At 50.4% G+C, this 71,093-nt stretch overlaps 1 protein-coding gene, 1 long non-coding RNA gene and 1 other non-coding gene across 3 annotated transcripts; 2 read left to right on the forward strand and 1 right to left on the reverse strand.

Annotated features, from left to right (window-relative positions):
• Window positions 1-1,002: 1,002 nt before the first annotated feature.
• WSCD2 (WSC domain containing 2) lies at window positions 1,003-52,225 on the reverse strand. Its single transcript, XM_055549944.1, has 8 exons — window positions 51,847-52,225; window positions 38,454-38,568; window positions 33,879-34,063; window positions 20,099-20,220; window positions 16,550-16,724; window positions 10,912-11,076; window positions 8,429-8,629; window positions 1,003-1,355 (listed from the first exon to the last, which is right to left on the reverse strand). The coding sequence occupies exons 1-8, from the start codon at window positions 52,223-52,225 to the stop codon at window positions 1,003-1,005; spliced, it is 1,695 nt and encodes a 564-aa protein (XP_055405919.1).
• On the forward strand, window positions 31,221-31,293 carry TRNAG-GCC (transfer RNA glycine (anticodon GCC)). Its single transcript has one exon. It is a non-coding gene; the product is annotated as a tRNA-Gly (tRNA).
• On the forward strand, window positions 33,931-43,321 carry LOC129629735 (uncharacterized). The gene is made up of 4 exons (XR_008703330.1): window positions 33,931-34,056; window positions 35,025-35,055; window positions 42,663-42,799; window positions 43,093-43,321. It is a non-coding gene; the product is annotated as an uncharacterized LOC129629735 (long non-coding RNA).
• Window positions 52,226-71,093: the final 18,868 nt, after the last annotated feature.

Here is a 71,093-nt window from a genome sequence, read left to right on the forward strand (position 1 = left end):
TGCTTTCTAAGACAGATGATCAGCCACCCAGTCTTTTGGTTGGACGTCTCAGCATCGAAAGAGCAGCGTCTGTACAGATATGAAGAACCATCCCATCACCCCTTTCCTTAAAGGGCCCCCCTGGACTATGACCAAAGGTGGGTCACTGGTCTGGGAAGGTTGTGGGGCTCTCTCTCGCTCACAGGTCAAGTGATTTGGGGCACGCGTGTTCTCCCGCCTGGACAGCAGAGGACCCGCTGGTAGGGGTTGGAAGGGCAGTGTCAGATCAATGCGTGGGACCCCACGGTGGAGAGAGGTGTCACCCCTGGAAGTGGGTCATCTCCTGGATACAGCGGGCGAGGAAAGGGCAGAATCCCAGGTCCCGAAGTGGACACGCCACGTGGGGGCTCCGGATGCCTGTGACCCCACCAGGTGGCCCCAGTTAACCTACCCTGAGAGCCAGGGCCTCTCTGACCCACAGAATGTCAGAAACCTAAGCCCACGGAGAAACCTCCCAGCAATCTTCCTGCAGACAGAAGTGGCCCGGATAAATCCTGTCACCGCGCTTCCTGGGTGGGGTAGGACGGGGCTGCTACGAGTGCTCAGCCCAGCACGGGGGCGAGTCTGGGCCATTCCCTTTAGCTCTTGTGCCAGGGTCCTCCACACCCGCAGTAAGGAACCCCGATCTCTGGGACACCCAGGAGCCCTCCTTCCCACAGGTGCGGGGGGCAGGGACACTGGAGACAGAGCAGGGTCCAGGCGGCGGGAACTCCCCAAACCGGCCGCCCCTCCATCTCCAAGGAGTGGGGGGCGGTTGCGAGTCGGTGGGAGGTGCCTGCACCATCTCTTCCCTTGAGCCTCCTTCGTCATGCGGGAAACTCATCGGAGGCCAACGCTAGGCCAAGGGGATGGTCCCTACCTACATGGGAGAGCGGACTGGCGGGTGGGACTCCCCAGGGGCCCGGAGCGCCCAGGGCCTGCTCGGTCTGGACGGCCCGCCCCCTGCCCCGGTCTGATCATCCATCATCTGGGGTAGTAGTCGTCGGGCACGCCCGTGAGGTTCCTCCCCCGGAGCGCCGCGTCCACCGTCTTGATGTAGGCGGAGATGGTCCTCTGCATGTCCGCAGTGTAGGGGTCGTACTCCAGCTTGCGGAGCCCCGAGCGCTTGAAGTTGCCGTCTTTCTGGCTCTCCACGCACAGCAGCCGGTCCTCCCTGACGGCCACACCCAGCAGGCCCACCATGCGGCCCAGCTGGACGAAGAGGTCGCGCTTCAGGTCCTCAAAGTGCACCACCAGCACCTTCTTGCCGAACTTGAGCCAGTCCAGCGTGTGAGTGGCCCACCACGGGGCGTAGTTCCTCACGAACTCCGGCCACTCTGCATGGACAGAGAGGGGAGGCGTGGGCCCGACGTGCGTGCGCTGCATACACACCCCACCACTGCTGAGCCCTGAAACAGCCAGACTTGCCTCCCGCCTCCCGCCTCCAGGCTGCTGCTTCTACCTAAAACAGTCTTAGTCCTTCCTGCTCTTTGGGGAGACCCAAGACATCTGTCTGGGGCTTATGCCACACCAGGCACAGACATATATAAATCTTTGCTACTCTGTTTCTATATTTTAACAGGCAGGCGTGCTCAGTCCATCAGTTGTGTCCAACTCTTTTTGTGACCCCGCATATGGTAGCCCACCAGGCTCCTCTGTCCACGAGATTTCCAGGCAAGAATACTGCAGTGGGTTGCCATTTCCTTCTCCAGGGAATCTTCCTGACCCAGGGATTGAACCTACATCTCCTGCATCGGCAGGCAAATTATTTACTGCCGAGCCACCTGGGAAGCCCATATTTTAACATGCAGTGATCTTAATATATAATGAGATAAATATACTAATATAGCTATCAATTCACATATTCCTCACCCTGTGAGGCAGGCATCCTTGTTTTCTTCATTTAACAGAAGGGGGGAACTGAGGCACAGAGAGGTTAAGGAACTTGCTCAAGGTCACACAGCGAAAAACTGGCTGAGCTGGGATTTTGAAACCAAATAGTCTGGTTTCAAAGTCTGGGCTTTTATCTACCAAATTATCCCATGTAGGAATAGCTATCCTGTGTAGTAACAATTCTTCTCACAGGGTAGTAACAGGGCCTTTGTATAGAGAACTGGAAAAAGCATACAAAGTTTTTAGCATGGTTCCCTGCACCCTGTAGAAGCGCAGTAAATGCTGGTTATCATTACCACTGTGATTTTTCTGTTCTCAGTTGAGGTGCCATCTTCCCTGACTCCCTAGGCTTAGCCAGGTACCTCCTCTGGGCTGAGGCCATGGTTTAAGTCGGATTATTTACAGTGTCAACCCTGAATATTCACTGGAAGGACTGGTATTGAAGCTGAAGCTCCAGTGCTTTGGCCAACTGATACGAAGAGTTGACTCATTGGAAAAGACCCTGATGCTGGGAAAGATTGAGGGCAAGAAAAGAAGGAGGCGGCAGAGGATGAGATGGTTGGATGATATCACTGACTCAATGGGCACGAGTTTGAGCAAACTCAGGGAGATAGTGAAGGACAGGCAAGCCTGGCGTGCGTCAGTCCATGGGTTCACAAAGAGTCAAATACGACTTAGTGACTGAACAACAACAAATTTACATTGTCATCTTGACACCTTTCTATCTGGTTCGCTCTCTCTTTGCTTTTTATTGAAGTATCACACACTGTTCCTCTGTGCTGTTTATTTCCTTGCCGCAGTAAAAGCACAGGATGGATTGTCATCAAGACTGGGAATGTTTGTTTGGGATCTCCTGGCTCCAAAGACAGGCTACAACAGAATGTGGGAAATTCCCTGGAGAAGACCTCAAAGAGACAGCCAGCCAGCCCCTGGAGCTGCTGAAACTGTGCTCAAGGGGAACCCAAGAGAGGGGTCATAAAGGATGCTGGGAACAGAGAAGGGGATTTGCAGCCTCAATTCTGAGCCCCAGCTGGATAGTAGTCAAAGGGTTGGTCCTCAGGAACCCTGAAGGAACCCTCAGGAACCCTGAAGGAATCCTCGGGAACCCATGACTTCTCACAGGGGCAGGGCCACCCTGCATCTTCCAGAGGAATCTCTTCATTGAATGAGGGTCAGCAAGTTTCCCAAGCTGGGCTGGGGAGCCCAGCTGCTCCTTCATAACTAAATCCTCACCCCTGTTGGATGATGGACACCCCTTATCTCTTAATCATAGTGACTACCCAGAAAGGAAAAGACTACTGTTCATTTGTCACCAGTGAGGAAATGGAGGCTCAGAGAGATGAAGTAATTTGCCCAAGGTCACATAGCTGGGAAGCACCATCCAGACCAGGCCTGCCTGATTCCAGGCCCCCATCTTTCCCAGAAAACAGAAGCCTCACCCCCCACTCCCTCCCACTGCCTTACACCCAGCAGGGGCTTAATAAATCGTTGTTGAACTAAATTGAAATTCCCAGCAGCCAAGTGGCGATGTGATTAAGGGTTCCTCTTTCTTTGCAGAGCACATCAGAATCTGTGGCGAGGCTTCTGCTCCCCCAGCGCCTCCCTGGAACACCATGGCTGCTTGGAAAATATTTATGCTGATGACAGAGGTATTTTTTTTAGCCTTCAAATAGATTATTTACAATGTATCTAGATAATTGGGCCCTTACTGTTATAATGGGTTAAAACCAGATGTATCTGTGTGATTAGGAAAAAATCTAGCATGTGTATAGTCTGTGTTCCTTATTTTGCGGAAGCGTTTCCCCGCTCCTGCATCATCTCACAGCATCCCTGGGGATTCAGAACAACGGCCGCTCCCATGGCAGAAGCCCAGGGGGACGGAGATGACGACTGGTCACCCAGCAGCCCACATATCTGGACTTCCAGGCTTGCGACCATCTCAAGAGGTCCCTGGAGAGTGGGCCTTAGGAAAAGGAAGGGTCCATCTGCATGATGGTCTGCGTCCCCCAGGGGATGGCTCTGGCCTTGGATGCAGTGGGAAGGAGATGTGGATTCCAAACCTCCCTGGGGTGGGAATGTACATTGCTTGAACACCTACTGTGAGCCAGGGGGCTGTGCCAGGCACTTCGCAGGCCCTGTCTTGGGCAGTGCACACAAGAAGCCTGGAGAGGAGGAATTACCAGCTCCTTTATATACACGGGAACAAGGGAGGCTCTGAGACATGCAGCCGACTGCCCCAGCCCACATAGTGGGCATCTGTGGCAGGATTCGAACTTGCATCTATCCCAGACTGAGCCTGGCTCCTGCCCTCCTGGCAAACCCTTTAAGAGCACCTGATCTGCGCATCTCCAGGGTTCTTTGTGCCCCAGATCCTAGTCTACGGTTGCTCGCCTCACCTTCAGGTGTCGTCTAAGATACGGGGTTTGTTCACAGATGACTTTGAAGTCAGATTGCCAGCGTTCAAAACCCAGCTCCTCTTCATATTGGCTGTGTGACCTTGGGACGCCAAGCACTGTCCTTGAGCCTCAGTTTATCCATCTTCACAATGGAAGCCTTGCTAAAACCTCCCCCTGTACAAACGGAACTGGAATAAGACTTGCAGACCCTGCCACCAGACCTGAGACACAGGAAGTGCTGGATAAATGTTGGCCACAATTATTGTCATTTTTTTGGCCGCATGGCATGTGGAATCCTAGATTCCCTGACCAGGGGTCAAACTCAACCCCCCTTTAGTGAAAGTGTGAAGCCTTAACCACTGGGCTACCACCTAAGTCCCATGGCTACCATAGTCCTGATGTTGGTACCCAGCATCTCTGAGATGCCCCACGTGGCCAGTCCTTTATGGGCAGCAGATATGTGCTCCCTCCATACCCTTTCTTATAGCAGAGATACCTCACTTGAAGCTCCTGAATGACTTCACTGGAAAGAAGAATAAAAACGAAAAACAAAAGCCCTCAATTAGCTCAGGATTCCCGGTAATTAATGGCTGCCTTCAAATTGGGTAATAAAGGCATGCTACACCACGGACCACTGGTAATGAGTGCTGGTTCCGCCGGAACTGCTCTTCACGTGGGCCTGGCAGGACACGGGCTGACCACTCTCTGCTTCGTCTTGTCGACGGGAGGAACCGGAGCCTGATTAATGGCTTAACTGTATTTAATTCCCCATGGAATCATTAAACATGGTCTCTGTTTCATTAAACAGATCCAGGACAATTCACCTTGTGTAATCATATCACATAAAACTTTGCTTTGGACTCACTCCAGGGAGATCGTAAAATTAACGTTATGGAACCAAAATCTGGGGGTCGGTGGGTGGAGGGGTGACAGGAGCCTCGACCCAGCTGTAACCGGGAGGGGGTGCGGGCAGGGTGGGGTGGACACGCTCAGCAGGTGGCTGACCTCTGCCCTTAGGTGGAAGTGACCCTCACATTCTAGGCCGATGGTGTCCTGAAGCGACGATTCTCAAACTCTAAAGTGCACGTGGAAGCTTCTGGAAGGACTCTCGTGAAAATGCGAGTTCTGATCCAGGAAGCCTGAGGTGGAACCTGAGAATCTGTGCTCCTAATTCCCAAGTGATACTGATGCTGCTGGAACAAGGACCCTAAAGCACGGGTCTCAAACTCAAGTGCCTCCAGGGGTTGGATGTTAATGAAAATGGGAGGACTGGGCAGAGTGGGGGCCGTGAGGAGGGGGCTCTTTGGGGAAGGCACTCAGGCAGAGCACTTGAAGCCCTGGGTGAGGTCTGGAAGGAAGCACCGTCCCAGACTAACGAGGGGGCCTAGGCCCCCCAGTGCGGGACATGTGTCCCATACTTCCCATCCCCTGCAGCCTCTGGGCTCAGCCTCTCCTGATGTCTCCCTTATCTCTGGTTCTAAAGCTCCCAGTCATCCTGAATAGGGAAGAAGAGGGAAGGTGGCTCCTGGGAATTAGGAATTGCCTGAACCTGAGAGGAGGGGTTATGCCAGAAGAGCGGAACCTTTGAATGCACCAGGTCAGACACACCCCAGGGTAAGAGAGTCTGGTGGCTAATGCCTGGGTTTGAATCTCAGCTCAGTCAACTCCTGGCACCTGAGACACGTGACTCGGTCCCTTCCTGGGATGACTTTCTGCTACCAGTGGTGGCGGCGGCCCTTCTTACCTCCCCAGGGAATTAGAAGACGTAAATGAGATAAAGACTGCTAAGTGCCTGGTCCCATGTGAGCTTCCCAAGTGAGTCCCGAGCTTCTTATTTGGAGCAGTCGGCTTCCTTGGTGGCTCAGATGGTAAAGAATCGCCTGCAGTGCAGGAGACTCAGGTTTGAGCCCTGGGTCAGGGAGATCCCCTGGATAAGGGAATGGCAACCCACTCCAGCGTTCTTGCCTGGAGAATTCCACGGACAGAGGAGCCTGGTGGGCTACAGTCTACGGGATTGCAAAAGGGTCGTTGGACAAGACTGAGCGACTAATTCTTTCATTTTCAGGATTACTGGGAGGTGGAGAGCTGGGTCTAGTTTTGCCATCACGTGCCTGAGTGATCCTGCCAGGCCCCTATCTCTCTTTGGGCCTCATCTTCCCCACTAACAGTGAAAGTGAAGTCACTCAGTCGTGTCCGACTCTTTGCAACTCTGTGGACTGTCACCTACCAAGCTCCTCAGGCGACAGTCCATGGAGATTTTCAGACAAGAGTACTGGAGTGGGTTGCCATTTCCTTCTCCAGGGGATCTTCCCGACCCAGAGATCAAACCTGGGTCTCCTGCATTGCAGGCAGACTCTTTACCATCTGAGCCACAGGGAGAAGGAATCAATTTGCCTGCCTGCAGACTGCTTTAAAAAATACCGATGTCCAGGCTCCACCCCTGTAGCGGTCCAGTGTGCGGTCTGAGCACTGGGATTTTCCCATGCTCCTCCTAGGATTCAGATGTGCTGGCGGGGATGAGTACCCTTGGGTACAGCGACCTCCTGGGTCCTTTGCCGCTCAGCAAGCAGAGCATCTGCTCCTGGAGCAGAATCCTGCCATTGGCGCCTGAGGGCTTCTCAGCCTGGCCACAAATAATGTTCATTTTTGATTGTTCTACAAATAAATAATTCAGACACCTCTTTACCCCTTGGGAACAAATGTCACCCACTGAGGGAGTGGGTCGGCAGGGGAAAGGATAGACAAGCCCCCTGAGCAAACTGGGAAGCCAGGGCACACACAGTTGGTCAGGCAGGCCCAAGGGTTTTCATGGATGACATCAGCGCTGAGTGTGATTGGCTGGCTGGGTTGGTGTCATCCTGTCTGCTCTGGTTTTCTCTGGGGAGGGGCTGGGATGTGGAGCAGCTGTCGGGGGCGGGGGGCATGGGGAAGGTTTGGAGGGAGTGGGAAACACCCTCGGGGCTAGAGGCTGCAGCAGCTTGGTTCCTCGAGGCTGAATGAGGCGGGGAGGGCTCACGTTTACAGACCACCTACTCAGCATCAGGGGCTCTGTGTGGGAGGATTTGTGGCCATGGACATTCTGATCAATTCTTTATTGTCGCTCAGTGGTCCCTGGGTTCAAACCCCTGCTCCACCACTTCCGGGAACAGTGCCTTCAACCTCCCTGAACTTAGCTCGCCCCATCCACACACAGGGTTAACTGTGGGAGTTTACAAACACTGAGGAGACTGCCATTACAGTAATGGAGACATGGTGATAACCGATACGGGGGGTTGAGGGGTTTTGACTTTGGAGCTCTCCCCCACTATGATGGGGCCATTGCTCTGCACAGAGACATTCTCCCATTCTGGAATCTACTGAGCACCAGAGATGAACACTAAGCTCAGATCATCTTAATGATGTTCAGCGCTTGGAGACTGACAGTGTGACTTTCCAGCTGTGACCAAGGGCAAGTCAAGTCACTTAACCTCTGCTGGGAGGGTTTATTGGAATGATGCTCACAGGAGCTCACAGATGACCTCATGGCCACTCTGCCACTGACCTGGGTTCAGGTCTCTTGATTCCCAGGAAACGGTGGAACCTGCTTTGAATCAGTGTGGGAAAAAATGAAACTTGCTCAGTCTTGTCCGACTCTTTGTGACCTCATGGACTGGGGCCTCCCAGGCTCCTCTGTCTGAGGGATTCTCCAGGCAAGAATGTTGGAGTGGGCTACCATTTCCTTCTCCAATAGATCCCATTATCAATTCCATGAGGGTGTATTGAGTGCTTCTAAAGGGCTGACTTGTTGAGTTTTATTACTTCCACCTTATAAACTGGACAATCCAAGTTCATGGAGGCTGAGGAGCTTTTCCTGGAAGTGGTGGAGTTGGAATTTGAACTCAGGGAGTCTTGCTCCAGAGCCCAACCCCTAACCTCTATGCCGTGATAACAGCCTGGCTCACAGAGGGTGATGCTCGTGGGCTGGGTGGCATATGGGAGGCACACCTTCTCAGCTCTAAGTGGGACCTGGGACCTCACACACGCCCTCAAGGGTGTCCTCCTGGGCCCCGGGGAGGAGACAGCCCTCACCCCTCGCACTGCCCTTGGCACCCCGGCACCCAGCCCCCGCTCCCAAGTGGTACCTTTGCCCTTCCAGTGGGCGTGGGCAGCGAAGCCAATGTGTCCACCGTACTTGCGGTTGAACTCCGCCATGAGGGCCTTGTAGGGGTTGCGGATGAGCAGGATGGCTGCGTCGAAGGCCTCGATCTCCTTCTGGCCACTCTCATGTGTCTTGATGCAGATGGTCCTCCCACTGCGCCAATGGTCCCGCTCACCTTTGAACCCTTCCCGCAGCCGGGGAGGGGGCCAGGGGATACGGCAGTGAGCTGGGGGAGACAGGAGGCCTGCCCCACCCCATCCCAGGCCACCTCTGGGATCCTTAGATGTTCACTTGTCCACTCATTCAGTCACTCACATGTTTATTGAGCGCCTACTATGTGCCAGGGAGCGGGGGGAGAAAATGACTTGAAAAGCATCCATGGGTCACAGTTCTTGAGAACCAGACTATTCGAATAGTGACATGGATGTAAAGTCACTGCCCTGGTTAGGACTGCAGAAGAGGAGTATTCACACCCAGGTGCCATGATGGGGGCCCTGACGTGATCTGCCTGAGGGTTCCCCTTAGGGTAAAGTCTGCATTTCCACTCCACTGATGCTGGGAATGGCCGTATGGCTTGCTTTGGCCAATGGACTGGGGGCGGAAACGGGTCTTGGCCAATGTCTCAGGACCCAGCACGTTTCTGTTCACTTGTGTGTGTTTTGGGGGCATCCCAGGTGGCTCAGTGGTAAAGAATCCCCCCCGCCAAGGCAGGAGATGCAAGAGACACAGGTTCCATCCCTGGGTCGGGAAGATTCCCCGTTGAAAGAAATGGCAACCTGCTCCAGTATTCTTGCCTGGAGAATTCCACAGACAGAGGAGCCTGCAGGGCTGCAGTCCGTGGGGTCGCAAGAGTCAGACACAACTAAGCACACTGAGCCCAGCACACGCGTGTGTTCCTGCTGCCACTGTGAGAGGGACACGCCCTGGAAAGCTGTTGGTCCCAGAGGGTGAGAGACCCACGGAACAGACATGGGCCCAACCTGCAGTCCGGAGCTGAGCGGCCCAGCCAGCCTGGCCAAGATCACTGACCCAGTCAGGCACCATCCAGAAAGGCTTCCCGGGGCAAGGAGGTACTTAGGCTGAGAACTGAAGGATGGGGAAGAGTTTACCATCCCAGGTGAGAAGAGCCAGTCAAAGGTCCTGTGGAGGACGGGAAGAGGTGTGTCACACATGAGCGATTGGTACAGGACAGCAGAGGGCGAGAGGGGAGCATGAGGCCAGAGAGGGCTGTGGGGGTTGTGATGACGAGTTAAGTCTGTGCTGAGTCGCTTCAGCCGTGTCCGACTCTTTGCAACCCCATGGACTGTAGCCCTAGCCCACCAGGCTCCTCTGTGCATGGGGTTCTCCAGGCAAGAATACAGGGTTGCGTTGCCATGCCCTCCTGCGGGGGATCCTCCCAGCTCAGGGATCAAGCCTGCTTCTCTTCTGTCTCCTGCACTGGCAGCTGGGCTCTTTACGACTCACGCCACCGCTGGACCAGAAAGACTAAACAGTCCTTGGAAGGTTTAACGCAAAAGGAAGGAGGGACCTGATCAGGTTTTCATTTCAAAAGCCGAGGAACTGAAAGAAGTTCTGGGTAGCCGGTGGGGGCTTCTAGAGCACCGGCTCTGTGCCGGACACTGCTCTAAGCCCTTTACATGTCGTGGACACCTTGATCCTGTCAATAATCCTATGAGGGTTTTATTTGATAGATAAGGAAATCGAGTCCCAGAGACATGAAATAACTTTCCCAAGTTACAGAGCTGCCAAGAGGCAGAGCTAAGGTTCAAACCCAAGCCATGATGCCGCCCAAGACTATGCTCTTCACCATTTCGGCCTCTTGTGCCCGTGAGAGCCAAGGCATTTGGGTGGTCTGTTCAAAGCCAATTAGAATGCTAATGTACTAGGCTTTCAAGATACTGGCTGTGTTTCCAACTCAGTGAGTGATTTGGGATATCCTGTTGCCTTTTGGGCCTCAGTTTCCCGCATGAGGTGCTCAGCATACAGTAAGAGCTCAAGGAATGACTTAAATGGAGGGAAGGTCCCAGACACATAGTAGGTGCTTGATAAACAGATGCAGGTGAGATACCAACGACATGATCTCAGGAAATGTTTGTGGGATGTGAACTGAAGGGAAGATACCAAGCATGTGAAAGTGTTAGTCCCTCAGTCATGTCTGACTCTTTGTGACCCCATGGATTGTAGTCCGCCAGGCTCCTCTGTCCATGGGATTCTTCAGGCAAGAATACTGGAGTGGGGAGCCATTCCCTTCTCCAGGGCATCTTTCCGACCCAAGGATTGATCCTAGGTCTCCAGCATTGCAGGCAGATTCTTTACCATCTGAGCCATCAGGGAAGCTCACTAAGCACATAGTAGGTCTCAATCAACATGCCTGGGAGAGCTGAGTGGCAAGCAGTAGGTGCTTAGAAAGGGGTACTCCCATGTCCTTCCAGGGGGTCTGGTCCCCATTCCCCCATGCCTCCTCACCTTTGTTGTACAGAGAACCATCGAAGTAGTAGCTGCCAGTGTAGAAGCCTGTGGCCAGCTCGATCAGGTGGCGAGCCCATGTGTTGCCGGCTCCCGGGAAGCTGGCCAGAGCAATGAGCTGCTTGGACTTGGCTGGGAGGAACCGTCTGTCCATGCAGCGGTTGTCTGCAGAGGGCAGGGCACAGACAGGGGTCAGGGGCAGGGGCCGATCGGAAGGAGACTGTCCAGAAGGGACAGGGTGTGAGTCTCAACCCTGCCACTTCCCAGCTGTGGGAGCTGGTGCTTTGCGAGCCTGTTGTCTCCTTATCTGGAAATGGGAACAGGGTTGTGAGATAATATATGAAAGAAGGATGCACACACGGTAGGGGTTCAATAAAAGCCAGCCAGGAGGACGAGCCTTCTCGCCAACCTCAGTTTCTCACCTGAACAGTGAGGCTCTGTCTTATCACCTTTAATGCTTTCCTCCAGGTTAAAACCCACACATGGCAGCCATCTGCATGGGGCCCAGGCCAAGGTTTTCACCTGGACCTCCAAGCTCTGTGCGGCCTGGCCCTTGCACCCTCCTGGGCTCATGCCACCCACCCGCCCTCCCTTCCAACCTCCACACCTGCCAGCACCGGGCCCATCTGTGCTCTGCTCCTGCCTGACTGGGCAGTGCCAGGGGCGCTGGTCCCTCAGCCACGACCGTCAGGGCTGATGCAAAGTGTTATGTCTCGGCATCTCCCACTGCAGCCCCTCCTGGAGCTAAGAGGTCACAGTGGTGATTTTTTTTTAATAGGTGATGGCCCAGCAAAGGAGATTCGGCAGTGGAAAAGGAAAAGGAAAGAATCTTGGATTTTTGGCCCTACCGCTGCTTCTTCAGCCTGGACCCATGACCTCAATCCTTACCATAAAGTCACGGCAGGCAAGCCCCCCTTCCTCCTCTGCCCTGGCTCTCCTGCCCCTTGAGCTCCAAGCCTGCTCTCTGAGCCTCTCTCCTCCCCTATGCCCCCACTTCCTGGGAAGAAGGGAGTGACCCCTGCTCTAGCGTCTGTTCCATCTCCTTTCTCCTCCCCCAGCTCATAACTCCATCTATTTTCCCTATGTCTTCTCTCTCTCTCTCTCTCTCTTTCAGCTGACTTGATTATTAGCATTCAAACATGAACAAATAACTCCATTGTTAAAAATAAAAGTCCCCCTCCAGCAAGCACTCTCTCTCTGCACCCCTGTGGCTTCCCGGGTGGCTCAAACAGTAAAGAATCTGCCTGCAATGCGGGAGACCTGGGTTCGATCCCTGGGTCAGGAAGATGCTCTGGAGAAGGGCATGGCAACCCACTCCAGTATTCTTGCCTGGAGAATCCCATGGACAGAGGAGCCTGGTGGGCTACAGACCATGGGGTCTCAAACAGTTGGACACGACTGAGCGACTAACACTTTCACTCCACACCCCATTCAGCCTCACTTTTGGCAGAGTTGTCCACCCCCCATCCCATTTCCTCCTTCCACCGTTTCATGGGGCTCCTCCTGGCTCCGCCCTGCTCACTGCACAGAATCAGCTTCTGCTTAAGTCACCAGTGACCATCCACCATTCAATCCAGCCTTCCCTTGCTTTGTTAACTTGGCAGCATCTGCTACCTGCCATCATCCTGGCCTTAGAATCCTTCCAAGATGGTACCCTGGTCTTTCCTGTTCTGTATTAGCTGCCATTATCGAAGTCTCATCACAAGCCACACTGCTTTCTCAAAAGAGCCCTTCAAGGGGAAAGTCTGAAGTCCTAAACTTAAATTCCAATTCTGCCACCTCCTTGCCGGGTAGGTAACCTTGGAAAAACGATGGATCTGAATAAACCTCAGCTTTCTCACCCGTAACATGGGACGCTGATAATGGTGACATCCTGGGGTTCTCAGGAAGGTCAGAAGAGAGAACGGGTATTGAGTGTGAACACAGGGCTCACACACTGTGAGCTCTTAGTAATGATGCTACTAGCCAGAGACCAGCTCTCTTCCCCTGCCATGCACATTTAATCTGTTTGTTCAGAGGAGAGCAGACTTTGGGAAAACAAACAAGCGGAAAAGCATCTTTATCAAGCCAAGCAAGTGTCTGGGAATAGTTTTCATGGGAACACATTGCAAAAAAGGAGCCTAGATACAAAACTTTCTGGAGCGTGGTTATGTTCTATAATTTTGACAGGGGTGTGGATTTGATAGGACCCAGTTGGCATTGAACAGTACACTCAAAATTTGTGCATTTTGCTCTATGTAAATGTTACTTTGAAAAACCGTAAGCAAATATTGAATTACAATTAGTGATATGAGGACTGAAATGGAATCATGTTGCAACTACTGTGAAATGCATCCAGGAAGAAAAATTGAGGGATGGAGAAATGAAGAGATGCATGAGAAGGTGAACAGACCATAACGTTGAGAAATGTAAAATCTGTAGGATAAGTCTAGCATGTTCACTGTGTAACTCTTCCCATTTTTTTTTTCTGGAGCTTTGACATTTTTTTCATAATAAAATGTTGGGAGAGAGAAAGAACCGGGCCCCTCAATTTCCCCGGAAAATAGAATTCTCCATTTCACTACTGTCTGGGAGGTGAAGTAAAGGGGTTTATTTTCAGCATTAAAAAGGAAGTGTGTTTGGTTCTTAAGCCCACAAATCAAAACAGATGCTGGAGGCAGTGTAGTACATAGTCGGAACCAGACAGGCCTGGCCGCAGTCCAGGATGATCATGGCCTAGCTGTGTGATGTTGAGCAAGGCTTTTCACCTCCCTGAGCCTCAGTTTCCTCACTTGTAAAGTAAACTTTACGGGATCAGACGGACAATGCACGGGAAGTGTGCCCAGGGCATGTTGAGAAGCTGAGATTAGGAGTGCAGGCTCAGGACCCAGGTCGCCTCGGTCTGAATCCCAGCTCTGCTCTGTCCTAGCTGTGTGGCCCTGGCCGAGCTCTTCAGCCTCTCTGCTGAGCTGCCATGTTTGTAAAACGGTAATAATCGCAGTACCTATGTCATTGGACTGTTGTGAGCATTCGATGAGTTAATTCAGTCTAAAGAGCTCAGATAGTCCCTGGCACACAGTAGGTGCTCAATAAATGGCAGTCATCGTGGACCATGCCCTTGGTGGCCTCATGAACCACGTGACTCTCAAACCTCCCCAGGGTGCGGGGCCTACAAGTGCGACGTGGGAAACTGAGAGCAGTAATGGCCTGGGAATGAGCAAACCTATCAGTCAGGGGCTACTGAGTAGGCTCCGGTGTCCTGTTCGCATCAAGGCTGCTCCTGGTCACGGGATAATTAAGCTGAGTGTGACCCTTCCCCCAACCTGTAGCTACACAGTTCTGTACAGACTATCCAACACTTCCTGGAAACTAACAAAAGCTCATCCTTCCTGACTGGAGTGTAAATAAAGCCAGAGGGCCACCCTGGCTAAATACATTCCTGCTCGCTGAGCTCTTAGCGGGATTCAGCTGCCAGGGAGGAAGCCGCAGTTGGCCTAGTGGCGGCCACACAGGGGCAGCCTGCTGGTGGGGCTGCCGCTAGCTCTTACAGCACCTTTGTGCAAATTAGATCAAGCTACGCCCCCCTCCCCTGAGCAGATGCACTGTCGTCTGGAGTGCACAGCACAGCGGGCAGAGCACAGGCTAGCTCTCAAGCATCACTCTTCCTTCAGGCTGTGCTTGCGCAGTGCTCAACCTGCCCGACTGTACATGGGCTAGGGTCCTGGGAGATGAAGAGGAAGTCTAGCCCAGTGGTGTTTTGTTAGTTCTCCAGGCTTCAGAGGGTGTGCGGAGTGTCCTTTGCCCTGTGGTCAGAGGTTTCTAGCATGGCCTTTGGAGTCAGAAACCTGAGAGCAAACCACTCTTGTAGATGTGTGATTGTGGCCAGTTCTCAAGCCCTCTGAGTCTTGGTTCTCCCATCTGTAAAATGGGGATGATACTGCCCTGATCATAGGCTTACTGTGGGCCTTCTATAATTAAATGAGATGAGGCTTGGCACAGGCTGACAGGTATAGGTGGAGAGTGTTCTCAGACATTGGAGTACTCCTTCACAGGTTTTCTTTGGGCCGAGCACCCCAACAAGTTACCTTTCCAATTCATCTAGAAATTTTATAAACCCTATGATCTCAGGTAAGTCCTGTTCTGAGTCTCAGTTTCTCTACCTGTAAAGGAGACATAATGACTGTTCCTGCCTCAGGAAAGCTGAGGGCAATCAGCGAGGAAATGCATGTGAAGGATTCAACACTGAGTCTGGAACAAAGAAAGTCCCTAAGTGCCATCACCACCACCATCATCGCCATCATCACCATCATTATCACCATCACTATCATCACCGTAATCAGCATCGCCATCATCATGACCATCAGCATCATCATCACCATCACCATTATCACCACCATCATCATCACTCTCATCACCATCACCATCATCCCCATAATCACCATCACCATCATCATGACCATCAGCATCATCATCACCATCACCATTATCACCACTATCATCATCACTCTCATCACCATCACCATCATCCCCATAATCACCATCACCATCATCATGACCATCAGCATCATCATCACCATCATCACCACCATCATCATCACTCTCATCACCATCACCATCATCCCCATAATCACCATCACCATCATCATGACCATCAGCATCATCATCACCATCACCATTATCACCACCATCATCATCACTCTCATCACCATCACCATCATCCCCATAATCACCATCACCATCATCATGACCATCAGCATCATCATCACCATCATCACCACCATCATCATCACTCTCATCACCATCACCATCATCCCCATAATCAGCATCACCATCATCATGACCATCAGCATCATCATCACCATCACCATTATCACCACCATCATCATCACTCTCATCACCATCACCATCATCCCCATAATCACCATCACCATCATCATGACCATCAGCATCATCATCACCATCATCACCACCATCATCATCACTCTCATCACCATCACCATCATCCCCATAATCAGCATCACCATCATCATGACCATCAGCATCATCATCACCATCACCATTATCACCACCATCATCACCATCACCATCCTCACCATCATCATCACTGCCTGGTACCCCCAAGAGGTGGAAGAGGAGATAAACATTAGGTGTGGGTTCTACTGGCAAAGGGAGAAAGTAGAAAGGATGAGTAAGATGGAGAAAGAGAAGAAAAAATTATAAATTTGCAGGCTCCTAGAACTGGAAGGCCAACAATCTACAGCTTCATTTTACAGATGGAGAAACCGAGGCCCAGAAAGGAGAAATGACTTGCCCAGGACCATGTGAGTGATCTGGCTGGAGGTCTGTGTTGAAGACCCAAGTCTCCCACTCCCAGTTCAGGTGTCTTTTCACTCAATCTCTCTGCCGCCTTTACAGGAAGAGACACCAAGGGGGTGCTCAGTGTGAGGGCTGCAGAGGAAGGTCTCCAGAACCATCCCACTTGCCGAGGGCCCTCCCTGTGCTGCCCCTGCAGGGTCTCCAAGCCTGGCCACGCCTGCTAGCCCTGCCTCTGCCCTCTGCCCCCTAGCCTGCTGACGGGCTGGCTGGAGCACCTCTGGGTGGCAGGTGGCCGCTGGGAGAGCTTCTGGGGGCCTGCTGCGTGGGGCGGGGGCTGGCTTACCTTGGACCTGCGTCTGGTACACGATGAAGTAACTGGGGGTCCCGCAGCTCTCGAACTCCTCCGCACTGCACTTCTGGGCACAGAGCTGCTCGTCCTCTCTCTCGTGGAGGGGGAACCGAGTGGTGGGGAAGCCACAGTGGCAGGCAGTGCCCGCAAGGGCCGCCAGCGGGTACTCCTGGGGATGACGTGAGAGAGGAAGGGAAGAAAGTCACTGAATCCCCGGGCAGCCTGGACTCTGGATGCAAACAGGATTTGTGTTCCAACCACCGCCTTCTCCATCACCCTCCCTGACTCGAGGGTCCCCAAGCTTCACTAGGAAGATTCTGTCCTGTCTGCGTACCTCCTGTACTATTCTATTTTCCAGCTTTCTTGAGCTATAATTGACAGATAAAAATGGCATTTATTTAAGGCGTATGCCTTGATGTTTTGATATATGCATACACTGTGAAATAATCACCACAGTGAAGCTAATTAGCATGCCCATCGCCTCACATAGTTTTACTTTTTGTTTTCCCAGGTGGTACAAGTGGTAAAGAATCCTCCTGCCAACGCAGGAGAAACAGACTTGGGTTCGATCCCTGGGTTGGGAAGGTCCCCTAGAGGAGGAAATACTGCTCCAGTATTCTCACCTGAAAAAAGCCCATGGACAGAGGAGCCTGGAGGGCTACAGTCCACAGGGTCGTGAAGAGTCGGACATGACTGAACATGCATGTGTGAGCACGCACATGTAACTGTTTGTTTCCTTTTGAGACACAAATTTCAAGTCATGCTTTGAGACTCAGATTCAGATTTCAAAGGGAACTTCTTTTTTCTATCACTCTCAAAAGTAGTCCTGGTCGAGAAATAGCATTTTCATATATTTTCATACCGTAGACCCTAATACTATAGAAACAAAACCATGTGATTAAATTCTAACTAGGCACTCTGCCTGCCAAGAACTCCCTGGGGTCAACTCCATTTTCCTGCAAAAGGGAGATTAGCGTAGTGGAGAGAGGCGTTAAAGCCATTGCAGCACTGAGAAGTAGCTTTCTCCTGGAGGACCTGAAAGAAAACTGAAAAAGGAAAATTTTTCTCATGGCCATGAATTACTCCCCAGTCAGTCTTCTGGAGCTGACCATGGTATGAAGCCCATGTTTTGGGAAAAGCTGTCTGAAACTGTTCTTTTAAGCCAAGAGGATGTCGTTACTCATGCGTAACCACTATCTTTGCTGGGAGTTGTGATTCAGTCGCTAAGTCGTGTCCGACCCTTGGTGAGAGGCTCCTAATTGCTTTAATTGCTCTTTGGAAGAGCTAAGTGGGAGCAGGCTGGACCTGAGATTTGGAGGGCAACAGATTGTCCTTTGTCCAATTTGCTCAGATCCATGGAGCCGAATTCTCCCTGGTAGCTGGTCCACGAATAATCTGCTAACAAACCAAGGTCACACCTCTGGGGCTGGATCCGGTGAGCTTGGCCATGGTAGGTCTGGTTTCTTTCTCAGATACTGAATCTGAGCTACAGCACCTAGCCTAAGATCAGAGAGATGCTGCTGGGAGGCAGGTGGCTGAGCCTGGGCCGTGATGGAGGCTGTTTTCTAGCCGGTGACACATACTGAAGCCCCCTCTGACCCCCTAAGTCTCAGACCCGCCACCACTTGGCACAAGCAGCTTTGGACCCCTGTCCACCTAATCCCCTCCAGTTTTCTCCTGTGGCCCCTCTAAGCAGATTAGGGGAAAATAGAAGAGGGAGGCTTGCAGCAGGGCCTTCCTGTACCCCACACACCCCCACAGCCTGCCCACACCTTCCCTTCCCTCCCGTTCTGTGTACAGCAGGACACTTCCCACACTGGTTTGCCCTGTGACCTCACCGTCTCGTTTGTCCCTCACCACCAGCTGATCTGTAGTTTCCCCTTGGGCCCTCAGGACAGATGGATGTCCACCTGGAGGGGAGACCATGGGAGGGGGATTCCTGCCCAAGAGAGAAAGCTGGACCAAAAGATGGTCAAACCTTTTTTAACCTTATGAACAGCACCCCTGACCTTCCAGGAGGCCTCCAGGGAGCAGAGCAAGCACTCAGGAAATGCTTGGTGACCTGAAGTTACCTGGCTGCCCTTGAATGGCTCCTGGACCTTGAAGAGTTCCTGAAAGCCTCACTGTGGGGGTCTCTGACTGCGTTGGTGCTAAGTCGCTTCAGTTGTGTCTGACTCTTTGCGACCCTATGGACCATAGCCAGCTAGGCTCCCCTGTCCATGGGATTCTCCAGGCAAGAATCCTGGAGTGGGTTGCCATGCCCTCCTCCAGGGGATCATCCCAACTCAAGGACTGAACCTGCATTTCTTATGTCTTCTGCATTGGCAGGTGGGTTCTTTACCACTAGCGCACCTAGGAAGCCCATGGAGTCTCCAGGGGAGCTCAGAAGTCAAGACCATAGATTTGGTGTCAGAACCCATTCTGCCACTTGCTTGTGCTGTGAGCTTGGGAAGTGACTTCTGACCTGTCTGAGCCTTGGTTTTATCATCTGTGAAATGGGGAGGAAAATTCCCAGTTCCTAGCCTTGTTGTGAGAGGTAAGCTGTGTGACCCATGGGACAGAGGGGTGCATGGAGGGGCTCAGTAAGTGGCAGTCTCTACAATGTTGCTGCCTCTTGATCTTTCTGAAAGGTGCTTTGTGAATTAGGAGCCTTAATGAAAGAAACAGCCAAACAGGATGACTCAGAACAGGTGGAAGCATTCAGGAGCTGGGGTGTGGGCTGAGCACCCAGGAGGAGCCATAAAGCGGCCCCCAGCCAATGCCAGCATCACTGAGGATAAAGACCACATCTCGTTGACTTTGTACTCCCCGCATTGAGCACAAGGGCCTGACACAAGGGAGGTTCTCATCAAATAGTAGCTAAGAGGATGAATGAAATGGGTAACCACTTTCTTGTGGTGGGGAAGGGGGGTTCTCCTGTGGACCCTCATATAATTAGCTCACCTTGAATGATGGAGGGAGCTTCTCAAATATCACTGGATGCCAGTGATGAGCTTAGCTCCGTGCTGGGTATCAACAGTGGTCACAAAATGTTTTAGGCATAGCCTCTACTCTTGTGGAGTTCCCTGTCTGATTTGGGAAGAAGGATAAACAGTCAGCCATCCATCAGGGATCTCAGGCTGAGAAAGGACCATCCAGTTGGATCATCCAGTCCAACTGCTATCCAGCACCCGGAGTTCTTGATGCCACACCTGCCCTGCCTCTGCTTGGATACCTCCAGCAATGGGGAACTCACTCTCGTCCAAAGTGGGATTGTCCTGGGCTTTACCTGGCCATCCTCGACACCTGCTTCTAGGCACAGTCCACACATCACCCTCACTCCTGAGCAGTCCTCACTATTAGAACAAACAACTTCCTCGGAGGGAAAGAAACGGAACCTACATAACTCCCAGCCTTTGGGTCCACATTCCCCTCCTGTGTCACATGTCACAGTCGTAACCTTCCTCAGAGCAGCCACGTGGCTGCTCCCCCAGCCAAGCATCTCACTTCTCCAGCTGCCCCGCACCGCCCTCCCTGGAATTCCGTGTGCGGAAGCAGGCTCACCTTCTCCGTGCAGAGGTCCACACACTTGTCCACGGACATGTTGGGCATGGCGGCCGTCACAGGCAAGGCCAGGGAGAGGTTGTCGGGCCTGCGGAAGCAGCCTCGGAAGACTGCACTTCCGTCTGGAGAGCCAAGGGGAAAAGGAACAGTTAGATGCAGGCTGGGAGAACCACCTTCTGAAGGAAGCACTGATGAACTGATGCCCAGCGGAGGCAAGGACATGGTGGAGAATCGTGAGCTAGAAAATCCCGAGAATGTCCTCAGCCCTAGCATCTCTGTCCACAACCTGGGTTGCTGAGATGTTCTTGCTGGGCCATCCAATCCCCTTTTCTTTGCCACCATTCCTGCGTCTCACTTTCGCATCCTTGGTGGTGGCAACTTAGATGCTATGGAGGATTGTCGTGATCTCAGGAGAGGGTTGGGCACTTGAGATGGAGGGAAGCCAAGGGGTCCAGGGTCCTCCCACTCTTTCTTCCAGCACTGGGGTGCTCTGCCCCCTCATCCTGGGCTTTAGGGGAGACACTCGGTACCTTAAGTGTCTGCCCCATGCAGTGCTATAAGAGGCTGATTTACTGGAGAGATTCCCTTTAATTCCCTAATCTGGAAGCATCCCAGCTACATAGTAGAAAATTTGGAGACCATTGCTACCTCTTTAATAAAAGTTATCCTCAAAACAATACTCAGCTGTTGTCTTCAGCTGAGTTTACCCAAAGCACACCCTGAGATGGTGTTTTATTGAGGGCGTGCTCTCAGGAGGATGGTGGGAAGGAAGCAGGACAGAGGAGGAGAGGAGCTAAGTAAGCATGTGACCTTGGCTGGGTACCACCTTCAGCCTGGAGGGCAAGGGGCATCACAAGGTTGGTTCCACTTTAAGGAAAAGGCTCTGACCTTGGCCTTGTCTGCCCACCCCTCCTCAACATCTGTCATTTGAGAAGCTGTTGGGTCAAGGATCACTTTTCAGGCAAGGGGGCAGATGTGAGCCACTGGTGGTAAAGAGGATTTGGGTGGGCACATTTTGCATCCACTACAGATGGACATAAGGATTTATCAGTAAGAACGCTCATTGCGGAAATGATTTAAACTAACACATGAAAGACTGAAAACAACCTCAGTGTCCAACAATGAAGTGTGGGACAAATAATGTGTGGAACGATGACACAGTGGGATTCATGCCCCATACAGAATAAGGAGGCTAAAGGCTACTTTAGAGAGAGCTTCGTCTCTCTAAAGTTGTAGTCAAGATAGGATGCCAAATAAAAACTGAAAAGATGACACTCCGCCTATTATGTCAGTTGTGTACACAAATTGTCTCTCAATATAAATCCCTAGAGGGTTATCTCTGAATAGTAGGTGTGATGGTTAAGTTTTGTGTCAACTTGTGAGGCTATGGTGCCCAGCTGTTTGGTCAGACTCTGTTCTAGGTGTTGTTGAGAAAGTTTTTTGTAGATGGATTAACATCTGTAGTCAGCTGACTTTAAGGACCCTTTCCCTCTGAAATGTGGGTGAGCTGCATCTAGTAATTTGAAAGAATGAGAGAGGTAAAAAAAAAAAGAGGTTTTCCAGAGAAAAAGGAATTCAGCTTCTGGATGTCAGGCCTGCCAACCTCCACAATTTCATGAGCCACTTCCTTAAGCCAATCTCTTAATTTATACACTTCCACATATCCTGCTGGTTCTGTTTCTCTGGAGAACTCTGACGGACAGGATAGGATTCTAGACAATTTTTATTCCCACCTTTTTTCTGTAAACCTCTTTCCCAACCTTCTTGACAGTGCACATTTATTTTTTAATATAATAAAGACAAATTTTAACAATTAAAAGTGGCCCCTGTCAAATTTATCTAAAGGCTTATTGATGCCCATTTTAAATTGGGTTCCGTGGTTCTCAAATTTGAGTTGAATATGTTTTTTCTAGAACCACAGCTTTCACAGAAAACAAAGGACGCTGTTGACGAGTGAATCCAAGCCAGGAGCACACAGTAGGAGCCATTTAGTGAGTGTCTACTACGTGTCCACTACTATGCGTTATCCGCCCTCCCGAGAACTTTGCAAATGCCATCTCATTTTACCTTCTTGAGAACTCTGCAGGGTCCATAGCAATCTCTCATGTGACAAATGAGAGAGACAGAACTTAGAAAGGGAGGTTGTATGGCAATATTGAAGACCCACTGTCAGGAAAGACGTGCTGAGGATTATCTCAGAAACATGATGCTAACCCTTGGGGCAAGTGAAGCAAGCTGCAAAAATCGTATATTTCCATCTATGTCTGTATCTGGGTCTATCTACTGGTAAGCACCTCCCCACCACCAACCCCCACCTTTTTTTTTTAGCATACCTATATTTAAGTGCAGAGAAAAAGATATGAAATTACTCCTCGGGCAGAAGGATGGTGGAGGAGAGGGAGGGAGTCTAGGAATGAAAATTTTAAATCTCAGCTGTCAAAGGCACCCTAGTGATTATCCCTACCACCTGGCACCCTGGAGCCTGAAGTTGTTCATGGTGGAGGAAAATCTAGCAAGCTGAGATGACATCTGGAATTGGGTTAAATGACTACTATCCGGAGCATGCTGCAGACTCCTGCTATCCATTGCCGTCTCCTCCACTTCCCCACCTCTCATTCCGGGCTGAGGAGAAGCGATGGTGGTGGGTGCTGTGGTCCTGGCCTCAGCTTCCCAACATGTAAATGATAAGGAGGAGGTTAGACTATGCAGATTCTCTTCTGTACAGGACGGCCCTCCACCCTCCAAATGAAGAATCGTCACACCCCCAAAAGCCACTGGTGTCCCATGGCCCCCCATCCCATGGCCCAGGATGCACAGAGGTGAAGCCCCATTTCATCGGTTGCCTCAAGGAAGTTTCAATGATGCTCAGAGAATGTGCCATACAAGGCAAGGGCAGGCAGGGGAGTCAGGTGTTTGAGCAAAAGTGAAAGTGAAAGTCCATGGAATTCTCCAGGCCAGAATACTGGAGTGGGTAGCCTTTCCTCTCTCCAGGGGATCTTCCCAACCTAGGGACCGAACCCAGGTCTCCCTCATTGCAGGCATATTCTTTACCAGCTGAGCCACAAGGGAAGCCCGTTTGAGCTAAGGTTTACAGCAATGAGGTGGGAGGCCAGAAGTGGTGTGCACAAACCTTCATTTAACCAAACAACTCAGTTAGCTGGATGCCAGCTCAGGTGCCAGGACAAAGAGATGCTGGCCTTTCAGAAATAAGGAGGCTCCCCTTCTCTCTTTAGACTCTACTAGAAGGCAATGGCACCCCACTCCAGTACTCTTGCCTGGAAAATCCCATGGAGGGAGGAACCTGGTGGGCTACAGTCCATGGGGTCGCAAAGAGTTGGACACGACTGAGCGACTTCACTTTCACTTTTCCCTTTCATGCATTGGAGAGGGAGATGGCAACCCACTCCAGTGTTCTTGCCTAGAGAATTCCAGGGATGGTGGAGCCTGGTGGGCTGCCGTCTGGGGGGTTGCACAGAGTCGGACACGACTGAAGCGACTTAGTAGTAGTAGTAGTGTTTATTGAGCCTCCACAGATGCCAGGCTCCTGGCTGGGTGCTTTGGATCCATTGAATCCTCACAGTAGCCACGAGCAGTAGCTGCCACGGCTGGTTCAGGGAGGCACTCTGGCTTCCAGGATCACAAAATTGGCTACGGACAGAGTGAGATCAAAGCCAGGTTACTCAGTCTCCCAATTCTATGCTTCTTCTAATCATAATAATGCTACTATGATGGTTAGATGCTTATGCTTGCTCTCTCAGTTGTGTCTGACTCTTTTGTGACCTCATGGACTGTAGCCCACCAGGCTCCTCTGTCCATGGAATCTTCCAGGCAAGAAGACAGCAGTGGGTTGCCATTTCCTCCTCCAGGGGATCTTCCTGGCTCAGGGATTGAACCTGCATTTCCTGTGTCTCCTGCATTGGAAGGCGGATTCTTTACCATTGTGCCACCTGGGAAGCCCCCTTAGATAGTTGTAGTCACATCAAACATGCTATTAGCTGGGAACTCAGCTGAATACACATGGCCTCGTTGAACACTTGCATCGCCTTGGTGGTATAAGGAGCCCCATTTTTAAGACAGGGAAACGCAAGTCTCAGAGGACTGAAACCAATTGATACAAGTCACCCAGATTATGAGTCAGAGCTAAGACTGGCATTTAAGTCTGAGATCTTTCCACTTTTGATGGTCTTATCAAATACTCTTCATGTGCCGGGCACTGTGTAAACACTTGATACACTTTATACTCCTAATGACAAAGCAGGTCTCACTCTCCCCATCAAACAGAAGGGGAAACAGACTCAGAGGGGGAAGTGATTCCCTAAGGCCACACAGCTGATACGTATCTGGATTCCAGCCTGGGAACATCTGAGCTCTGAGTCCCTACACTCTGGGCTACCCCTCTCTAAGAAACTAGCCTCAGACCCTGTTTGAGCATTTGCAAAACACTGTGACGTGTATTCACTCCCCTTTGACCACTAACCATTCACAAAGCCAAGGCTGTCACTCGGGTCTCTTGACATTGGAGTTTGATTCTCTTTGTGAAAAGTAAAAGTGTTAGTTGCTCAGTCGTGTCCGACTCTTTTTGACCCCATGGACTGTAGCCCATCAGGCTCCTCTGTCCATGGGATTCTCCAGGCAAGAATACTGGAGTAGGTAGCCATTCCCTTCTCTGGGGGATCTTCCTGATCCAATCCAGGGATCAAACTCAGGTCTCCTACATTGCAGGCAGATTCTTTACCATCTGAGACCCCAGGGAAGGGGCAGGCAAAAGTCTATGAATCTGGCTCCTTAGAGGAAGTAGAATTCCTACCCTGGCATCTCCCAGGTGGTCTTTTCCTGCCTTCCTGGATGCAGGGAGGCCAGACTGCAAGCTGGGAAGAAGGAAGACTCTGTAAGCCCAGCACAGCTCAGACAGGTCTCCCTTTGACATTTAAGCATCTGTTAATGAGTCCCTGAACCTCCCAGCTTAGAAAGCAGAGCTGAACTGAATGCCCTGAATTTGCAAGTAAAGTGAGATTTTCCGAGGCCTTACAGGGCCAGAGAGGGATCAGAAGCTGCTGTTGCGGGTCTCTCTTTGGTCAAGGTGTCCACTGGGGTGGGGGTGGGGAGGCGCACAGGTTTGGGAGGTTAGTTCTAGGAGCAGTTAACCTGCCAGATGTGGGGTGTTTCTACAGTCCTGCCCATTCTGCTTTTAGAGGGAAACCATGTGGATTCACAGAGAACCTTGTGATGCTCTGTGGGAAGGCTGGAGTCCCAGGGGTCTGGGGAACACTTTGGAGGGCACCTCTCTCTGCAGGTTGCTCTCCATTATGGTTTGGTGATTGGAACACTAAGAATATGCAAGGTGGCCAAGACTCTGAATCGTCCTTCTAGCCTCATTTCTTCCATCTGTATAATGGGTCAGGGCTTCCCTGGTGGATCAAATGGTAAAGAATCGGCTTAGAATGTAGGAGACCCATGTTTGATCCTGGGTTGGGAAGATCCCCTGGGAAAGGGAATGGCTACCCACTCCCGTATTCTTGCCTGGAGAATCCATGGATAAAGGAGCCTGGCAGGCTACAGTCCATTGGGTCGCAACGAGTCAGACACGGCTGAGCAACTAACAGGTTCGGAACGGGTCACCGGTTCTCCCTACCGCTGGCGCGAGGCTCTCTTGTCTCTTACATCTGAAAACACAAGAGAAGTGGCCAGCCTGGATCCCTTAAGTTTCCTAACACTCTCTGGTGATACAAACAATTTTGGACTTCCACAGCACTAGGTGGATGCCTTCCTGTTTGCAAAAGGTCTCTCATGCCCAGAAGAAAGGGCACTGGTTTTAAATCCAGACGGACCTGGGTCAGCACCTTCCACAGTTGTGTGTCCTTGCCCCGAGCCTCGGTTTCCTCGTCTGTACTCAGGGGTCATCATCTCTACCCTGCACAGTTGGGATGGAAGTTGATACAGTGGCATGTACAGGGCCTGAGACCTACCAGGATTTAGTCAATGTCTCTTCCTGCTCCTTCTCCACCACTCGATCATGATTAAAGGGTGGCCAAACCCTACGTAGGAGACACTATCAGTGCCCCATTAATACACTCCTGGCACTCACCATCCCAGTACAGGCTGCCAGTGACGTCCTGTAAACACCTTGGGTGTGTGAAGGATGGACGCTACGCTTCCAGGAAATTGATCTCCTTGGGAGATTAAGAACCCTCTCTACTGCCTTCCCAACAGGATTAAGCTTCCTCAGTAGTGACCTGCTTTGTAAAGGGTCTGTGTTGACTCCTTCCCTTCCCTGGTCTCATGTCTTCACTGCCCTGGAGGTCCATCATGGGGTCATCGTTCAAGTAAACCAAAGCTCACAGCCTTGTCTCTGGGGGAATCCAACTCAAAATATTTTGGATCTTTGTGCATTCTTAATTCGCAAGGGGAATCCTGCATGAAGTTCAGAGCTGCTGCTCTTCACAGCCTGCAGTCTGTGAGAATGGCGCCCCCTGGAATTGTGCAGTATACAGTTCCTGGACAGTAGCAGTAACCCTGAGTAATGTCTTCCTAATGAGCAACCCTTGCTGAAGGAGCAACAAAGGAAAATAATAACAGCTGTTAACTCTATGTCATTGATGCCAAGTATGTTACACATGTGTGTGTGTGTGTTTATCGCTCAGTCATGTCCGATTGTTTGCAACCCCATGGATAGGCTCCTCTGTCCGTGAGATTCTCCAGGCAAGAATACTGGAGTGGGTAGTTATTCTCTTCTCCAGGGAATCTTCCTGATGCAGGGATCGAACTGAGGTCTCCTGCATTGCAGGCAGATTCTTTACCATCTGAGCCACCAGGGAAGCCCCAATGTTACGCATGTTACCTCAGTTAATCCTCAAAACAACCTAAGCAGTAGATGATGCTATTATCCTGTTTTGCAGCTGGAGATCCTGAGACATGACAAGATTCGATCAGTATTACAGCTCACACAGCTAGTGGGGCACAGAGGTGGGATCTGGCTCCAGTCTTACTTGACGTCACATCCTAGGTTCCCACCTCTGTGCTATTCTGCAGGAGGCCTATCAAATTCCAACCTGGTTGGGCTCTGGAGACCCTGTGCCAGCCACCTGAATTTCCCAGAAACCCTCTCAGGCTCCACAGGAGGGGTCCAAGGATCACAGAAGCCCGTGCCCCACATTCTGATAATGTCAGCTCTTCATTGCCAGGCCAGCTGGGATGGTGCATGACCTCAGCAGCTTGGGGTTTTTTTACTAGCAAGAGGCGAGCAGAGCAACTGTTCATCAGCTCTCTTGACTGGGGGCAGCGCAAGTCCCTCTGAAGTCCATCGTCTCTTTGTTCTGGGGCTTCACAAAGATGAGGGAAATGCCACCAGGCATCAGCTTAAAGGCAGGCGAGGAAGAGTTCTCCTTGGTTTGGAAGAGGCCACCACCCCCCAGGGTAATTAGGCCAAGCTCTACTGCATTAAAGATGCCGGTGAGGAGGAAAGGCAGTGAGCTGGGAGCTGTTAATGGCTACCTATAATCAGAGGGAGATTGAATTACACAAAGAGCCTAACTGTCCGAGGAGAATTCAAAACCAGCTATTTTTAGGCATCACCAAAGGCTCCTGTGAGCTGTTGGAAATTCAAATAACTTGAGCTGGGTGCTGCTCGGAGTGAATTGAGGAGTTTTCATTTTAGGAAGGAAGATGCATCACCATTACTCCAAACAGTCACTGTGCTTTCTTGATTTTATCTCACGTGGCCATCATAGCAATCTTTCAGGGTTGGAACTGTCCCCATATTACAGATGAGGCACTTGGGGCTCAGAGAGAATGAATGGCATGGTCAAAGTCAAAATAGCAAGTCAGTGAAAGAGCTGGGGTAGAAACAATGTGTGCTTGATCTTGAAACCTACATCCAGAGTCTTCCCTGGTGGTCCAGGGGCTAAGACTCCATGCTCCCAATGCAGGAGGCCCAGGTTCAATCCCTGGACGGGGAACTAGATCCCTCATGCTGCAACTAAGGCCTGGGACAGCCAAATAGAGAAATGCAAAAAACCCTATATCCATTGCTCCCATAGCCTCCCTGGAGTTTGGTTTAGGGAGAAGTGTAAACTACTTCCCCCCCCCACCACGATACAGAAGGGGAACAATTCTCTGGCTATCATGCCTCTACCGTACACAGCAGAACTCATGAAGACCCATCTGAATTATAAAATTCAGGGATCCCAGGCATATATTAAGGGAAAGGAAAGGCCTCCAGGCCTGGCAAAGAAGGAGCTAGACATGGTCCCTCCCTCCACCCAGTGTGACTTTCCATGGTCATCTGAGGCTAGATGGTGAGGTGGTTAAAAAGAGTATAGTGAGCATAAAGGACAAGCATTGCGCCAAGCTTCCCTTCTAATCTTCAAGAGACAAAAAATTGCTAGAACTAAGAGCAGTACACAACAAGAACAGTATATAAATTACACTATGTAAGTTGTAAACCATAAGTCAAGATCTATTTTTTCAGTGATAACATAAGCTTCATAGAGCTTTCCTCATGGCTCAGTGGTAAAGAATCCGCCTGCAATGCAAGAGCCTCAGGAGATGTGGGTTCGATCCCTGGGTCGGGAAGATTCCCTGCAGGAGGGAATGGCAACCCATTTCAGTATTCTTGCCTGGAGAATTCCATGGACAGAGGGGCCTGGCAGGCTACAGTCCATGGAGTCGCAAAGAGTCGGACGTGACTGAAGCAACTTAGCATGCACACACAATGTAAGCTTCATAATACTTTCATCAAAGAGAAAAAAAAAAGAGAGAGAGAAAAGGGCTGAGTCCTGGGAGAGGCTGGTCTGCAGTCATGGGGGTTTTGTTGTTGTTTAGTCAGTAAATCGTGTCTGAATCTTTTGTGACCCCATGGACTGTAGCCTCTGTTCATGAGATTCCTCAGGCAAGTATGCTCAAGAGGGTTGCCATTTCCTTCTCCAGGGGATCTTCCCTCCCCAGGGATCAAACCTGCATTGGCAGGTGGATTCTTTACCACTGAGCCCCCATAAAGCCCATGGGGGTTTTAGGCAGCACTGAAGGATGGTCAGCACCATGGACAGCCACCCATGGGCCCCACATATATACGTATTCCGTGTAATTCTAGTGAACCTTGTAAAGCAAATCTTGCAAGAATCTTTCAGGCAAATGGAATTTCTTGCAACATCCTATAAAGCCATAATATTCTCAAATCACCAGCAGGTCTCTGCCCCTGGGAGGAGAAGCCGCACTTGCTGACACATTTAGCAAACCGCTGTGAAAAATGTAATCCAACCAAGAAGGAAGTCCATTTCTCGATCCTTTTGTAATAAGGGCAAAGAGCCCCTGTGCCTGAGAGTCTGTGTCAAGGGAGAATAGCAGGCTTCCTGCAGACATTTGCTCCACCAACCTTTTAATGCTCTCACTACTGTAGGAGCATTCCATCACCTCAGAGACACAGAGGCCGGCTCGCCACACGAGGCTGCCTCCCCACACAAGGCTGACACCCCATGCAAGGCCAACACCCCGCCAGAGGGGTGCTTAAGAGACAGTAAGCCTCCTTTGGATCTTCACAATCATTAAGAGTTCTGTGCCACTGCCCTGGGAAACACAATTAGGACACAGTGTTAATACAAACGAATGACTCTACAAATGGAACCTGGTTTCCACCACCCCGTTTCCTGGAGCACTTGCTCATTGCCCTGCCTAAAGGAATACATGCCAGCGTCACGTGGTGGAACGCCTCCCTTTCTAACTTATTTGTGTATAAGTCAGATCTCAGGAATGGGAAACCAAGCATGTCACTGAGCCATAGCAAAGACACGGGATAGTCTGTGTTGTGTAGAGACAGGACACGGGGCAGAAGGAGAGATCAGGGGTCAGGGAAGAAAGGAGGTAGGTCAGACCAAGCAGCATTTCCAAGGGAGAGGCATGGGGTCCGGAATCCAATGCAAGGCCATGGTGTTTGCAGCGCTATATTGCATTAGCACCCAAACCAGAAGTCAGAGAACTGGGTCCCAGCCTGGGTTCAGTCCCTGACAGGCACTGTGGCCCTGAGAACGTCAGGCCTGCCCATTGCCCACTAAAAGTAACTCCTGGCATTTGCACACTCTGCTCCTTCTGCCCTGATTTGTCCCCCGCCCTCTAGCAATGTGTCTCGAGTCTGAATATCCTCCTTTTTCACACTAGGCATCTTTCAAGGCCCTAACCAGTCAGTCTTCTTCTGTGGAGCCGTCCCCAGGGCTGTTCAATCTGGCCACTTGTGCTTTTTAGGCCTCAGTTTCTAAAGCTGCAAAATAGAACACAAGCAAGGAAGGTGCTTCTAGTAGGTCATTCAAAACATAACCTTTGCTGATCCTGGATTTTTGCTCTCAGCTGGATATGTGACTCTTCCTTTCACCTGGAAATCTTAGAATGAGATTTGGCTCAAATGTTGCTTTCTTGGCTCCTATATGTACGTCACCACCCCCTTGCCCACTTGAGCAGACCCGACTGGTCTTGGGTCTGCCTGTCCACTAGATGGTGACCTCCTTGAGAGCAGGGACTATACTTTATTTTTTATTACCCATCCTCCTCTCCAAGCCTAAGCCACAGGGGAGCTCACCAAGTATTTTGGTTCAATGAACAGTCCTCATGCTCTCTCCCAATACCATGTTGCCAACTGGGAGCCCACGAGGTGTTCCAACTTGACCAACCATCTGTCTCCTTATCCAAGCCACTTCCATTCTCATCTCAGTCACAGTAGCCTTGAGGTTAGCAAGGCTTAGACTCCTTTCTGTAGTCTCCTGCTGGAGGTGCCCAAGCTTCCAACCTTGTACAGTGACAATTCAGAACAACTGGGGTGGGCTTAGACTCTGGGACTCCTCTCTTGGTAGAAGTGAATGGGTTCCCCATATTGAATGTATGGACGGAATGTTCCTTTCTCAGATGGAACAGAATAACACTGCAGAGGTGGGTGAGCTGAGGGGCACAGCAGCATTCCCAGCAGCCTCAGGGGTCTCTTCCCAGCAACCACTCAGTCAGCCCACCCCCTCACTGCTACCAGGGCAAAACACATCTGACTGTAAGAGAATCTCATGGTTTATGTGTGTTGAGGCTTTTACATTTCAGGTAATTGAAAAAAAAATCTTTGATGGTCCATGAGACTATTATTGCTTGGGCTTCTTAAGTGGCTCAGTGGTTAGAGAATCTGCCTGCCAATGCAGGAGACCCAGGTTCGATCCCTGGGTTGGGAAGATCCCCTGGAGGAGGAAATGGCAACCCACTCCAGTATTCTTGCCTGGAGAATTTCATGGACAGAGGAACCTGGCAGGCTATAGCATGAGACTGTTATTATACCTGGTGATCTTAATAGTGTGTGTATCTGAGGATGTGTGTGTGTGGCGGGGAGGAGAGCAGGAGACAGAAACAGAGACAGAGAGACAGAGACAAGAGAGACAGGAGAATATTCATATTACCCAGCCACTCTGAACATTAAGCAAAAGGAGGTCTGGCTGAGAGCAGCTGATGACATACACCACCCAATTCTTGTTATCTAGCTCAGCATCATTCACCAGAATGTTCTAGTGGCTGCAGCTTTCCCTCTAAATACACATAACTTTAAGGTCATCTCTTCTTATGGTCAAAGTTGCCATCCAAATAATGTAAATACTGGCATAAAGAGAATCAGTAGTGGACTTCCCTGGCAGTCCAGTGGTAAAGAATTCACCTGCCAATATAGGGGACATGGGTTCGATCCTTGGCCTGTGGGAAGATTCCACATGCCACAGAGCAACTAAGCCCGTGTGTCACAACTCCTGAGCTCTCGTTCTGGAGCCTACGAGCCACAACTACTGAGCCCGTGCACCCTAGAGTCTGTGCTCCGGGCAAGAGTGGCCGTGGCAATGAGAAATCCATGCATTGCAACGAAAAGCAGCCGCCGCTCAGCACAACTAAAGAAAACCCGCATGTGGCAAGGAAGATCCAGCACAGCCAAAAATAAACAAGTAAAAGTAAAGAAATCAGTATTGGGGATGATGACTCTGCCATCAAATCAAAACCTCACTGCCCTAATGGCCAAACCAGAAACTCGCTGCGCGGACATGTTCCAGCCTGGATTTCACACACCCACCGTGTCCTCTGCCAGCCGGGCCCTCAGACCTGGGTGAACTGAGGCAGCGATGGACAGGGAGACGGTACCTCCGTTTCTAGAAATCAGCTGCTTTGCAAATTGGCGGCACGCTTGACCCTGCTGCAGAGCAAAGCGTGAACAGAGCTTCAAAAACATAGGGCTTGGAAAACAACACATTATCAAGGAAACTAGTAATGAATTTTTATCAATGATGATATTCACATGCAAGAGGCCTTTCGCTGCATGCACAGCATGCATTAGGGTTCTGCCAAGTCCACCTGAGTGGGCAGGCCTACATTCTGGGCGGACCTTGTCAGCTCCACTGAGGTCTAAGGCCTTATTATTCAAGGTGTGGTCCGTGGACCAGCAGCCTAGCATCACCTAGGACCTCCTTGGAAAGCTGAATCAGAGTCTGCGTTTTAACAAGATCTCCCTGGGATTCCCCGGCATGTTCAGATTCGACATTTGTAGTTCTGGATTCCTGTTTCCACCTCAGGACCGCATCAGAAGAGTACCCAGGACAAACCTCAGCCCTCTGTCTTTTGTCAAGGCTATTAGCTCTGCTTGTCAGTCTGAACATCAGCTCTGAGGTCACAAGGCTGTGTGACCTTGGGCAGGCTTACTTAAATTCATTAAGCCTCGGTTTCCTCACTGTAAAATGGAGATGATTAACCATGGCACCTGCCTGAAAAGTCTGTAAGGAAGGGAAACAAAATCAGGCTTGCAATGGGCTTAGTACAGTGCCCGGCGCACAGCAGGTGCTTGAGAAACAAACATTAACTGCTACTGAACAGCTAGAGAAGGAACAATGGGACAATATCCACAGAGGAGCGGGTGGCTCCTGTCCTTGCCTATCACGCCCTTCCCTCCCTCAGTCTGAAAACTGGAGAGTTTTTCTCATAAGACCAAAACATTGGCAAGTGAGGGATAAACTCTCTCTGCATGCATGCATGCTAAGTCACTTCGGTTGTGTCTAACTCTTCTCGACCCCGTGGACTGTAGCCTGCCAGGCTCCTCAGTCCATGGGATTCTCCAGGCAAGAACACTGGAGTGGGTTGCCATGCCCTCCTCCAGGGCATCTTCCCAACCCAGGGATCGAAGCCTTGCCTCTTACATTTCCTGCATTGGCAGGCCGGTTCTTTACCACTAGCGCCATCTGGAAATTGTCTCTATGGGAGCATTAAAGGCATAAGCTATGGGACTTCCCTGGCGGTCCAGTGGTTAACTCCACGCTTCAGTACAGGTGGCCTGGGTTCAATCCCCGGTCAGGGAACGAAAATCCCAGGTGCTACATGGCACGGCCAAAAGAGAAAAATTAAGAGAGAAGCTCTGGAGTTGGTTTAAATCCTCTGCTGCTTGCGTGACAGCAAGTCTCAGTCTCCTCATCTGTAAAGTGGGTGAATAACTGCGGTTTGGAGGGCCATCGTGAGGACCACGTGTGCCCTTGAAAAGAAGGCACTTCGGAAAGGATGGAGCGTTTGCTGTTGTCGGTATCAACATCACCATCGTTAGGGACAACCTGCTCTCAGCCAGTCAGGAAGGACAGGCCAGGTCAGGCTTTCAGTGTCTGTGGAGGGGGAAGAGGGGTTTGGCTGGAGGTGAGGCTGGGGCAGGGTGGTGGCAGCTGGGGGGGCGGGCGCCCGAGGGCTCAGGAGAGGTGGAGTGAGCGGGTGGGCAAGGGGCGGTGAGGGGAGGGGCTGACTCACGTACACCTGCGGGCTGACTCTTGGGCCAGCTGCAGCCGGTAGACGGACAGGCGGTTGGCTCCGCCGCACACGCTGCCCCGCTCGCCCTTGCAGTCCATGTCACACTCCGCCTCGCTCACGTTTGCCGCCTGGATCTTGTGGCCGCAGTAGCACTCGGCGCCGAACTCCAGCCCAGCGTACAGGTAACCCCTGGGGGAGGCGGCTATCAGGCCAGGGTTCCTGCCCCCATGGAGACCCCTGGGGAGGGCAGGGAGTTGAGGCCAGGGAGGAGGTCCTGGAGGATGGGTCGGCTCTGGGGACTCGGAGGTCCCGGGGGAGACGGGGATACAGATGCTGAAGGTGGGATGACAGAGAGACCCCCCGGGGGAGGAAAGAGGGGACCTCAGGGGACAGGAGACCCATCCACAGTGGACAGCAGGTAGACAAGAGGCTTCAGGAGATGGGGAGACCCCAGGGAAAGGAGGAGACTGGGGTGGGGGGCTCTCCCTATTTTCCTGGAAGCAGGAGGGGGGAAAACAAGGAAGGCTGTGGGGGTCAGGGAGACCTAAGGAGATCTAGGGGACAGGGATGCTCCAAGGGACATCAAGATTGAGAATTAGGAGACCCTGAGAAAGTCGTGGAGGCTGAGGAGTCTGAAAGTCTTGCAGGTGCAATGGGGAAGAAGCCAAGAAGGATTACAGGGAGGTCCTGGGTCGGGGCGGGGCAGGCAGGGAGACTCAAAGAGGGGACGAGACCCCAGGGAGACCACTGCCTTCCCTCCCTGCCTGAGGCCTCACACCCCTCTACACTTCGCCACACAGACACACCACGTCACACTTGCACCCACCCACATACACCTTCAGCTCCCTCGACACACACCACACCCTTCCAGTCCTGTGGTCCCTCTGTCCTCCCTACTCTCCGGTCTTCCCTGTCCACAGCCAGGAGCCAAGCACAGGTGCAGAGTCTAGCCCCTTTGTTCCGGGAAACACCACCCAGGGGTGATACCTCTATGTCCCCTGAGAGAAGTCGGGCCCAGGAGAGGGGGCAGGGGACTCTCACATCTCTCTGGAAAACCAAGGTCACATATCCAGCCAAGTAAAAAAACTCCTTTCCTTAAAACAAAAAAGAAATCCAGGCACTGCAACATTTTCCTTTTTTTTTTTCACAGCTATGGAATCATTTCCTAAAAAGGACTCTTGGTAAGGATCCGTCTGTAAACAGATGAAAAGGGAATTGCTTGTTCTGGCTCCAGGGGTGGGTATGAAGTGGTGGCAGGGAGGGGAGTAGGACAACCCCTGCTCAGCCCTCTTGCCCACTGCATTCTCTGAGGCATGTTCCAGAATTGAGAAAGGTTCCTGGGCGCAGGGGGCAGCCTGCAAATTACTGGTCCTACAAGACTGGACTTACAGGAGGTGTCAGCTCATGCCTTCCGCGGCTAGCTGGAGACACAGAACCACCCAGACTCATGTCTCTGAACATCCCAACTACTCAGGGTGGCGTGCAACCACAGGGTCACCTGGGCAGATGCAATTGTTGTTCAGTTGCTCAGTTGTGTCTGACTCTTTGCAACCCCATGGACTGAAGCACACCAGGCTTCCCTGTCCTTCACTGTCTCCTGGAGTTTTCTCAAACTCATGTCCATTGAGTCAGCTCTTCGCATCAGGTGGCCAACTATTGCAGCTTCAGCTTCAGCATTAGTCGTCCCAATGAATACTCAGGGTTGATTTCCTTTAGGACTGACTGGTTTGATCTCCTTGCAAATGCAGTTCAGTTCAGTTCAGTCACTTAGTCGTGTCCGACTCTTTGCGATCCCATGGACTGCAACACGCCAGGCTTCCCTGTCCTTCACCAACTCCTGGAGCTTGCTCAAATTCATGTCCATCAAGTCAGTGATGCCATCCAACCATCTCATCCTCTGTCATCCCCTTCTCCTCATGCCTTCAATCTTTCCCACCATCAGGGTCTTTTCCTATGAGTCAGTTCTTCCCATCAGGTGGCCAAAGTATTGGAGTTTCAGCTTCAACATCAGTCCTTCCAATGAATATTCAGGACTGATCTTTAGGATGGACTGGTTGGATCTCCTTGCAGTCCAAGGGACTCTCAAGAGTCTTCTCCAGCACCAGTTCAAAAGCATCAACTCTTCGGTTCTCAGCTTTCCATAGTCCAACTCTCACATCCGTAGATGACTACTGGAAAAACCACAGCTTTGACTAGATGGACCTTTGTTGGCAAAGTAATGTCTCTGCTTTTTAATATGCTATCTAGGTTGGTCATAGCTTTTCTTCCAAGAAGCAAGCATCTTAATTTCATGGCTGTAGTCACCATCTGCAGTGATTTTGGAGCCCCCAAAACAAATTGCAGATGCAGCAAGAGCATCTTAAACTATCTGGGCATCCTGGGGCTGGGTCAGCCTCCTCCCACTTCTCTGTCTCTCTGAAGCCTTGGTTCTCAGGTGTCCCTGGGGCCCGTCACGTATAACTGGACGCACTGATGGAAGGACCACTATTGGACAGCAGGAGCTTTTAAAGTTTCCCAGCTGGATGTGAAAGTCAGAACAGCGGGGCTCCAACCATGGTCCTGGGACCAGCAGCATCCAGTATCATCTGGGAACTTGTTAAAAATGCAAATTCTTGGACTCCACCTCAAACCCAGCAAATTGAAAATTGGGGGTGGGGTGGGGCCCAGCAGTTTGTTTTGAAAGATCTCAGGTGAGCTTCCCTGATAGCTCAGTTGGTAAAGAATCTGCCTGCAATGCAGGAGACCCGGTTCAATTCAAGGGTCGGGAAGATCTGCTGGAGAAGGGATAGGCTACCCACTCCAGTATTCTTGGGCTTCCCTTGTGGCTTAGCTGGTAAAGAACCTGCCTGCAATGCCAGAGACCTGGGTTCAATCCCTGGGTTTGGAAGATCCCCTGGACAAGGGAAAGGCTATCCACTTCAGTATTCTGGCCTGGAGAATCCCATGAACTGTATAGTCCATGGGGTTGCAAATGTCGGACATGACAGTGACTTTCACATCCCAGCTGATGCTGACATGCGTGTCCTGGAGCTCACAGCTTGGATGCAGAGACAAGCACGTAACTAGAAAAGGGCTGCACAGTGAGATGAGGGTGAGATGGAATATATCGCAGATGGTGGAAATGCAGGAGGCGCCCAACATGCCTGGGGTGTCAGGAGAGACTTCTCAGGAGGCGACAGCCAAGACTGAGCTTCAGAACATGAGTCAGATCAACTTGCGTAGTTCAGTTTGGTTCCGCACACGCTTGTTGGCAGCCCACACGTGCTTCCAGATAGAGCCAGAGGTGAGTCAGCCAAGGCCCTGCCCCCAAGGGGCTCCCCAGCTAGTCGGGGGACAGAAGCATGAGCAGGCTTGAGCCGCAGAACAGCGAGAGCTTACACTTGCTGTCTGCCAGGCGCTGTTCTTAAACATTTGCTTTGCAAATACTAACTCTTCAGCCCCCACAAGACCCCTCTGAGGCCATGCCCTGCCATTTACCTCTGTCTCCCCACAGTCCAATAAATAAATTAATCAATCAATATCCTAGAGAGCTGGGAGTCTCTCCTAAGCTGGAGGTGGTCCTGAGTTCAGGATTTTGATGGTGGACTGTTCTGGAAGCTGATTATAAAGCAGACAGTGTTTCCTAATCAGGGAGAGAGGGAAGGGTCCCTTGGCCACCCACTTGCCCATTTCTACTCCAGCCACGCAGCCAAGCTCTTCCAGAGCTCGTGACCTCCAAGAGGCATCAGGCTCGAGTCTGAAGGCCAGCATGTTAGAGGCCTCCGGCAAACCGCCACGGGTTGGGGACCCAGGGCATGGGGGAGGGGCAGGTCTGCTCACTGCTCGGCGCCTCCCCGGACAGCAGGGCTGTTCCCAGGCCTGGCCCCAAGGTCCCCGCTCGCCGTCCCCTGCGGTCTGTCTACTCTCGAAACGTCAGCTCCCTGCCCGTAGGGCCTGTTCTCATCGAGAACATTGTTGTCTCCTTAGATTGGAAAACATTGCCTGGACAGGTGAGTGTTTCTCCCTGGGGCAGGAACAAACAGTCTCTTGGCTGGGGAACCACAAAATATCCCTGATTGCAGGCTCCCACCTCAGCTTTCCCACAGGCATCTCACAAGCCTCATGCCCACAGACTCACACTCGCCTGCACTTAAACACTCACTTGTGCTTTTCCCACAATTCTGGACCCTTGCCAACATATCCACAGAGACTCCAGCACTCACAGCCACTGTTATTTAAAGGCAATTCGATGTTGGCATTAAGCTCACAAACATATCACTCTGCAGAGTGTACACTGTAAACTCACACCTAGGCACAGCCTCACACAACTGCACAATCACAGATTCCTACAGACCAACTCCCTACTCTTGATCTCCAGCGTCCATGAGACAGGCTCCTCTGTCCATGGGATTTTTTAGGCAAGAGAATGTGCACACGCATGCCCACACACACACACACACACTGTTGCATCACCCGTCCCTTAAAGTCACATGTCCATCCTTCATCATGCCCTCCCACGGAAAAAAGAAAGACCACCACAGTTAGGAAGCTGCGAAGGAAGGGGTCTGAATGCAGGGAGCCTGGGACACTGGGGCCCTACCGTTCTGCACAGTTGTCCTGGCAACGGAAGACGGTCATCTTTTTGTAGTCGAAAAAGGACACGCCTCGAAGGGCCCGGCTCTGGGTGTCATCCAGGTAGCAGCCGATGTACTTAGCTTTGGGAAGATGAGAAAAGTCAGATCTGGGGTGGTGGGGGAAGGGGACAAAGCTGAAAAGGTTTCAGAAGTGACGAGTATGCCTCTGGCTATGTGGCTTTGTTGACCTCTTGGTACCAATTCCTTCCTCTGAGCAGTAAAGTGGAAACGAGAGAGTCTGAAACTCGTGTGCACTGGCAGAGCTTGGTCTACGGGGGCAGTGGAGTCCCGTGGGTAAGGCCGTGGGCCCTGGAGGCCAACAGAGGGGAGGAAGGGACCTTCCATAGCCAGGGTTAAGGGCACACCCCTGGGCTCTACTGATGGCAACTGGGCACCCAGCAACCCGAGCTAGCCTCATCCCTGAGCGCCAAGCACACGGGGCTCTTAGTAAGACAGCTCTGAAGAGCTTGATCCGTTGACAGCCTGCTGTCATTTCTACAAGATGACTTAAGGTTATTTTTTTCTTGGAAGGAACACTGGACTTGGACACCTCAATATCCAAGTTACCGTCTCACTTTGGTGACATTCCAGTGCATTTGGGGCGCTTAATTTCTCTGAAGCCCAGTTTCCTTCACTGTGGGGATGAAAATATCAGGCCAATGAGGTTAAAATGGACTTATCTGCATAAACATTTCCTCCACAGGGTCTTGCATATGTTAAGGTGAGTGGGATAAGAAACCAGCCATTCACGGCGCTGTTTGAAGTTCTTTCCAATTTTCCCACCTTGTAAGCCAAGGTAAAGGCTTTCATCCAGAAGGAAAAAAAATTTTTTTAAAGATTCTGTTTGATGTGGATTATTTTTAAAGTCTTTATTGAATTTGCGACAATATGGCTTCTGTTTTCTGTTTTGGGTTTTTGGCTGTAAGGCACATGGGATCTTAGCTTCTTAACCAGGGACCGAACTCACACCCGCTGCACTGCAAGGGGAAGTCTTAACCTCTGGACCACCCTGGGAGTTCCCCAGAGGAAAATCTTAAACTATGTTAAACAACCATCCAATGATACACCATTCATTTAGTTTTCTTAGATTAGTACGTGTGTTCTTACGCATCATGGTAAATAGTACATGAAGATGGTACTTGACAGTCTATCAAGTCTTTTCCCGTGTGTTCTTACAATCATTATTAATTTGGACACACACTTTGCTAAGTGCTTTACACATACTGTCTCCGTGGAGCCTTAGAGTGAGCCTGTGAGGGAATTATTAATATTCCCCATCAATGTAGAAGAGGAAACTGAGGCCCTGAGAGGCTAAGTCAGCAGCCCAAGGAAACACAGCTTATACCTGCGGGCCTGGGTTTGGACCCAGGCAACCTGGCCGCAGAGCCCATGTTCTGAACTACTGCACTCCTTGTTTCTCTTTGCTTTTCCTTTTTTTTAAAGCTTATTTTTTCCTGCTGTGGACCATTTTAAAGTCTTTATTGAATGTGTGACAATATTGTTTCTGTTTTATGTTTTGGTTTCTCACTGGGAGGCACGTGGGATCTTAGAGCTCCTGTCCCCGACTGGGGATCAAACCTGCGTCCCCTGTGCTGGAAGGCGAAGTCTTAGCCACTGGACCACCAGGAAAGTCCCTCTGGTTTCTCTTTGGATCCGGGGACCTTTGCAATGACCCAGGTGCAGTGGCTCCTGGCATGCTTAGACTCTGTTCTTAGACGATTGAACAGAGGCCCAGAAAGGTGAAGTGAACTGTCCCAGACCTGAAACTAACTGATGATAGAATAAAGATTTAAGTTTAGGTCTATCGGACCCCAACCCAGTGCTCTTGCATTTGGGAGTCACTGGAGGTGAGCCTGAGGACCCAGCCAGCCCTTGGAATTAAACGGCCCTCCTGGAGAATGATTGAGGAAAAGGCTATATGCCACTTGCTCTCGTTCAGGCCTAGGGGGCTGTCTATTTAAACTGTGGGCTCCTTGCCACTCCCCCGCCCCAACGCGTGGTGGAGCACAGGGTCTAGCAGAGGATACAGGCTTGTTAAGGAGCAATTGTGTCCCCTCAACGCCGCCCTGGGAGGTGCAGAATTTGTCAGCCTCACTGGAGATGTGTCTCAACCCTGATCATCTTGAATTTCTTTCATAAGACAGAGGTGATTTGGTCGACTAAAAACAGCCCATCTTTAAAAGAAACATTGCCTCCCTGGAGCAGGGACGTCAGACGGTGACAGCTCTGGAAAAGCCCACATCTTGTCACTGTGCTTGTTCAACAATGGATGACTCTCCTGTGTCACAGAGGGGGTGTGTGTGTGTGTGTGTGTGTGTGACGTTTACATCTGGGCTGGGAGAGAGAACTTCCATGGGCCATGGTTGGCAAGTAACCTTAGTTCAATAGTTCACTAGAGGACAGGGTGTCCAAGGATGGGCAGGAGGAGAAAAAAAAAAGGAGGAAGGAGAGGAAGGGAAAGGGAAAGTGAAGGACCCGTTGTTTATTTTGACAGAATGAGGTCATTGTCATCAGGTCAAAAGCTGTGTGTGTGTGAGAGGGAGAATATGCATTGAGTACCTACTATGTGCTGTCTACTATGTGCCATGCCTCATTTAAAAAGATTCGGTCCTCACACCCTTCTTATTAACCCATCTTATAGATGAAGAGACTGATCCTAATGACTGTTCCATCTCTCTGTCTTAGAAGTGAATCTTTGTATCTGGCATACGGTATATGCTTTCTGGCTGGTCCCCACTCATGTTACTCTGTCTTACTTGTTTCTAAGTAGAATTCGAAACAATGCAATCTGCCTGTGTGCCTACAGCTTGGAAGCATCTGGCCTCAAATTTAAGCCCAGATCTGTCCTCCAGCCATTGTACATTTGAGGAGGTTTCGCTTCCATTCGCCCACAGGCCTCAGGATCATAAGGTGCCACACTGAGTCCTGAGGGAGATGAGTGCTCACGACCCAGAAATGCTGGGCTTGGAGCTGGATGTACTATGACCATGGGTGGTCTTGCCAGAGGGTGAGGGTAGGTGCATTTGACTATAGGTGGGATTGTGGATTGTGTTAGATGAGAGTTTTATAATCAAATTAATAGGTGTGTGAGCATATGTACGCACATGTCCACTGTAGGGTGAATGGGTGGGCTGTCACGGTACTCTTTGTGCCTTCAAAGCACCCTATCCTCGTGTTTTTCTGTTGCACACACGTGTGCATGCTCAGTCACGTCCCACTCTTTGCAACCCCCTTGGACTATAGCCCGCCTGCCAGGCTCCTCTGTCCATGGGATTTTCCAGGCAAGACTACTGGAGTGGGTTGCCATTGCCTTGTCCAGGGGACCTTCCTGAGCCAGAGATCGAACCTGTGCCTCCTTCCCTGGCAGGCGGATTTCTACCCCTAGTGCCACCTGGGAAGCCCTTACCTGCTCTGATCGTGGGGAGACACTGACCTTGGAAGAGCTGATCATATTGCACCTGCCACCAGCCAGTGATTGATGGCTCCGGGGAAGGACACAGGACCTACTCTTCGGATTCTTATAGATTAAAGCTGGGAGAAAGACGTCTGTCTCCCTTGAGTTGTGACACTGGTATTTTCTAAGCCCAGAACTACCAACAGCCAAGATCCCTGGCACAAAGTCAGTCTGTGCAGAAGAACCAAGCTAAGTCGGAAGCAAGCAGAGATGAGAGTTAGGAAGAGAATGGCACAATTCATTCATTTGACAACCTAGGCTCTTCGGTAGTTTGGTGACAAGACACACTACATTTTCTTCTTTGGCTGAAGCTGATTCAAGGCGGGTTTTTTGTCACCTGCCATCACAGGAGCACTGACTAATATGCTGACTGCTGAGCTAAGTTGCTTGAGTCCACCCAGCTGGGGGAGTCCAGACTATGTCCCTATTTAGGGTGCCCTTTCTTGAGTACCACACTTAGTCTCGGCTTGGGAGAAAGGCTTCTCCATCCCGCCAGAGAGACCTTCCTGGAGGGATGATGGGAGACGGAGGGTCTTTTGGAAGAGGAGTTAATACTTGACCATAGGTCCATCTGCCCCAAAGCCTGGGCTTTTAAATGCTGTACCATCCCTTCCCTAACCCTCCCACCAGACCAGGCAACAGGCTGAGATGACCCACACAACAGCCGCTCAAAGACTTGATGTGGGAACAGATGAACCTCCTCTTCTTCCTCTGTCCACAGGAGGGAAAAAGAGACTCGTGGTCCCCTTCATTGGTGCTCTGGAGAAGTGTGGGCATGCTATATACTGTGACCTGACGGATGGGCTGAGCTCTTTGGGTCAGGAAACGGATACTGAATCTGTTTCCTCCTTGCCCTGGGTAAGGAAGGGCTGGTGACTCTTTCCCTCCTGACCCTTCAGCGCAGGCTGTGGCCAACACAACCGGCGACCCTGTCCCTGGAGCTCTATCACCCAGTTAGAGATAAGCTCATGTTGGGGTGGGGGTGGTGGGAGGGGGTGGGCTACCATCCAACCCACTTCCGATTTTCCTCAAGTTCTGCTGCAGTGGCAGAATCTCCCGGAGACGAGGGGGAGGTCGGGTATGTAAAACAGGGACAAAATTCACAGGCCACTCGAGGGTGAATTAATGGCTGAGTTCATATAATCTATCAGCTCGTCGGAGCAGCCATCCGAATATCGCTGAAACGGCAAAGTCCCATCCCAGCCTGGCTATTTATCTCAAGCGCGGAAACCAGCGAGGGGTGAGCCCAGGAGAACACAAGCATCTGGAAAAGAGCTTTCCTGACTATTTCCACCCCCCTTTCCTGTCCTTTTTTCCCCTCTTTTGCTTCAATTAATCTTCCTTTTCAAGCAACATTGCTCTCTTCAATAAAGGTAATTTGTTAAGAGGACAGCCAAACATGTGCTAATTTGTATTCCTCTTATTTATTGTTTGTGAGTAGATTTGCAGACAGGAGGTATTACAGTGTCCTCAAGGAGTTTCAGAGTCTACCAGATCTGGGTTCTAATCCTGCCACTGCAAGTAGGCTGGCGGTAGTACTCAAGGTCGTGCCTAAAAAGTGGAAATAAAACATAAGCGTGTAGGATTTCCCCCGTGGTCCAGGGGTTAGGAATTCCCCTTGCAGTGCAAGGGACGCAAGTTCAATCTCTGGTTGGGGAAATAAGATCCCACGTGCCTCGGGGCAACCAAGTACCTGCTTGCTGCGACCACTCAACCCACGTCACAGCTAGAGAGTCAGTGCACCGTGACCAAAGATCCCACATGATGTAATGAAGATCCCGCGTGCCACAGCCAAGACCGGACACAGCCAAAGAAATGCAATAAAAATTGGAAAAAAAAAAAAAACCAACATAAGGGTATTTTGGCTTGAACTGTGCCCCTCATAAAAAAAGATCAGTTGAAGCCCTAAGCCCAGTACCTCAGAATGTGACCTTCTTTGGAAATAGGGTCACTTCTGATGTAATTAATTATGAAGTGATACTGGAGTAGGTGGGTCCCCATCCAACATGACTGGTGTCCTTATAAGAAAGCGGCAAGCAGCTCTCTGAAGTCCCAGAGACACAAGGAGAAGACCATGTGAAAACAGAGGCAACAACTGGTGTTTTACAGCTGCAGGGAAGGCCAAGCGTTCCCACTGATGCCAGAAGCTGGGGGAAAGGCTTGCAAGAGATTCTCTCTTAGGGGCTTTGAGAGCCCGTCTTGATGTTGGACTTTTAGCCTCCTGAACTGCAAGGTAATACATCTCTGTTGTTTCAAGCCACCCAGTTCATGGTACTTTGCTACAGCATCCCTTGAACACCAATATGGGGGTATTTTTAAAAACTATTTATTTATTTGGCTGCTCTGGGTCTTTAGTTGCAGCACATGAGACCTTTTTCTTTTTTTGGAAAGAAATTTATTTATTTATTTTATTTTTGGCTGTGCTTGGTCTTTGCTGTTGTGCAGGCTTTCTTTCTGGTTGCGGTACTCAGGCTTCGCATCGTGGTAGCTTCTCTTGTTGTGACGCATGGTCTCCAGGGTGCTTGGGCTTCAGTAGTCACGGCACATGGGCTCCGTAGTTGTGGCTCCCGGGCTCTAGAGCACAGGCTCAGTAGCTGTGGCACATGGGCTTAGTTACTCCGTGGCATGTGGGGTCTTCCCGGACCAGGGATTGACCCCATGTCTCCTGCATTGGCAGGCAGATTCTTTACCACTGAGCCACCAGGGAAGCCCATCTTTAAGTTGAGTCAGGTTAACTCTTAGTTGCAGCGGGATCTAGTTCTCCCACCAGGGATCGGACCTGGCCCCCCTGCATTGGGAGCATGGAGTTTTAGCCACTGGACCACCAGGGAAGTCCCTACAGGGGTATTTTTTAAATTGACTGTAAGAAAAAAAAATTGACCAGAAGATTGATCTCTTTGTGGAACAGAGAAACAGTTACTTTCCTACTGGGGATTCTTCACTGTCTTGGAAAGTTGTCCCTCAGGAGGATCACTCCAGGGCTATCCGGGCTTCCTTGTGCAGGAAATTCCATTCCTGGAGTTCCTGCTCATATCTAGGTTCCCTTGGGGTAGAAGGGAGGGACGCATCTTTCACTTTGGTCAGGGCCCAAGGATCCTACAGGCTCAGCTCAACTATCTCCTCCCCCCAGGAAGGCACAATACAGCCCCATGACCCAACTGGATCCCTCCCTTGGGATCCCAGAGTCCCCTGGTTTACCCCACCTCAACACTTTTCTAAACAATTTTCCAAGCACTGGGCATTATTTTTTCAGAGTATGAAGAATTTAGGCCCACTGTGGAAGAATTTTTAACAAAATGAAAAAGTGCTCTGGTGGGGGAAAGCATGACATGATGCTATATATATACAGTGTTCTGTTGTTTAGAAATCACCAACTCAACTCTGTGAGATGGTGACGGACAGGGGAGCCTCGAGTACTGCAGTCCATAAGATTGCAAAGAGTCAGGCACGACTTAGTGACTGAAAAACAATTCTTTAGAAATAAACCCATAAGGGAGGAAACAAGACCATAAAGGTGATACCTCAACAGGGTTGATCATGACTGTTGTTGGATGGTGGGCCTCTGGGCTATTTTAACTTTTATCTCTTTTTGCTGTGTATTCTAATTTTTCTACAATAAGCATGTGTGACTTTGATAATCAAGAAAAAAGTTATATTCTAAAATATGATTCATCTTTTTCCCTGTCTTTCTTTCCCCTGGAGGGTATGACTATTCCTCAGACCAAAAAAAGAAAAAGTGTGCTTGAATCATTCTTGTGTCTCCACCTCCCAGCACAGGGCAGGGCAAACAGACATGCAATAAATACAGAATGAATGAGTGAATGAATGGAGTTGGGATTCTATTAAGAGTTGGACATGACTGAGTGACTGAACAATGAACAATATAGCTCAGTGGTTAAGAATAAGAGCTTTGGGGGCTTCCCTGGTGGCTCTGGATCTTTTTTAAGCAACAGTTAGAACTGGACATGGAACAACAGACTGGTTGCAAATCGGGAAAGGAGTATGTCAAGGCTGTACATTGTCACTGCGTTTATTTAACTTATATGCAGAGTACATCATGTGAAATGCCAGGCTGGATGAAGCACAAGCTGGAATCAAGATTGCCAGGAGAAATACCAATAACTTCAGATATGCAGATGATACCACACTTATGGCAGAAAGCAAAGAAGAACTAAAGAGCCTCTTGATGAAAGTGAAAGAGGAGAGTGAAAAGTTGGCTTAAAGCTCAACATTCAGAAAACTAAGATCATGGCATCTGGTCCCATCACTTCATGGCAAATAGATGGGGAACAATGGAAACAGTGAGAGGCTTTATTTTGGGGGGCTCCAAAATCACTGCAGATGGTGACTGCAGCCATGAAATGAAAAGATGTTTGCTCCTTGGAAGAAAAGCTATGACCAACCTAGACAGCATATTAAAAAGCAGAGACATTACTTTGTCAACAAAGGTCCATCTGGTCAAGGCTATGGTTTTCCCAGTGGTCATGTATGGATGTGAGAGTTGGACTATGGAAAGCTGAGAACTGAAGAATTGATGCTTTGGAACTGTGGTGTTGGAGAAGACTCTTGAGAGTCCCTTGGACTGCAAGGAGATCCAACCAGTCCATCCTAAAGGAAATCAGTCCTGAATATTCATTGGAAGGGCTGATGCTGAAGCTGAAACTCCAATACTTTGGCCATCTGATGTAAAGAGCTGACTCATTTGAAAAGACCCTGATGGTGGGAAAGATTGAAGGCATGAGGAGAAGGGGATGACAGAGGATGAAGTGGTTGGAGGGCATCATCGACTCTATGGGCCTGAGTTTGAGTAAACTCCAGGAGTTGGTGATAGACAGGGAGGCCTGGTGTGCTGCAGTCCATGGGATCGCAAAGAGTCGAATACGACTGAGCAACTGAACTGAACTTGTGGCTCAGTGGTAAAGAATCCACCTGCCAGTGCAGGAGACATGGTCTGATCCCTGATCTGGGAAGACCCCACATGCCTCAGAGCAGCTAAGCCTGCTCGTCCTAGAGGCCATGCTCTGCAACGAGAAGCCTGGGCACCCTTACTAGAGAGTAGCTCCCGGTAGCTGCAGCTAGAGCAAAGCGCATGCAGCAGTAAAGACCCTGCACAACCAAAAACAAACAAAATTATTTTTTTTAAAAAAAGAAGAAGAGCTTTGGATGTAAAAAAGAGTCGGGTTGGAGTCTTCTCTGCCACTTGGCACCTGTGTGACATGGGACAAGTCCTTTAACCCCTCTGAGCCTCCATTTCTTCATCTATGGAAAAGAGTTGAATACTTCCTACAGACATAAGGCTGAGTATGAGCACACAGTCTGACCCAGAGCTGACCCTCCATAACCTGCATAAATCTATCTTCTGCTGGAGGAGGTGGGAAGTGGGAGCCCTGCGGTCCCTTCCAAAAATGCTGACTAAATCTCCTGTGTCCTTCTTCAAGCCCAGCCCAACACCCTCTGTCATCTGGGGTGGGGGAAACAGAAACAGCACAGATTTTGAAATCAAACTGGAGTCAGCTCCTGACTGTGCTCCTGACAACGGGGTCACCTAAGGCAAGTCACATCACCTCTGTTCTCTCCTACAGGATTACAATATTAATAATAATAGCCAGCACGCACTAAGTGCTTACTGGGGTCCAGGGTCTGTGCTGAACACTGTCTGTGCACTGAGAACTGAGACGATGTAGTGCTTAGGGTTCAAGTGTAAGATTCAAACCTCCCGGGTTCAAATATTGATTTATCCTCTCCTCCTGCTGGTTAACCTCGGGCAGGTTACCTAACCTCTCTGTGCCTCCATTTCCTCCCTGGAAGGGGGAGTTAATGACAGTGTCTACTTAACTGGGCTGCCAAGAAGACTATGGGATGTACCAGCTTCAAAGTGTTTAGAACAGTGCCTGGCATTTAGAGAGCATGCCATCGATTTATCTTATATAATCATCACAACAGACATCTGATGTTAAGTACCATTTACCTCCCAAAGGAAACTGAGGTGACCTGCCCAAAGAACTTCACAAGCCACCGCAGAACTGGGATTTGAACCCTCATGTGGCTGCTCAGAGCACAGGATCTCGAAAGCCTAGACTGGCACGTTGCAGGTGCCAGCTCCACTCGGGAAGTCAGACTTCCTGCCCAACCCCAGCCCAGCCTGGGAGCAGCTTCACCCTCCCTTCCTGTCCCGTGATGGGCTCCGAGTCCGTTACAGCTTAAGTCTTGCATCGTTGCATCAAGCAGAGCCCTTGCCAACTTTAGATAAAAACCAAATGTGTTTAGCATCAGGTCAAGGAAGCGTCTCATTTTTATTAGCGTTAATCTAATATGTTGTCTTTCCTTGCCGAACTCTGAATAAGTTAATCAAGGACAGTCTGAATTTGTGTTTTCTTAATAAGACTGCCTGATTTCAAAGCTGCCTGATGAGAGCTCTGCGCTCCAGGCTTCTTTATTTTCTCTTCTGTCTCTCTTTATACTTTATAAAATATCTAAGATTTCCAGAAGCAAGGGGTGGGGTAGCATGGTAGAGAAGAGGGCTCGCAAGCTTTGGAATTAAATGAATCTTGCTTCAAACCTCAGTTCCTCTACTCACCACCTGGGTAACCTGGGGTAAGTGACTTCTTCTGAGTTTAAAAATTTCTCATTTGTAAAATAGGATAATAATAGTCTTTCACTTGTTGAGTTGTTGTGATAATTACATAAGGCAATGACGGTCTAGCCTATAATAACCATTCAATATATATTTAGCTACTATTTCTACTACTATTAATACTAGTGGCAGCAACTATTAAGTGACCTCTTATTATAAACCAAGAGATCTGATAAGCATTTTACATATATCATCTCATTCAAATAACATATGAAAAGCGAATAGAACAGTGGCTGGCATGAAGTAGGTGCTCAAGAAGTGGTAATACTTACTTGTAACAGTGGTGGCAGTGGTGGTGGTGTTTCATCCTCATAATAAACAGGGCTGGGTGTTTCTATTGCTGTTGGATGTATCAATCGTGCCATTAGGGAATCATATTCTACTAGAGGACCTCAACAAACACGGGAAATTACCATTCACATAAGGGCCATGACAGGGAGTACAGAGAAGGAACATTTGATCAAGCCTAGAGGGAGGTCAGAGAAGGCAATGGCAACCCACTCCAGTATTCTTGCCTGGGAAATCCCTTGGACAGAGGAGCCTGGTAGGCTGCAATCCATGGGGTCGCGAAGGTCGGACACGACTGAGCGACTTCACTTTCACTTTTCACTTTCATGCATTGGAGAAGGAAATGGCAACCCACTCCAGTGTTCTTGCCTGGAGAATCCCAAGGATGGCGGAGCCTGGTGGGCTGCCGTCTATGGGGTTGCACAGACTGAAGCAACTTAGCAGCAGCAGCAGCAGCAGCAGCAGAGAGGGGTCAGGACAATTTTCTGGAGGTGAACTAAGCTGAGACCTGGAAGATGAGTAGAGCTGTGGCCAGGCAGCAGGCTGGTCATTCCTTCATTTGTCCATCCAATAACTCTTTTATACAACCAGTAGGTACTGAGTACCATCTTTGTTTCTGGTGCTGTCCAAGGTGCTGATAGAACGAAGCAATCGGGACAGGTACCATTTCTGCCTTCATGGAGCTGACAGTCTAGTAGTAGAGATAGACTATAAGGAAGCAAAGTGCTTCCCTGGTGGTCCAGTGGTTAAGAATCCACCTTGCAACGCCGGGGACACTGGTTCGATCCCTGGTCCAGGAAGATCTCACATGCCGTGCCACAACTATTGAGTCTGCCTGACTCAACTACGGAAGCCCGCATGCCTAGAGCCTGTGTTCCACAACAAGAGAAGCCACTGGAGTGAGAAGCCTGTGCACTGAAACTAGAGACTAGCCCCTGCTTTTCACAACTAGAGAAAGCCCATGCAGCAACCAAGACCAAGAGAAGCCAAAAATAAAATTAGTAAATAAAATTTCAAAAATTAAAAAACTAAGGAAGCAAATAAAAGCAAGATACTTTCAGATGGTGATAGGTACTGTGAGAAAAATAGAATTGGGGAACGTGGTCCTGAGCAGGCACAAAATGGGGCTACTTTAGGGCATTCCAGGAAGACCTCTACAGGATGGCATGGTTTGACTGGAGACCTGATGGAAGGGAGGAAGGGAGCCATGCAAAGATATGGGAAAGAGCATCCCAGATGGAAGGGACTAACTACAAAAAGATCCTGAGGTAGGAACGGGATTGGTGTGTTTAATGAGTAGCAAGGAGCAAAGTGGAGAGAGATGTGTGGTGAAGTGGGTGGGAAGTGTTACATGTTAATGTTACAACATGTAATGCCAAGTGTTACAACATGGTGGGCCATGATGGGGGCTCTGGAATTTATCCTAAGTTTGATGGGGCTTGCAAAGTAGCAGAAGGAGTTTGGAGTGGCTGGGATGAGATGAAGCTTGGTGATTGGAGAAGGTGGTGACAGAATTTCTCCATCAAGGCAGCACCTCACACCTCAGCTATGCCTACAAGATGGGGTCCCTTACCCAGGTGGATCCACAAGACCTTCCTGATCACCCCTAAGACTCGACTCTGTGCAGGCATCATGCTAGGTGTTTCCATAATCATGTCTCATCAAACTCTCAGGAGAAGCCTGGCAGGAAGGAGGCCATTGTTCCCATCTTATAGATGACAAAACTGAGGCATGAAAAGGCCAAGCCACTTGCTTGGACTGCGTGACTGGCTGGGGTGGAGTTGGACTATGAATCCAAGTTCCCTAAGCCATTCTGCTGCCTCTCACCTTCTCCTTCACTGCCCTGTGAAGTTTTTAAGGAAGTGGAATTCTAGAAAATTCCTGAGGGTAAAATGATGGGGTCTTCTGGATGGCTCTTGAGCCAGAAGCAGGTTGGGACTGAAGCAGGGAAACATGTTCCCCAGGACGAGTCCCCTCCAATAGCCCTGCTTCCTTCCACGGTGAGAGAAGGGGTTTTCCCACAAGTTGAATGACAGCGGAAGTGTGACATGTGGCAGGGAGCACAAGGGATGGGGAGGTTTTCCTTCTGTCCTGATTGGTGGTAGATCCTCCCAAACCATCTGGCTGTGATTCTGGAAATGTCCATTCGTGTTAATCTCATGAATTGCAGGAGTTGTGGGGTCCTCCCCAGAACGCTGCTCCGATGAGGGGACATCGGTTGACCCTGGGAAGTAGTCATAGAGCCAGCATCCAGGCCAGATGTGTCTGCTTTGATCTTGTCACTGACCAGCTATGTGGCCTTGGGGAAAGTTTTCACTTCTCAAACCTGTTTCCATGTGTGTTAACTGGGCATACGATCACATTCCTTAAGTCCATGGAGTGTAGTGAAAATCAAGTGAGGTGATGTACTTAGGAAGAAAAGCCCACTTTGACTGTGACAGGCTAAGAAAATGCAATGAAACGAAGTCCCCTAAGTGCCCTCACCAAGGGATCCAGCTAAGCGGAACAGAAGCTCTGCCACTAGCTAGCTGTGTGACCTTAGGCTCCCGGGGCCTCAGTCTCCTCATCTTTAAAATGGGGATAATATCACCTATCACATGGGGTTGTGGCTGTAATTTGATGCCTGTCAAGTGCTTGGAAAAGTACCTGGCCCTTAGTAAGTGCTCAATAGATGCTTGGGGTTTTGATTTTCAGGTGCATGTAACAAGGGCTATAAAGGGCTGCATGGGAGGGTCAGATGTTGAACTCTGACAGATTTAGGGTTCAGCTCTAAGCGTGGATGTTTATAAGCTGTGTGACCCTGGGCAAGCTACCTAATGTCTCTGAGCTTCAATTTTCTCCTCTGTGAAACCTCCTGCATATATAATGGCTGGTTCCTAGGAAACACTGAACACTGGCAGCTGTTGCTATAATATTATTAGTATCATCATCCCCCTTCCCTTGTCCTCAGCCACCTTCCAGCCCAGAGGCTCACCCCTCTTACCTCGCTCCTCCTCCTTCTCCCGGACGACCCTCCCCTTGAGGGCCCGGCTCCAGGCTCCCCCGTAGTCCCCCAGCTTGGCTCTCTCATTCCCGTCCTTGCCCTTGAACCAGGGTCCGTACCTGCGGGCGATGCTTGAGACTTCACCTGTGTCCCGGAAGCCTCTGCCCAGATTTAAGTCACCCAGGAAGGTCAGCTCAGCGCCCTCCGCTGGGGCCCCCACAGCGGGGTTAGCCTGGTTCTGGGAGACGGCAGGCTGACCCACAAAACCAGAGTGAAGGAAGACAAGGCTCCCAGCCGTCAGGTAGAGCACCAGGAAGGTAAAGAAACGCACAGGCTTCCTGCGGAAGTACCGCTGGAATTTGAACCAGAGCTTGGCCATAGTGGGATCATTCCGGACTGGATCGCTGGGGCTCAGCTGGGGGTTGGGGGGGTGTGGTCCAAGGAGAGAATGGAGGGGGGCTTTGTTTCTCAAGCTTCCCTTAGGGATGGAGCCCCTGGGGATCTTCAGTCTTAATCCCGCTGCGAAGGTGACTGCCAAGTCCAGGGCAGGAGGGCAAGTCCAATGCTTGGCTGACACCAAGAGAAGAGAGGACAGGCTTCCCCAGCCCTCCTGAGGTCAGGGTGAGCTTCTTTGGGCCATGAAAGGGGTTCTGAGGCTCAGGGCACTCAGGAGTTGGTCCCATTTTCCTACATCTTGTTCTCTGCCTCAGAATTCCAAAGAACTTGGAAAATAGCAATCAGAGGAGGATTTTGTGAGGGTTCACAGGCAGCTGGAGTTCGCTTCTTGCCCCTTCTCGGTTGCTCAGGCCTATAGGAGCTAGGTTAATTCACGGAGGGCCTCTTCCCCAGCTGGGGACCAAGCTCAGTCTGTCCACCTGGTGGAAACACAAGCGGGCAGCCTTTCATCTGGTGAAGCGTTAGGGCTCAGGGCTGCCACCTGCAAAAGAGCACAGGTACAGACATAAGAAACCTCCTGGCAGAGGCCAGACTGTGAAGCTTTCTTGAACATTCTCCGGGGAGGGGAGAATGCAGAGTCCAGAGAGAGAGGAAACCAGTGGCCCAAAGAACCCAGCAGTGCTGGGTAAAAGCGACTCCTGCTGGTCCTCGTCTTGGGACAAGCTTTCTCTTGGACAAACTCAGGTCCTTAAGCCCCATTGCTCAGTGCTCAGTCATGTTTGACTCTTTGCGACCCTTTGGACTGTAGCCCACCAGGCTCCTCTGTCCATGGGATCTTTCATACACGAATACTGGAGTGGCTTGCCATTCCCTTCTCCAAGGGATCTTCCCAACCCAGGGATTGAACCTGCACCTCTTGCATCTCCTGCATTGCAGGCAGATTCTTTACTGCTGAGCCATGGGGGAAGCCCTTCCTAAGCCCCATACGTCTGCATATTTGTCAAATATATGCTGATTCATGGGGGTTACTTTAAGTCTAAATGTACTTCCTAGGTCTTTGCCAGACTGTCTGCTGGACGTGGCTGATACTGAACTAGATCAAATTTGTTCATTTTTTCCCCCCCAAACACATATTTATAGAAGACCTACTGTGTAGCAGGCACTGTCCTGCATGTGTGCTAAGTCGCTTCAGTCTGTCCGACTCTTTGGGACCCCATGTAGACTGTAGCCCACCAGGCTCCTCTGTCCATGGGATTTTTCAGGCAGGACTACTGGAGTGGGTTGCCATGCCCTCCTCCAGGCTCTGTTCTAGGTGCTGGGAATAAAGCTGTGAACCCAAGAGACACAGTTCCTTCTCTCACCGGGATCACATTGTCATGGAAGAGTTCAAACCCAGAGTCCCTCTCTTTTATCCAAGGAAGAAAAGGAGAAGGAAGGAAAGCAGAATTATTTAGCAACATACGCATTCACTCAGTATTTATTATGCATGGCATGCTCTGCTTTGTACGGAGCCTTCCACGTGCATTAATTACTCTTCCCCATGTTCCCATGGGAAGTGACTATTTCCCATTTTACAAATGAGGAAACTGAGGATACACAGCTGGTGAGTGGTGGAGGTGGGATTGGAACCTAGGACAGTCCGAACACAAAAGCACAGCTCCGAACCCCCGCCTTTTTGACTCTTTCTCCCACACGGTCAGGGCATCATTTGGGAGTTCCAAGACAGCCCCCGAAGCAGCAGCCCGTCTCCACCTGCTCCCAGTGGCCAGTGGCGGCTCATTGTATGAGGGCCCCTCAGAGTGTGGTCTGAGGAGCCTCTGATTCAGCATCCCTTGGGAGCCTGGCTACCCATGAAGATTCCCAATCTCTCCAATCGGAATTTCTGGTTGAGGAGGAAGCCTACAGGTGTAACCAGGTGCTCTCAGGTGATGATCACGAGCACAAAGGTTTGACAACCATGGTTTTTTTCAGTAAACACTCAGGATCAGCAGTCTGGAAGAAAATAGATTGTAAATTAGAAAATGGAAAAAAAAAAAACCCTCCATTTGCCTTATGTGGTTTCATATCACCACCAGCAGGGGGCCTCATGACAATCTTGGCCACTGCAAAGGAGTCAACTGTCAGCCAGCCAGTGGGTGATTTGAATGGGGACAGCCCCTACCAAATCCAGACAGCAGCATGAGAGTTTAACTTCGGTGTGAGGTAGAGTCCAGTGTTCCTACATGTGCCATCCTATTCATTCAAGAATTAAGTACTGAGCACCTACATGCACTAGCTATCGTTGTAAGCACTTGGAACTATTCAATGAACAAGACAGCCCCAAATGCATGCTCTTGTGGGGTCAAACTATCTGTTCATCCATCCATCATTCTTTAATCTATCCAGCAGTCCCCCTACCCATCCATCCATCCATTAAGTCACAATCTATTCACCCATCCATCATTCATTCTTTAATCTATCCATCAATTCCCCTACCCCTCCATCCATTCATCATGAATCTGTTCATTAATCCATCCACCCATCCATCCATCACCCATTCGTTCATCTATCTATTCATCTGAATTGGAGCAGCCCACTCATTCATCCAGCTCTCCACCCACCCATTCATCCAGCTCTCCACCCACCCATTCATCCACCCATTCCTCCATTCATTTAGCAACATGTGTTACTTGCCTACCATGCATGTGCTTGGAATGCAGAAATAAATAATTTGAAAACAAACAAACAAACTCGGAGTTGTTGCTTTCAAAGAATTCAGAGTTTACTGAGGGAGAGCAATTTAAGCGAGAACCATATCAAATCACTATACTAGAGTTGCTGCTGCTGCAAAGTCACTTCAGTCGTGTCCGACTCTGTGCGACCCCTTAGACGGCAGCCCATCAGGCTCCCCCATCCCTGGGATTCTCCAGGCAAGAACACTGGAGTAGGTTACCATTTCCTTCTCCAATGCATGAAAGTGAAAAGTGAAAGTGAACTCGAAATCAGTTGTGTCTGACTCTTCTCGACCCCATGGACTGTAGCCCCCCAGGCTCCTCTGTCCATGGGATTTTCCAGGCAGAGAGACAATGATAAATCCCATAGTAGATGTATATATAAGATATAGAACAGAAATTAATATTAACAGCTAATGTTTATCGAGCACTTAATATATGCCAGATACCGCTCTACAAACACAATGCTCTGATTTAATCGTCATGTCAATCCAATGAGGAAGATCTAGATCCATTTCAAAGAGGAGAGAAATGAAGCGCAGGATGATAAAGTAACTTGTCCAAGGCCACACAGCTGGTAAGTGGCAGCTGGCTTGTGAACCTGGGCTCATCTGATTTCACAGCTTGTGTTCCTAACCACACATCTATTCTAGTCTTGTATTCCTTTGAGAATATGGTAAAAAAAAAAAAACAAAAAACAAAAAACAAAAAACTACAGGCTTATGCCCAGAGAAGAGAGCTTCAACAAAAGTTTCTAGATATTGGCTTACAATGTCAAGGGGTTTCTGCACCCTCGGGTAAGAGGCCCCGGCATGTGGGAGCCCCGAGAAGTGAGGGTCTGAAGCTGCCCTGAGGGGACTCAGAGAGGGCTTCCCTCTGGCAGGGGTCTTTAAGCTGGCGGGTCTTGCAGTAAGAGTCAGCTTTCTGGGTGAAGAAACAGCAGAAGCACACTTTAGGGAGGAGGCGCAGCACACACCAGGGCAGGGCACTGCGGTGGAGGCAGCCGAGGGGCTTACTGAGTGAAGCCAAGTTGCTCAGTCGTGTCTGACTCTTTGCGACCCCAAGGACTGTATATAGCCCACCAGGCTCCTCCGTCCATGGGATTCTCCAGGCAGGAATAGTGGAATGGGTTGCCATGTCCTTCTGCAGGGGATCTTCCTGACTCAGGGATCGAACCCAGGTCTCCCACGCTGCAGGCAGATGCTTTACCCTCTGAGCCACTAGAGGAGCTTAGTGCATGGTAAGAAGGCAGTGAAGCGGTGGGTTGGGGTCAGACCCTGGGGAGCCTTGAATGCCAAGCTCAGAAATCTGGACTATACTCTAACTGAAGTTTCATGGTCACACCGACACTTTGGAAAGACCAGCCTCTTATCAGCTTAAAAACCTCTGGGCAGTGAGGGGTGTCCCCTGGTATTCCATGTAAATCACACACATGGCAGAGATTTCCGCAGCTGGGCCAGGATGAAGAAAGACCAGCAGCCCTCATGGGAATAGGCGGTGAGGGGGACACCAGCCCTTCCAGAGGCATGCAGGCAAGAGCATGGACTCTGCAGGCGGACAGATCTGGGCTCAAATCCCGCCTCTTCCATCCACCACCTGTGTGACTGGGTCAAGACACCTCTTCTCAGCGACCGAGGCTCCTGACCTGTGAAGTGGACATAAGAAGCCTGACACTCCCCCCAAAATATATTGGTTGGAGGATTGCATTAAAAACTACAGGAAGAGCACAGGGGGCTCAGCTTGGTGCTCTGTGGTGACCTCGATGTGTGGGATGGGGGTGTAGGGTGGGAGGGAAGTCCAAGAGGGAGGGAATATATGTACACATATAGCTGATTCACTTTATCGTATACTAGAAAACCAACACAGCATTGTAAAGCAACTATACCCCAGTTAAAAAAAATTGTACTGTGTGCAACTGGCACATAGTAGGTGCTCAAGAAGAGCCCTCAGCCCCTCCCCTCCCGTGAGCACACGTGAGCTGCCTTCAGAGCCCCTTGCCTACAGCAAGCAGAGCATCTGCTGGGGGTATGGAGACAGCAAGGATTTCCGCTGTTGCGTTCCCTGTGGCTCTCTGTCTCTCTGAGGGTATTTCTGGGTCTAGTTCCTTTTTGTTGTTCCCTTCCCGTTCTTCTATATTTCAACACATCTTTTCTCTAAGTGGGTGCCAAATGGGTTTTAAGAAGATAATGAGCTCATTAGGAGCTGGCAGGGAACAGAGACTGAGGCAGCGGTGGTGCCGGATGCAGGGTTGGGGAAAGTGGGGGGCACGGATTCTGAGGAAGGGGGCTCCTCCTGGGGAAGGCGGATGCTGACTCGAGTCGCCCACACCAGACTGCCAGTGCTGGGAGGTGGGGGAGGTCACCTGGAAGGAGGACGCCCTGGACTCCGAGCCCCGTGTAAGTGGGACCCTGTCTGTGCTCTCGCTATGCCAGCCCCATCCTCTGGCAGACGGTAAGTCCCCAGGGAACACTGGTGCAGAAAATAGTGAGAAGAAGCAGAGAACTTGAACCTCCACCACAGGTCCCTGCCATGTGCCAAATCCCCGAGTGACAGCCTGAGGGAGTTGCAAATGCAGGGCCCCCTGCAGCAGCCTCCTTCGTTTCTCGGCCTCGGGTGGTCGGGTGGTCCTAGGGCACAGGGGCCCCCGCTGAGCCAATCCCACTTCCCCCAGGGAAACGTCTGTCTCTCCTGTCCACCCATCATCCTTCCTCTCCCTTCTCTCTCTTTCCTTCCAAGTCTCTCTCCAGCTCTCTTTGTCTGTGTCTCTCCAGACAGAACTGGGGAATGGAACTAACTGTCACTGGCGGAACACTGTGTTTGAAGGTTTCACAAGCCTCTAACCAGCTCCTCCCTCCCGGCAACCTGCAAAGTAGGTGTGACTGGCGCCCCGGACTCCATAGCTTATGTGTGTCCCACCCTGGGCTGCGGGCACGCCTTGGCCTCCAGCTGCCCCTTCTCCTCTGTTTCCGGTTGTTCGTTACAAGCTGGAAGCCAGAATCGCATTAACAAGACTCGACAGGTGTCTTCACCTCTCTGAACTGCTGTTTTCTCTCAGCAAAGCAGGTAGCCCCTAGAAGTCTCCCTTGCAGGGTCTTGGGGGGGAGGACTTGATGAGATCACTCACAGGGGCAGAGATGGTGTTCCTTAAAAGCTGGCTATCACAGCTTCATCCCTTTGCATTTCACGTGAGACCTGCTCTGAGCGTCAGTTTCCCCATCTGCTGAAAGTGGCACAAACCCCCTACCCTGCCTCCCTCCTTGGGTTGGCGTGAGTTGCCATGACAGGGAGGCCGAGAGGCCCCCTTTGCGGGAATGACAGTGTTTGGTTACTTCAGTTCGTGTTTCCAGCTGGAGCCCCAGAGTGTCTAAACACAGCCTATTTTTAGCACCAGAATGAACCTCGGGTGCTGAGCTGCCAAGAATATGATGGGCAGGGCAGAGCTGCCCTGAGGGAACGGAAAACAGGAGGTTCAGCTTGTCCCACAGCTCCGTCCCTGGAGGGGGGGGCGTCGCGCTTCCCCCTCCAGATTCTGGGGAGCAGGTATGTCTGGCTGGAAGCCCATAAAGCTGGGCAGGGGCCTGGTTCTCTTTCCACAACTCCCTGAACTTGACCTCAGGGCACAAGCCCAGACACCAGCTGATTCCCTGACCATCCAAACTTGCCAAGAAAAAGATGCTGAGAAATTAGGTTTGCGAAAGTTCAACTTCTTCATGGTTCTGGGTAGGAGATCCACCTGGGGACCTCCAAGAAACTGGGAGCCCAGGTCAATGGTTACCTTTTGGTCTTGGCTAAATAGTAACAATGTCAGAAACCACTGGCATTTGCTAATACCAAATACACAGGAATTCCAGTTAAGTGAGCTATTTCAATAAAAGATGATGCTGTGAAAGTGTTGCACTCAATATGCCAGCAAAAAAACTCAATATGCCAGCCAGGAAAACTCAGCAGCGGCCACAGGATTGGAAAAGGTCAGTTTTCATTCCAATCCCTAAGAAAGGCAATGCCAAAGAACGCTCAAACTACCACACAATTGCACTCATCTCACACGCTAGTAAAGTAATGCTCAAAATTCTACAAGCCAGGCTTCAGCAATATGTGAACCGTGAACTTCCAGATGTTCAAGCTGGTTTTAGAAAAGGCAGAGGAACCAGAGATCAAATTGCCAACATCCGCTGGATCATGGAAAAAGCAAGAGAGTTCCAGAAAAACATCTATTTCTGCTTTATTGACTATGCCAAAGCCTTTGACTGTGTGGATCACAATAAACTGTGGAAAATTCTGAAAGAGATGGGAATACCAGACCACCTGACCTGCCTCTTGAGAAATATGTATGCAGGTCAGGAAGCAACAGTTAGAACTGAACATGGAACAGCAGACTGGTTCCAAATAGGAAAAGGAGTACGTCAAGGCTGTATATTGTCACCCTGCTTATTTAACTTATATGCAGAGTATATAACCCTGGGCTGGATGAAGCACAAGCTGGAATCAAGATTGCCGGGAGAAATATCAGTGATCTCAGATATGCAGACGGCACCACCGTTATGGCAGAAAGCAAAGAAGAACTAAAGAGCCTCTTGATGAAAGTGAGAGAGTGGAAAAGTTGACTTACAGCTCAACATTCAGAAAACTAAGATCATAGGATCTGGTCCCATCACTTCATGGCAAATAGATGGGGAAACAGTAGGAACAGTGAGAGACTTTATATTTTTGGGCTCCAAAATCACTGCAGATGGTGACTGCAGCCATGAAATTAAAAGACGCTTACTCCTTTGGAGGAAAGTTATGACCAATCTAGACAGCATATTAAAGAGCAGAGACATTACTTTGCCAACAAAGGTCTGTCTAGTCAAGGCTATGGTTTTTCCAGTAGTCATGTATGGATGTGAGAGTTGGACTATGAAGAAAGCTGAGCACCAAATAATTGATGCTTTTGAACTGTGGTGTTGGAGAAGACTCTTGAGAGTCCCTTGGACTGCAAGGAGATCAAACCAGTCCATCCTAAAGGAAATCAGTCCTGAATATTCATTGGAAGGACTGATGCTGAAGCTGAAACTCCAATACTTTGGCTACCTGATGCGAAGAGCTGCCTCATTGGAAAAGACCCCGATGCTGGAAAAGATTGAAGGCACGAGGAGAAGGGGACAACAGAGGATGAGATGGTTGGATGGCATCACTGACTCAATGGACATGAGTTTGAATAAACTCCAGGAGTTGGTGATGGACAGAGAGGCCTGGCATGCTATAGTCCATGGGGTCGCAAAGAGTCGGACACGGCTGAGTGACTGAACTGAACTGAACTGAAATACACAGGCACTGTGTTGAGCATCTTATTTCCATTGCACCACTTGATCCTCCCTAGAACGGTTTAACCCCTGTATACCTCAGTTTCCCCACCTATAAAAAGGGGGAAATAACAGTACTTATCTCATAGCACTGGTGTAAGGACTAAATATTAAACTGAATTAATACATGCAAGTGTCAGTGATACGTCTTATTATGACTTACAGAGAATATGTGTGGTTTTGCCTCTCAGTGCCCCTCTTTCCTGTTACAAGGATCTCCTCTTCCTTCACAGGGCCCCCTCATCAAGTCTCAGCTCATATGGCTTGGGCAGAATGGAATGCCCTCCCTAGTCGCTACAAACACTATTATCTTTGTTTCCTGATAGATGTGTCCAAGATAACACAGGGTGTATATGTATTTAGGAGTGCAACTCCTGGGTCCTACTGTGAGAGCGTCTTATGACTATCCCAGGAAATGACGATCTGTCCTCTAAAAGGGCTGTAGTGAAAATCGCCCCCACCACCTTCCCCAGTAATGCACCATGAGCCCGCCTACAGCTACAAATCCCATCCACCCTTAATGCTGTCACCCTTTTTGTTTCTGCCCGTCTGCTAAATCTGTACTAGAGGAGGGCTGCGCCCTACCTACAGAATTGACTTCCACATGCCATTTGGAAGCAGACTCAGTCGACGACGGATGGGAGTCGGTGTTTAAATGCCCAGCTCCCTCACCCCACTGATGGAGTAAGTCAGGCTGTCTTTGCACAGGCTGCCTGAGCTTCCCCAGCCTCAGGCGCCCTCAGTGGTAGCTGACTGCCAGCACCACTTGCCTTGGTGTTTTCCCTTCCCTGTTTTTCTTCCCCACGCAGGGAGTGGCTCAGCTGGTAAAGAATCCGCCTGCAACGTGGGAGACCTGGGTTTGATCCCTGGGATGGGAAGATCCCCTGGAGAAGGGAAAGGCTACCCACTCCAGTGTTCTGGCCTGGAGAATTTCACGGACCGTATAGTCCATGGGGTCACAAAGAGTCAGATACGACTGAACAGCTTTCACCAGGGAAGGAAAAGGATTAGTGTGCTTTTCACCTAAATAAAGTACTTACCCATGGTATCCGTTACTTGGCATATACTCTGACTTATCCAATCTTTTCCTTATCATTAGATATGTAAAGTATTTCATTTTCCTTCCTTGTACATAAATAGTGCTATGCTACACCTCCTGAATGTAGATCTTCACCCAGATTCCTGGAAAGCAATACATGACCTCTCATGAATGTGAAGTGTGGGCACGAGTACACCCATCTTACAGGTGAGCAAGCTAAGGCTCACAGAGATTAAGTAGCTTGTCCATGTGCACACAGGTTGCGTTGCCTCTTGCATCTCACCCACCTCCCAGGAAGAGCCTCCAGAACCCCGACTCCCCACTCCTTCGGTTTCCAGGACAGAGACTCACCCACCACTGCCCAGAGCTGATAGTTCACCATCGATGTCCCCTTTCATTCATCCTTCCCAAAACTCGAGACAATAAATGAGAACGCAAAATGCCATTAGCTTCATGGCCTTTAACGCCCAGCCATCTGCCATGATGTAATTAAATAAAAAAATCAGAGGGAACATATGGTGCCCATTATGAATAAATATTAAAATTTTGTTTCCCCAGCTAATGACTCCGGCGTCTCTTGCGCCACAGGCAAACTTTACGGCCATCGTCACTTGTGACAGGGAATCGGGCTGAGCCATAGTGAAAAATGTGAGGAATGGTGTCAGATCTGGGGTAAGATCTAGTTGTCAGCCATTTCTGGCTTGAACCTGCCTCAGCCACGGGGTGGCTGTGTGATGTCAACAAGTGGTGTGAGACTCAGTTTCCCCATCTGTAAAATAGGAACAATCCACTCTGCCTCATTGGGAAAGTATAAGGGTGAAAGAAGCTAATGTCTTTAAAATACATAGCAGGGCTTCCCCGCAGTTCAGGAGTTGAGAACCTGCCTTGAAATGCAGGGGACGCTAGTTGGATCCTGGTCCAGGAAGATCCCACATGCCGCGATGCAACGAAGCCTGTGAACCACAACTACTGAGCCGGCCCTCTAGACCGAGAGCCCAAACTACTGAAGCCTGTGTGCCCTAGGGCCTGTGCTCCGCAGCAAAAGAAGCCACTGCATTGAGAAGCCCGCACACCGCAACTAGAGAGCAGCCCCTACTCTCCCCGCTCGCCACAACTAGAGAAAGCCTGCGTGCAGCACTGAAGACCCAGCCAAAAACAAACAAATAAATAAAATACATAGCACTCTAGTAACCGCACGTGCTAATATTCGTTGAGCACCTCCTACGTCAGAGTCGGACATGACTGGAGCGACTTAGCACGCAGGCACGCACGCGCGTGCAAGGCACTGTTCTATACGTCAGCTTGTCGATCCTTCCAACAATCCTATATGAAAGATCTCATGTGTTAGCCTCATTTTGCAGATGAGACAACTGAGGTTCAGAGAGGTTAAGTCACCTATGCAAGGTCACACAGCTAAGGAATGGTGGCTGCTGCTGCTGCTGCTATGTCGCTTCAGTCGTGTCCGACTCTGTGCGACCCTATAGACGGCAGCCTGCTGGGCTCCCCCACCCCTGGGATTCTCCAGGCAAGAACACTGGAGTGGGTTGCCATTTCCTTCTCCAATGCATGAAAGTGAAAAGGGAAAGTGAAGTTGCGCAGTCATGTCCGACTCTCAGCGACCCCATGGACCGCAGCCTACCAGGCTCCTCCGTCCATGGGATTTTCCAGGCAAGAGCACAGGAGTGGGGTGTCATTGCCTTCTCCGAAGGAATGGTGGAGCAGGGCTCAAACAAAGGTGATCTGGCCTCAGAGCATGCACTCTTAACCAAGGGGACTCAGCAAGAGTTAGTTACAGTTAGTCTTCAAAGATACACTACACAAAACCCAGACACAGTCTAACCAGATGGTCCAGCAATCATGCTCCTTGGTACTTACCCAAAGGAGTCCAAAACTTATGCCCACACAGAAGCCTGCACATGGAGGCTTATAGCAGCGTTACTCGTAACTGACAAAACCTGCAAGCAACCAAGAGGTCCTTCAGTAGGTGAATGATTAAAATAAACTGTGGTACATCCAGACAATGGAATAATATTCAGTGTTAAAAGGAAATGAGCTATCAAGCCATCAAAAGACATGAAGAAAACGTCAATGTATATTCCTAAGTGGAAGAAGCCAATCTGAAAAGGCTACACAGTGTGATTCCAACTATCAATATATGACATTCTGGAAAAGCAGGACTACGGAGACAACAAAAAGATCAGTGGTCGCCAGGGGTTAGGAGGGGATGGATGCATAGGTAGCCTGATGATTTTTAGGGTGAGGACGCACTTCTATAAGATGCTACAATGGTAAGTATAAGTAAGTAAATGTTAGTTGCTCAGTCATGCCTGACTCTTTGTGATTCCATGGACTATAGCCTGCTAGGCTCCTCTGTCCATGGGATTCTCCAGGCAAGAATACTAGAGTGGGTTGCCATGCCCTTCTCCAGGGAATCTTTCCGACCCAGGGATCAAGCTCAGGTCTCCTGCATCGCAGGCAGATTCTTTACCATCTGAGCCACCAGGGAAGCCCACCACACTGGTAGATACACATTACACATTTGCCAAAATCTACAGAATGTACCACTCCAGTAATGAATCCTAAGGTAAACTATCAACTTTGGGCAAAAACGATGTGTCAATGCAGGTTAATCAATTATAACCAATGTCCCACTCTTCTGGGGGATGTCGATGGTGCAGGAGGCCATCTGAGGTGAGGGGCAGGGGATACATGGGAAATCTCCCAACTTTCTGCCCAATTTTGCTGTGAGAGTAAAACTTCTCTAAAAAGCAAAGTCAATTTTTTTTTTTTTTAAGGGGAGGTAATCACATGCTTGAAAAGGCATGGACTCATTGGAGTAGCTTTTTAGTGAACCGTCTAAACTCTGAGCTGGGGAGAAGGGAAATAGTTGCAGGAAGGGACGAGGGTGTGGTGGGGAGATAAAGGTCGTGATGAAATGACAGTTCTGGGCACCTCTGGTGGCTCAGTGGTAAAGAATCCTCTGCCGGTGCAAGACACAAGTTTGATCCCTGATCTGGAAGGATGCCACATGCCACAGGATGACTAAGCCCATGCACCACAACTACTGAGCCCAGCATGGTCAATAAATAAATAAGTAAAGAAAAAAAAATATATAAGAAATGACAGTTCCCCTTTTCAAGTGGTTTGATGAAGGGTCACCCAGTCCACTGGTCTTCCCTGTCAGGCGGCTGGCAACTCTCCTCTGAGCCCAGATCACTCTCCTCGCCAAGAGGGACTTCAAAAGAAAGGCCCCAAATCCCTATCATTAAGCCATCTGGAGTCATCCTTCTCCCTCCAGGAGCTGCTGTGTGGTGGGTCAATTAGTGCGTATTTGCATAGAGGTCCTTAATAGGCTGCTAATTGTCTGGGGGAGAAAATAGATGGCTCTGCCTGTTCTGGGCAGAATGTTTACCCAGAGGGGCCGACCTCCAGGGGGTGGCAGAGAACCGTGGGGAAGGAGGGAGGGGAGGGGTGGGATGGGATGGAAGGAAGTGAACTGAGTGAATTATCACCGACTCAGGTGCAGTAAGAAGTAGGATTTTGTGAATCTTTTGCTTTGGGGGGTGTGTGTATGTGTGTGTGTGTGTGTGTGTGTGTGTATACTGGCTCCTAAGGCAAAATGCATTTCTCCCTGTAGGTTCATAAAAATCATTTGAAGGAGAATAATTAGGGAGAGCTTCTTTGGGTACAGTGGTTGCAGAAGAACCTACGGAGCAGAAAGCGTTTGAGCTGAGACCTGAAAAATGAGAAGGAGGCAGGCATAGACAATCTGGGGCAACACTCTTCCAGACAGAGGTGGGAAGGGACCCTGAACACCCCAGGGACCTGCACTGGGGTGGGGTCAGTGTGGAGAGAGCAGGGCCTGGGCAGTGAGCTTCCATCCTGCAGGGGCCATGGATTCTGCTCAGGACTATTTCCAAACCGCAGAGTGACCCATCCCTGATTCCTCTGGTTCACAACGTGGGGATGGAGCTGAAGGAGTCCCCAAAGGACCCTCCCTGCCCCAGCGGGGTATGGCCATGTCTCTGTGGCTCAGGAAGGCTGAAAGGGTAGCCCAGGGTCACATGGCCAGGCCCGGGCTGTGTTGGCTCCAGGTTTCTTCCCTGTGTGCCCACGCCACTCCCTGCCAGCCCCCATCACCTCCTGCCCGGCCATGACTAGTGACTCGCTGCTTGCAGGCTCCACGCTGGCCGTGGAGGTTTAAGCTCTAATTTAGAAACAATGACGGCTCCCAGTAGCTGCTCTTCTCAGAGAGGAATTCTCCGCCAGGGGTTTCCCCAGCAAGAACCACTATCTCCACCCTCCAATCAAGCAAGCCTAGTTTTTCTGCCTAAGCCAGTGCGCAGGTGTGTGTGTGTGTGTGTGTGTGTTGGAGGGAGGGTTCTGTGCCCACGGCCCAGCTGTATGGGTTCAAGTTCTCTTCCACCATGGGGCACTCAGTGCTCTTGGAGGGGCCACCGGCCCCTGCAGCTGGCTCAGAGCAGGTCTTCTAGGTGGGCTCAGAGTCCATCAGAGCTGGAGGGAGGACCCTTCACAAGCCCCAGGCCGGCTTCCTTACTGACAGATGGGGAAACTGAGGCTCAGAGGGGAAAGCAGAGGACTCCCCACAGTCATCCAGTGACTTACCCAGACCTGAAGCCTTGGCACCTTCCCTGGGAAGGAAAGAAAGTGGATAGACTACTATTTATTGCACACCTACTACGTGCCAGGCGCCTCCATCTAAACCGCATCTAGACTCTCCCCAGGGGCTCTGCTCGGCAGGTTGGTTTATTTTCACTTTACAGATGAGGCAGTCGAGGTGGGGAGGGTCAGCCCACTCTCCAAAAGGCAGAGCCGGGGCCGGCAGCGTGAGACTCGAACCTGGGCCCGCCCCACTCTGGCATGTCAATCATTAACTTCCTGCAGCAGCGCCCGCCTCTGCCCTCGGCAGAGGGGGGTGGCTTGATTCGAAAGCCCTCATGGTCCAAGGGCCTTTCTCCAGGGAGTCTGCTCAGTCACCTGGCAACGCTTCTTGAGGCTCCTCAGCTGGGAATGAGGGAAGGGAGCCCCTTCTAGAAGGCCCAGGGGTCCCCAGACCCCTGGGGTATCTTGACCACATCCTTCAGTGGCCCAAGGAGTTCTGGCGTCCCACGCAGACAATCACTGCCTGAAACTGACCAATACTTCAGCCTCTTGAAGTCTTCTCACCTCTAAGAAGGTGGCACACGACCATACATGTGCAAGTGCCAATACAGATGCGCATGCGTGAACACGTGCATTCCCCACGCCCGCCCCGCCCTTCGCCCACGGAGCATGTACACACGCGTGCCCATCCCCATGACAGCACAGGGCAGGCATCCTTCAATCCACTTTGCAAGTGAGCCCAGAGGGCGCTCGGTGACTTACGCAAGAAACGGGTTCAGTGTTGCAGGTAAAACAAGACACGGAAGCTTCCCATTTGGCCCAAAGATAGTTTCTTAACCCCTGGGATGGTCAAGAGCATAAACCAGCTGCTGCTGCTGCTAAGTCGCTTCAGCCGTGTCCGACTCTGTGCAACCCCATAGACGGCAGCCCACCAGGCTCCGCTGTCCCTGGGATTCTCCAGGCAAGAACACTGGAGTGGGTTGCCATTTCCTTCTCCAATGCAGGAAAGTGAAAAGTGAAAGTGACGTCGCTCAGTCGTGTCCGACTCCTAGAGACCCCATGGACTGCACATGGCTTCAAAAGTCTAGGCCAGAGTTTCTCAAGCTCAGCACCACCGACATTGTGGATACTGGACAATTCCTGGCTGGCAGGGGTGTGGAGGCCATCCTGTGTATTGTAGGGGTTGGTGTCTCTGGCCTCCGCCCAATAGATGCCAGCGTTGTCCCCCCAGAAGCTCCACCCCACCCCCCAAGTTATGACAATGGAGAATGTCTCTAGACAGTGTTCTCGATTTTGCCCGTGGGAGTAAAGAGAGGTGTGTATCAGAACACTACCCTTAGACCCATCTGACTCCAGCTTCATGAGTTGTCGTCTCCGCTTCTAAAGCTTAATTCTAGATTTTATCCTAATGCTTTTTCATAAGACTCTATGAGAAGGCTCCCTGCTAGGATCCCTGACCTCCAGCATTCTGTGCTGGGATTCCAGGGTCAGTTTCAACGTTGGCAGCTTCTCTGATTCAGAAATTCTTTTCTAAGCCCCTGAGATCCTGTCTCCTCCCGTGTCAAGGTTGAAACTCTCCCTGGGAGACTGCCATGCCTCACTGCCTTCCAGCAACCAGGATGAAAGATGCGCCCATGAATTATATATTTCCTGTCATCCCTTAATTGCTTGGCAATTATAGACCACCAAGGGTCATGTTCCTGGAGCAAGAACCTCCCCTTTGGCAGAGGAAAAACAGCTGGGTGGAAACTCACCAATGTACATAAAGACATAAAGACTACCTCTAGCAGGGTAGGTGGAGGAGTGGTTTTGTTTTGTTTTCTTCATTTTGTTTATCTGTATTTTCTTTTTCCACAGTCAGTTGGGGTTCAGAGTAAGAGATGGAGAATGCGTGCGCTTTGATGTCAGTAAGTCCCATAGACAGAGGGGCCTGGCTGGCTGCAGTCAATGGCATCGCAAAGAATTAGACATGACTGAGTCTCACACACACACACACACACGACTTGGGCTGGAATCTTGGCTTCATCACTTACTAGCATTGAGAAGGTGAGGAAGCCACTTACCTTTTCTAAGCTGCGGGTTCCGCACTCATAAAATGGGATGAGGATGACGGTACTTGCTGCTGGAGTTGTTTAGGGGGTTAGTTCACGTAATGCATGTAGAGCACTTAGCTGGGAATCAGGCGTACGTGCGGGTGGACCGAACCCAGGTCTCCCACATTGCAGGCAGATTCTTTACCATCTGAGTCACAAGGGAAGCCCAACACAATCACAATGACTGCTAACTTCATTTTTGACCCAACCCAGGCAGCTATGGCATGGCGGCAGGCACATGGGTTCTGCACTGCGTTAGTAGTTCTGCTCTGTTCTGGGGAGGGCACGTCCCCTCTCTGAGCCCTCTTTACACGTCTCTTTTCCTGATGTGTAAAATGGGCAGAAACATGCCACTGCTCAAGGTCTCTCACAGGCATCTGGTGCCAACAGGCATGCCTGGCTATTATTACCCCATTCCGGAGGGCTGGCGGGCACAGAGCCAGGCGGGGTGGGACTGGGGCAGAAGCTGGAACTGGAGGTGGCATCTTATCTCTCAACTTATTTCTGGTTCTTCTACAGCACAGCCTCCCCTCCCACCCCACCAGCCCCAACATTAATAGGCCGCTGCTGTCATGATGTCTTTAAATTTAGAACACCGCCCCCCCCACACACAAACACGCATCCACCCACACACCCCCAGGAATAAATCTGCCATGGTGGGAGAGAGGAAGGTCTGTCTCATTACAGACCTTCCTCATTACAAGAGGAAGGAGGAGGCAGTTTGATGCTGGAGGCTGTAGCTGCCAGGGTCTCGGGATAGGGAAGTTCCCCTCCTCCCTGCCTCGAGTGCTGGACAGGAGGTCAGGGTGCTTGGGTGCTCACCTCATGGGGCCCACCAGCAAGGCCAGTCCAGGGAAGGAAGGGGTGGACTAGGTAACCACTAGGGTCTGTGGGCTTGAATCTGGACATCCCTGCAGGCAGGCTGGGTGCCCTGGGTGAGATGTGCAGCCTCTCTGAGCTGAAGTTTCCTCATCTATAAATGAAAATTTTTGCGGGGTCGTCTTCAAGGGCAGGTGACCCGTGTGGTCCTGCGGGGCTCTGCACTAGGTTTTAGCTGTCTGCTGTCACTTTCTTGAATTTCTTAATAATCTTTGAACAAGGGACATTTTCATTTTGTTCTGGGCTCTCTGCAAAGTATGTCGCTGATTTGGGGTGGTTGTAAAAGTTGAAGGAGACTCATGACGGAAATTCCTAGTCCAGTGCGGGGCACCGGTGAAGACGCAGGCCTGGTATCTCCCTTCCCTTCGTCTTTCTGCTGCATCTTCTAAGCTCATTCTATGACTGTGTGGCCCAGGGCAAGTGGCTTACCCTCTCTGCACCTTCAGTTTCTCCTTTGTAAAACACAAAAGCAAAAACTGACTTAAATTTTCTCTGGCTCCACTTAGTGTTCCCCCAACCCTCTCCCCTGGCCTTTCAAACGACAATGCACTCATTCATTCATGCAGTCATTCAACAAACATTCGCTGAGTGCCAACCCCCTGCCAGACCAAGATTTGCCATACAGATCTGCCTGAATTAGCAGATCTATCCACGGGGAGGGTTTATCCTGCACAGACTTCACAAATGCATCATCTCTGGGCGTAAAAATGTCTCCTTCCTCATCTTAAAACAACACTTCTCTGATCCATAGGAGCCCAGGATTCTCCCCCAACTCCAGTCTGGCACATTTATACAAGGGAGTACTACTCAGTCATAAAAAGGACAAACTATTGACAGACGTTTGGGACGGTACTGATGACTCTCCCAGACATTATGCTGAGAGCAAGAAGCCAGACTCAAAAGGATATATGGTCATATACATGACATTCTAGAAAAGGCCAAGAGAAAACATACTGGTAGTGTCCAAGGGCTAGAATCAGGGAAGAAAATGACTGCAAAGGGGCACAGAGGAATTTTTGAGGGTAACAGAAGCTTGTATATCTTGACTCTGCTGGTGGCTGCATGGCAGAATGCGTTTGTATGTTTGTTTGTTTGGTTTATTTATTTATTTTTTTGTCTCACCGAGCAGCATATGAGACCTCTTAGTTCCCCCACCAGGGATCGAACCCTGGCCTCCTGCAGCAGAAGCACCGAGTCTTAACCCCTGGATCTCCAGAGAAGTCCTTGAATGCATTTGTTAAAAAGTCCCAGAGATATAAACTATAATGGGTGAAGTTAACTGTAGGCAAATGATACTCAATAAGAGACATTAAAAAAAAAAAACCCACTGTGCTTTTTCCTGCAATGCCGGGTGAGCTCCGAAGGGAAGAGATGCTTCCCAGAGAATCAACACCTGCTCACTTCTCATCTTGGGCCCCTGGGATGCTCACCTGGTGGGAAGGGATAGCTCAGCCAGGGCAGGGACAGCTCCCATGAGCACCTGGGCTCCCACGTGACCCTCATCCCATTGCCTGCTCCGAGAGCAAGAACATTCGGGGTTATTTTTGCTCTGAGAAGTACCAGCCACAGGGTACTTTCTCTGCAGGCAGCCGCCACCCCCTGCTGTGTTTACATAAAAACACATTTGCACAGGGTTTTGTTTTTACATTTGCCTCAGAGGCCTGGAGTCTATTAAATGTGGGGAGGCCTGATGATCTGGCTGGAAGCAGCTGATGGGAGAGGGCAGGCTGAAGGAAGATGCTCTAGGCCTGCATTTCCTCCCAGTCCCAGGGAGCCCTGGGTCTCTGTGCAGAGGGGATAAAAGGGCTCACTGAACTCTCTTGTGCATGTGCCCGGCATTTCTCAACCTCAGCCCCACTGACATTTGGGGCTGCGTGATTTGTTGTTGAGGGGGGCTGCTCTGTACATCGCAGAAGCATCCCTGGCTTCTGCCTACTAGCATCCTTCCACCAGTTGAGATGATCAAAAACATCTTCAGTTCAGTCGCTCAGTCGTGTCTTTGTGACCCCACGGACTGCAGCACGCCAGGCTTCCCTGTCCATCACCAGCTCCCGGAGTTTGCCAAATGTCTCCTGCAGGGCAAAATCGCCCCCACTTGAGAACCACTGGCACACACACGAAGATACACACACGCAAGCTCAGCTCAGGAACTCTCCGCCTTTCA

Source organism: Bubalus kerabau, chromosome 16 (assembly GCF_029407905.1).
Source record: "Bubalus kerabau isolate K-KA32 ecotype Philippines breed swamp buffalo chromosome 16, PCC_UOA_SB_1v2, whole genome shotgun sequence".
In the NCBI taxonomy this organism is placed as follows: Eukaryota; Metazoa; Chordata; class Mammalia; order Artiodactyla; family Bovidae; genus Bubalus; species Bubalus kerabau.

What these genes read in the sequence shown, in the direction of transcription:
- WSCD2 (XM_055549944.1), bottom strand. Translation starts at nt 52,225, where the DNA reads ATGGCCAAGCTCTGGTTCAAATTCCAGCGGTACTTCCGCAGGAAGCCT. An exon ending in GGAGAAGGAGGAGGAGCGAG is followed by an intron (nt 38,569 to 51,846) that starts GTAAGAGGGGTG and finishes ATCTTCCCAAAG; the next exon opens with CTAAGTACATCGGCTGCTAC. An exon ending in TGGTTCTCTGTACAACAAAG is followed by an intron (nt 8,630 to 10,911) that starts GTGAGGAGGCAT and finishes GGCTGCGGGAAG; the next exon opens with GGTTCAAAGGTGAGCGGGAC.